The 72,089-nt window shown below is 40.7% G+C and overlaps 1 protein-coding gene, 1 long non-coding RNA gene and 1 other non-coding gene across 3 annotated transcripts in view; all 3 read left to right on the top strand.

Annotated features, from left to right (window-relative positions):
* The first annotated feature begins 42,771 nt into the window (after window positions 1–42,771).
* LOC149493671 (uncharacterized) lies at window positions 42,772–44,534 on the top strand. Its single transcript, XR_016322486.1, has 3 exons — window positions 42,772–42,860; window positions 42,982–43,066; window positions 44,472–44,534. It is a non-coding gene; the product is annotated as an uncharacterized LOC149493671 (long non-coding RNA).
* Window positions 44,535–45,500: 966 nt separating this feature from the next.
* Window positions 45,501–45,607, top strand: LOC119370938 (small nucleolar RNA R71). The gene has a single exon (XR_005178496.2). It is a non-coding gene; the product is annotated as a small nucleolar RNA R71 (small nucleolar RNA).
* A 25,600-nt stretch (window positions 45,608–71,207) lies between these two features.
* LOC149493670 (laccase-15-like) overlaps window positions 71,208–72,089 on the top strand; it is a 4,197-nt gene continuing 3,315 nt past the window's right edge. The window contains exons 1-2 of the mRNA XM_089726144.1: window positions 71,208–71,359; window positions 71,535–71,686. Of these exons, the coding sequence (XP_089582270.1) occupies window positions 71,258–71,359; window positions 71,535–71,686 (254 nt within the window). The 5' untranslated portion in view covers window positions 71,208–71,257. The remainder of the gene's footprint in view (window positions 71,360–71,534; window positions 71,687–72,089) is intronic.

Genomic DNA, 72,089 nt, shown 5'->3' with positions numbered 1-72,089 from the left:
CTCTGGGCGGATGTAAGGAAAATACTCAAAAGCCCAAGTCTGCAAAACGAGATCAGTGAAAAAAAAAAAGAAAAAAAAGAAAAAAGAAAAAAGGAATAGACAACACAGAAAGGGAATATGTTCTTTACATTACCTCCCAGAAATAGTAGGTCCCGCTGAGCTTGCAATGGCCTCGACTCAGATCGCACATGTCATCATACATGCGGCTCAGAATAGCGCCGGCCCAGTCGTACTCAGTGAGGTGGGTCAAGTCCTCCAAACTCTTCAGAATAGAAGGATTGAATTTCTCCTTCCTATTAGACCAGAAGGTCGAGGCAAAAAGCAGCAACAAAGTGAACCTGGCTGCCTGAGTGGCCATTAACTCTCCCTGCCTATATCTGGCATAGATGCCGGGGGCCTGAAGGGATAGCCAGTGTCTCGAAATACTCAGAACAGGGGCAGAAGAGCTAGGATTGATAATTCGGGGCAGGTCAATTCCTATCAGCTCCATCATCCGATCGGGGGTGACCTCAGTCCTCCAATCGTCATACAACTCGATCGGCCGAGTGCCAAAAGGAATCCCAGAAATCACCGAAAAGTCGGTCGGGGTCATCGTCATCTCACCCCAGGAGAAATGGAAAGTGTTGGTGGTGTCCCACCATCTCTCGGCCATTGCACCCAGTAGGCTTTTATAATTCTGTCTACTCAGCTCAAGGTGTCTTAAAAGGTCCAGATGAGAGGGACCGATGATGGCTCCGACCGGGTTGTTATGGTCGAGAATGTCAGTCGGGATCTCGGCCATAGAAGACTCGCCTACATCCAGCCTAATGTTTGGATCCTAAAAGGTAAAATGGTTCAACATTATTCTTTAGTTCTTTACTAAGGATAATGTCTCCTTTCTCTCCTAGCATGCATACTAATAAGACGGTAAGTGCAGGAAAATAAAATTTATTTATTTTCTTCTTCACAGTTCGGCCACAGAGGCCCAAGAAATCACGATTTGACCTAAGGCCTGAAAAATGCACAATCAGGCCACGGAGGCCCAAAATTTTCACCCTTTGGCCTAAGGCCCAAATAATAAATAAATGAGAGTGACATGGGAACTAACCTGGGCATAGACACCGGTGACGGAGGCATGAGTGTCGACATCTGCTGTCACACGGATTTCGTCAAGAGAAATCCCCAGGGACTCTAGAAAGTCCTCATCGCTACTATAGCCCGAAGAAGTCATTGGTGAAAGAAAGATGAGAGAATTTGAGAGAGGTCTTTAGAATGAAGAAGTAGAAATGAATGAAAAATGAAATGTTGAGCTATTTATAAAGAGGAAAAGGGCCAAAAGGCGGTCTTCTGGACGCGTCTGTTTTTTCGCCTCCAAAATTTGTGTTTCAGATAACCACCAACTCCCATAAATTATCTTTATGGTCGCCGGTGGGGGGCAACTGTGAATACTCAAATTTTGAGACTCAAAAAGCCTGTTTTCCGGAACCGCAAACAGCCCGGCCGTACCGAAGGCTATTTTGAAAGTTCACCGGAAGTATACCAATATGGTACTCGGAACGTCCAAAAAATTACGGGGATCACGGAACTGGTCCCGGAATATTTTTTGGAGGTCTAGAACTCTCGAAAAAGCCTTTAGAGTGGAAAAAATATAGAAAGAAAGTGAGCACGGGCCCGCCCGCCTAGATCAGGCGGGCACACCCGCCTCGCCCAGGCGGGCACACCCGCCTGGATCCGGCGGGCACGCCCGCCCAGTAGGGCGGGCTTGCCCGCCCGGATCAGGCGGGCACGCCCGCCCGGCCCAGGCGAGCACGCCCGCCTGACCCTGTAGGGCACGCCCGCCCTTCAGGGACGGCACGCCCGCCCTCGGGTCTCCTTTTTTCCTATAAAAGCAGCCCCGGTGCTCCGTTTTTAGACACTCAGTCTGTGTTGACGGACGCTCTTTCTCCCCTACGCTCTTTGCGATTCTTTACTGCTTTCTTGCATTTTAATTTAGTTTTATCACTTTCTTACTTTGTTAAGTGGTCACTAAAATTAAATTAATTAAAATTCCCTTAACGAGGAGCTTAACCTGGAGTTAAGAACGGTCGACGATTAAATCAGGTACGTAACTCTGCCTATTTAATTTTAGCACTTCATGCATGCTTCTTTTCTACTCATAATAATTCTACAATTGCATAAAAGCAATCACGTCAATCATTAGGCAAATAAACTGCCTCAAATAAATAAAGTTTAGGCTAAACGCCCGGTTAGTCAATAATCGTGGTGTTAAGTTTAAATCCGACAACATTGGCTAAAAAGCCTAGTTAACCAATAACTATGGTGAAATTGCCTTTATTTCGAGCAAATTCGGCTTAAGTCCAATTAATCAACAATTGTGGCCAAATAGCCTTCATTACACACATTTTTTCTTGGCAATCAATTGCCTACGTTACAATTCAGTTAATCAATTTTTGGCAAACCAATTGCCAATAAATTAGATTAACCACTTTTTAGTGACAAATCGCCTAAATCAAAAGCTTTGGCAAAATGCATTTAAAATTAATCAATCTTTTGGCTAAAAGCCTTAAAATCAATCATTTTGGCGACAATCGCCTAAAATCAACCATTTTGGCAATCAAATTGCCTAAATCACTCTTTTTTTGGCTAAAAGCCTTAAAATCAACCTTTTTTTGGCAACAATTGCCTAAATCAAACTTTTTGGCTACAAGCCATTAAAATCAACATTTTTGGCATCAAATGCCTAAAACAATCAATTTTCAAGCAAAATGCCTAAACAAAATGCACAAAGCATACACACACTCATGCATTAAGCATACCCATTCAAAGCCCTTCAAAGAAGGCCTATCGAACTACGTTGACTTTGATCTTCCATTCAAACGGAAGTACGTAGGCACGTTTGGGATTTAACCCCGAGCGGCAAGTCGAAATCACATAAACTTTTTTTTTTATTTGGTCCAATTATTTCATTTTACCCTGTAAAGCATTCATTTTTGGTTAGTTCATTCAGCATGACATAGTCTCGGGATCCACCTCGGGTTCGAAGATTATGCTTTAATCATTGGGTTAATTAATCTAGCATTTAGGTTAATTAAAATTGGAGTCACTTAGGGTTTTTCCTGGTTTACCCTAAAACAATTAAACAAGGTGGCGACTCATACATTCACGTGCATTTCTTCCTTAGTCACATGCATTCACATGCTTCGATATTTTGGGGAGGGGTTCACACCAACAATTCCAGCTTCTCTCTCATTTTCTGAGCTTCCAGCTCAGAAGCAGTTCTGGAGGGCATGTCATCCAGGTTAAGGGCAGGGTTTGTCGGTTCAGCAGCAGGACCCTGATTAGAGGTAGTAGGTCCACTTCCCCCGGCCGAAGCCCCATTTCCATTACCATTACCTAGTTCAGCTATCAGGGCAGTCCTTTGGGCAACCAATGCCTCATTCATTCTGGCCTCCATCCTGGCCTCCAGTTGTTCAATGAGATTTTGGATGTCAGTGAGTGATGCCATTGGTGCAGGTAGGGTTGTAGGAGTTGTAGGTAAAACTGGTGTAGCTGGTGAAGCTGGTGAAGCTGGTGAGGTCGGTGATAGTACTCTAGGCGTGACTGGTACTTGAACGGGGGTTACCTGTGAAAGGACATAGTCAAAACGATTAGACTAATCCTATATAAGGTGTTTTCATAGGGTATGTGAGATAGTGTGAGGTGGGGTAATGTATGGGTAAGGTATTTGGACTTGACCCTTATGATGTGGGGTGGTATGACCAAACAATGTTGGGTGGTGTTGATATAGGGAAGAATGACTTGACCCTGTGAGATGGGACGGTCTGACCCTATGTGGTAGGGTAATGTTGGTATGCTAGGACACCTCGACTTTTCGAATGGCCCTAAGTTCTCAAAGAAAATTTTTTCTTGGGCCTTAGGGGCCAAAATGTGAACTTTTAGGCCTTTGTGGCCAAATTGGGCATTTTTGGGCCTTTGGGGCCAAATTGAAAATTTTTGGGCCTTAGGGGCCAAATTGTGAATTTTTGGGCCTCTATGGCCAAATTGGGAACTTTTGGGCCTCTATGGCCAAATTGAGAATTTTTGGGCCTTAGGGGCCAAATTGAGAATTTTTGGGCCTCTGTGGCCAAATTGGGAACTTTTGGGCCTCAGGGGCCAAATTGAGAATTTTTGGGCCTGAGGGGCCAAATTGTGAATTTTTGGGCCTCAAGGGCCAAATTGAGAATTTTTGGGCCTTAGGGGCCAAATTGAGAATTTTTGGGCCTCTGCGGCCAAATTGGGAATTTTTGGGCCTCAGGGGCCAAATTGAGAATTTTTGGGCCTTCGGGGCTCAATTGAGAATTTTTTGGGCCTTAGGGGCCAAATTGTGAATTTTTGGGCCTGTGTGGCCAAATTGGGAATTTTTGGGCCTCAGGGGCCAAATTGAGAATTTTTTGGGCCTTAGGGGCCAAATTGGAAATTTTTGGGCCTTAAGGGCTAAATTGAGAATTTTTGGGCCTCTGTGGCCAAATTGGGAATTTTTGGGCCTCAGGGGCCAAATTGAGAATTTTTGGGCCTTCGGGGCCCAATTGGGAATTTTTGGGCCTCAGCGGCCAAATTGAGAATTTTTGGGCCTTCGGGGCCCAATTGAGAATTTTTTGGACCTTCGGGGCCAAATTGGGAATTTTTTGGGCCTTAGGGGCCAAATTGAGAATTTTTGGGCCTTAGGGGCCAAAATGTAATTTTTCAGGTCTCAGGGACCAAAAATGTGATTTTCCAGCTTTTGAAATGGAATGTTCTTTTTAATGAGATGATATGTCATGAATGCGCACAACATCACGTCATACTTCGTTTAATGATATGATTCGTATCATTGGGTGCATACAGTCCTAAAGGATAAGTTCTATAGGCTATGACGCAAATAGAGAATTGGCTTATTAAGGGACCCTTGAACCTTGAGCATGGATATACCTAACCACATGTGAAACAAAGAGTTTCGCGTGGGTCCAACGGTACGCATACTCATGGGCCACCCCCAAAAGGATTAGGGATGGTTTGCGATAACAGGGAGGACGCTTTGGCTGTCCGTCGATATAATCAAAGAGACCTGCCGATCAGCGCTACTTGCTATCCAGACTCAGAAGTTTGGACAGAGAGAGAAGAAATTCATTTGAAATTCGTTTTTTTATGCAATGGAGAAAAAGATTCTCAATTCGTGCAAATAAGTAAACAAATTTAAATGATTAAAAGTAAAATTCAATTAGGTCCAAATTTTCCTTATTAAGCATTCTTAAAGAAAGAATACTTTTTTTTTTTTTGTTGGTGTACCCTGCAAAACAAAGCATAGTAAAATAATACCCTAAAGAAGGGCAGGTTAGTTTACACAGCAATTGTAGTCCACTTTATGCAAAATGATTGCACTCTCCCCAGCAGAGTCACCAAACTGTGAACCCCTCCCCCAAAAACATATTGCGTGTGATGCATATGATGAATGAGAAGAAATGCACGTGAATATATGAGTCGCCACCTTGTTTAATTATTTTAGGGTAAACTAGGAAAAAACCCTAAGTGACTCCGATTTTAATTAACCTAATTACTAGATTAATTATCCCGATGTTAAAAGCATGGTCTGCGAACCCGAGGTGGATCCCGAGACTATGTCATGTTGATGAACTAACCTAATGAATGAATGTTTTGCAAGGAAGATGATGTAACTGGACCAATGAAAGTGTTTATGTGATTTTGATGTTGACTTGCCGCTCGGGGTTAAATCCCAAACGTGCCTACGTACTTCCGTTTGAATGGAAGATCAAAGTCCACGTAGTTCGATAGGCCTTCTTTGAAGGGCTTTGAATGGGTATGCTTAATGCATGAGTGTGTGTATACTTTGTGCATTTTGTTTAGGCATTTTGCCAAAGGATTGATTGATTTTTTTAGGCATTTGATGCCAAAAATGTTGATTTTAATGGCTTTTAGCCAAAAAGATTGATTCAGACAATTGTTGCCAAAAATGTTGTGATTTAGGCAATTTATTGCCAAAAATTGGTTAGGCGATTTGTCGCCAAAGTGATTAAGGCATTTGTGCCAAAAGTTGGTATTGGAAGGCGTTTAGCCAAAAGATTTAGGCAATTTGTTTGCCAAAAGTGATTATTCGGGCGTTTGTCGCCAAAATGACTGATTTAAGGCTTTTAGCCAAAATGAATTGATTTAGGCAATTTTTGCCAAAAGTTGATGTGATTTAGGCGATTGTCGCCAAAATGATTGTTTGAAGGCTTTTAGCCAAAAGATTGATTAATTCTAAGGCATTTTGCCAAAGCTTCTGATTTAAGCGATTTGTCGCTAAAAAGTGGTTAATCTAATTTATAGGCAATTTGTTTGCCAAAAATTGATTGAACCGTGGGCAATTTGTTGCCAAAATGTGGTTGATTAAGGCTTTTTAGCCACAATTATTGATTAATTGGACTTAAGCCGGACTGTTCGAAATAAAGGCAATTAAACCGTAGTTATTAATTAACTAGGCTTCTTTAGCCAATATTGTCGGATTTAAGCTTAACACCACGATTATTGATTAACCGGGCGTTTAGCCTAAATTTATTTAATTGAGGCAGTTTATTTGCCTAATGATTGACGTGAATGCATTTATGCAGTTGTAGAATTATTAGGAGTAGAAGAGAAGCATGCATGAAGTGCTAAAATTAAATAGGCAGAGTTTAGTTCATGTACCTGATTTAATCGTCGACCGTTTCTTAGCTTCAGCTTGAAAAAAAAAAACTCCGGATTAAGCTCCTCGTTTGGGGAATATTAATTTAGAATTAATTTAATTTAAGTGGCCAAATATTAAAGCAAGAAAGCAATAAAAGCTAAATTAAAAATGCAGAAAAGCAGTAAAAGAAAACACAAGGAGCGTAGGGGAGAAGGAGCGTCCGTTAACACAGACTGAGTGAGTAAAAACGGAGGCCCCGGGGCCAATTTTATAGGAGAAAGAAGCCCCGAGGGCGGTCTTGCCCGCCCTGGAAGGCGGGCATGCCCGCCTCAGGGAGGCGGGCGCGCCTACCCCTTGAGGGCGGGTGCGCCCACCCTCCAGGGCGGGCGTGCCCGCCCTCCAGGGCAGTCGTGCCCGCCCCCTTGAGGGCGGGTTGGACCACTCTTGAGGGTGGGCGTGCCCGCCCCTGAGGGCGGGCACATCGACCCGTGCTCTTTTTTCTCGTTCCGGAGGCTTTTTCGGGAGTTCCGGACCTCCAAAAAATATTCCGGGACCAGTTCCGCGATCCTCATAATTTTCCGGACATTTCAAGTGCCATATTGGCATAGTTCTGGTGAACTTCCCGAATGGCTTTCGGTCCGGCTGGACTGCTTGCAGTCCGGGAAAACTGGCTCTTTGAGCCTCAAAAAATTAGGTATTCATAGGCGACTGCAGCCGCTGTCGCCGGTGATAGCGGTTGCCGCCGCCTTTAAGGGCGACCACCACTGCCGCGGCCGGGAAAACTGGCCCCCTTTTTTTTTTAGCCTCAAAATTTGAGTATTCACAGACGCCTACTGGGGCAACCCCATATTCCCTAGTGTATGGTATGGAAGCAGTGTTGCCTATCGAGTTAGAGGTTCAGTCAGCAAGAAGCATCCGAGAAAGCCAGATCAGCGAAGCAGATTGGGCTGAGAATTATCATTTGCAACTCTTGGGAATGGATGAGAAGCGATTGCGAGCAATCCACCAAACTCAAGTTTACCAGAGAAGGATGGCACGGCACTTTAATAAGAAGGTCAAAGACAGAAAACTAGAAGAAGGTTGTTTGGTTTTGAAAGAGATTAGACAACCAGTCACAGACCCACGTGGGAAGTTCCGTCCTCATTGGGCTGGACCCTATGTGTTGAAGAAGATACTGTCCGGCAGAGCCGTCATTTTGGCTGATTTAGATGGTTTGGAGTTCACGAATCCCTGTAATTTAGATCAGTTGAAAAGATATTTTGTATGTGTAGCATTGCATAATGTAAAAAGAGCTACATTAGACCTGATTCTCCTCGGAAAAAAGAAATTGTATATCGGAGATATGTAGGCAGCCCTCATTGGGCGCGGTCTAAACATTAATAAAAAAATCATTTCATAATTCATTTCTTCTTTGCCAAATAGAAAAAAAGAGAGGAAAGAAAAGAAAAAAAAAGTGAAAAAAAAAGAAGAAAAACCCGCTAAGTCGAAAACCCGAAAGGGCGGCTTAGGCAAAAGTCGGGGCCCGCTAAGTTGAAAACCAAAAAAGGGCAGCTTAGGCAAAAATGGGTAGCTCGCTAAGTTGAAAACCCGAAAGGGCAGCTTAGGCAAAAATTAGAGCTTGAAATAAATAAAGTTGGAAAATGTTTGGAAAGCTAAATGATATTCTCAATTTAAGCTAAAAAGTCAAATCTCATTCTAATAGCAGCCCAAAGTCAGGCAGAAAGCAATAAATCCTAACAAAATAAACAAATGATGAAATCTAAGTCCAAGTCCAAAGAAAAGAAAAAAAAACATACATCCAAAGTCCAAGTTCCAAATAAAAAAAAAAAACAAAAGCCTATAGAAGTCTAGGTATCCCGTCGCCTCCATGGGGCAACGTCTTCCGAGTCATCCCTAGTTGGTAAACTCTGCCCAACCTCGTTTGTCCGAGGAGCCAGCACAATCTCCTCACTAGTCCCAACCTCATCATCTGCGTCAGTCTGAACCCAACCTTCGAGTGCACTCAGCAGTGCGGTCCTCCTTGGTCTCTCAACCGGCCTGACAGTGGCAATGAACCAGGCTCGATACTCAGGAGAAGTCTGAACACTGGCAGGATTAGGTAAAGGCCTAACCATATGATGATCTCTAACCCAATCCCTTAGGACGGCTCGGGTAACACCCAGGGTAATGGCTGAATCAGCCGAAATGTCATCCAGAACCGGAACAGTCTGATCTATCCCCATCTGCCTCAAAACGCGCGAAGCGTAGTACCAAGTACAGTGTGTAAGGCCTAGAAGGTAAACCCGAGTATGGCGGAAGCTAACCTGGATAAAGTGGGTGATATTGTACCAGGAGATGAACCACAGTATCTCATTTGGACCCAACTCAATCAGCCATGAAGTCCATCCATCAGTAGATGGGTGCGTGATCAAGATCCTCCGCATACGATACTGAGTAGGGCTATAGGGCAGGAGAGTAGGGGCAGCAACTACTTGGAGGTGGTCTTTCAACCAAACCTGAGTAATGGATCCTTTCTATTACAAGGGAATGAATTAAAAGAAGAAAAGATAAGAAAAAAGGATAAGGAGAAATACCTGGAGAATAATGGGAGAGACTGTCCAGTCATCGAACCCTAAAGCAGCCCTGTCAAGGCTCCTAATAGTCTCGGCCAGTACAATGCCACTAATGCAGCCCATATCCTCCATTTGCCGAACCATGGGGCAAAGGCGCAAATCCCCAAAGCCTGGGTCCTGGTTAAACAAGAAGCCAGCCAATAAACAAAAAACCAGGGCCCGCATTCTCAGCCTCATCCGGTCTGGGTCATCTGAGCGAGCCTCTGAAAATTCATCAAACAGGGGCAGCAGAATCGCTCTCTGGTCATCAACAATCATAGCCCTAGCTTGTGGTCGACTGAACTGAAACAGGTTTTCAAACGACCTAACATACCCAATTTTTACCTCATGCTTGACTAAAGGGCCATTGGGGTCGCACCCTATAAAGGCACAAAACTCCTCAAAGAGAGGACACATCTCCTCCATCATGGCCCCAAACCGGAAAACGTGGGCTTCAGGGTCCCAAAGTCTAATACAGGCCCGTAAAAAATCCCAATCAATTCCTACACCCCTAAGAGTAATGACAGGAGAAAGATCGTACCTCCCCAAATTGATCTTTTCAACTTTGGAGAGACTCCTAGTCCAGCTGTGCATGCTATGGTTGTAGAAGGGATTCATGTTTTTTATTTATTTATTTTTGTTTATTTAAAAAGAAAAGAAAGAAGAAAAAGAGAGAAGAGAGAGGAAACTGACCAGAAATTACTTTTGGGCTCGAATTCCGAAGGTGAATGTGAAAAAAAAAAGAGCCAAAAAGGACAGCTTTTATAGGCAAAAACGCGCCTGAAGGCAGCCCAGGCCGCCGGACCCGGACCTGGCCGCCGCAAAAAAAAAAAAAAAAAAAGGAGAATTTTTCAGTACCGTAAACAAAAAAAAACAGGAGTTCTTTTATTTCCAGTACTAAAAAAAAAAGAGAAAAAATATATATTCCATAAAATGGGCTGAAAGGAAATCCTATTTTCTTTCAAATTGGATAATCATGCATACATATAAAATTTTCAGTACTAACCAAGTGCAGGTACAAGCAAAGTTCAGTATAGAAATGAAAATAAGAAAAAAAGCAGGAAAATCCAGTAACTATCAACGGCGGGGCCTCCTTGTCCTCTGATCATCAAAAGCTAACTGAGTCCAGGCTGCAGTTAGTTCTTGCTGCATCCCGAGAACCAGCTCTATCATCTGATTTACCAACCCGACAGGAACCTGGGAATCACACGAAGGGAAATACAAGTCAATACCAAATCTCTTATGAATCCTTTTTGTGAGAGATTTTTCAGTCTTTACCTCAGTAATGTCCTCGGAAGGAAGAGCCGGGCGGTCCACATTCTCCAGGGAGACCTCTCGAAAAACTGGAGGGCTATTGGGAATATAGTAGGGAATGCTGTATGGAAGGTGTAAATTGGCCAGGTCTGGATGAAGCATCCCGGTAGCCTCCGAAATAGCCCGGGGAGCCCTAGAAGGACCAGCCGAGCGGCTAGGCCCGGCCCGAGACGGACCCTCAACCGGAGTGGAAGAAGTGGGGTCAGTCATAGGCCTCCTCCTTGGAGTCCTAGTCGAGGGGCCTGAAGCCCGAGAAGAACGGGTGCCAAGCGGCTGGGAAGGAGCCGGTCCCTGAAAATCATCTAGCCGAGATCCAATGGGCTGCATCAAAGAGATCCTGCAGAACCCATCATAATCCCCTCCCATGATGAACTCCACATGTGGAATACCCTCAGTATGAGCAGCGATGAGTGTCATCTGCTTACCCACTCGCATATCCTCGGGAGGGGAATAAGGGACAGAGTGGCAACCTCTTATCTGAATGTCCACTCTCTCGCCCAAATAATATTGTCGCAGGACGGGGTGTGACAGGACCACCCTCCGCCGAGACAAGGCATCTAATCGCTGGAAATCGGGATCAGCCTGAATCCAGCTCTGTAGACGGGCAGTCAACGGCCCTATTTCGGCCTATAAAAGATGCAAATATGTTAGTAAATCCTTTTTATTTAACATATCTAAGAATCACTAAGCACATACCTGCTCCAGAGTGCAAGTGTCAAAAAAGGCTCTCAGCTCCTTCAGCGATTTCTTGCACCGAACAGTATGAAGGTTTGTTCGGTACCATCTCCAAGCCGTAGGTGCCAGCCCTAATCCGAGATCGGTATGAAGTAGCTCTGGGCGAGTGTAAGGAAAGTATTCAAATGCCCAAGTCTGCGAAACAGAGAAAGAATCAGTGAAAAGGAAAAATCAAGACAAACAGGAAAACACGGAAAGGAAGAATGTTCTTTACATTACCTCCCATAAGTAGTAGGTCCCGCTGAGTTTGCAGTGGCCTCGACTCAGATCACACATGTCGTCATACATGCGGCTCAGAATAGCACCTGCCCAGTCATACTCCTCCAAATGGGCCAGATTTTCCAAACTCCTCAAGATAGACGGATTAAACTTCTCTTTCCTGTTGGACTAGAAGGTCGAAGCAAACAACAGCAACAAAGTGAATCTGGCCACCTGAGTAGCCGTCAGCTCTCCCCGCTTGTATCTAGCATAGATGCCAGGGGCCTGAAGGGATAACCAGCGTCTGGAAACACTCAAAGCGGGAGTAGCAGAGCCTGGCTCGACAATCCGAGGGAGGTCTATCCCGATCAGCTCCACCATCCGGTCAGGGGAAATCTCTGTCCTCCAGTCATCATATAGTTCGATCGGTCGAATGCCAAAAGGGATCCCGAAGATCACAGAAAAGTCCGCAGGGGTCATTGTCAACTCGCCCCAAGAGAAGTGGAAAGTATTGGTGGTGTCCCACCACCTCTCGGCCAATGCGCACAATAACTCCTTATGGCTGCTCCGACCCATGTCAAGATGCCTAAGATAGCCCAGATAAGACGGACTGATAATCGCTCCAACTGGGTTATGTTGATCGAATATCTCGATCGGAATCTCGGCCACAGAACTCTCGCCCACATCCAATTTAATACGGGAGTCCTAAAAGGTAAAGCAATCTAAGAGTTATTCCTCGGCTCCTTACTAAGGATAATATCTTAGTTCTACTCTAGCATGCATACTAATAAAGCAGTAAGCACAGAAAAAATTCACAATTCGGCCTAAGGCCCAAAAATTCACAGATTGGCCTAAGGCCCAAAAATTCCACAATTTGGCCTAAGGCCCAAAAGATAAATAAACATGTAAAAAAAGGTGAAAGGGAGCTTACCCGGGCATAGATGCCCGTTACGGAGGCGTGAGTGTCAGCGTCCGCCGTAACATTGGCATCCTCGAGGGAAACCCCCAGAGATGCCAGAAAATCCTCGTTGCTACTGTGGCTCAGAGAAGTCATGGAGAAAGTTGAGAGGATTTGAGAGAAATCTTTGAGTTTGAAAGTTAAGAATGAATGAAAAGTGAGGCTCAAAGAGCCAGTTTTCCCGGACTGCAAACAGTCCGGCCGAGCCGGAGGCCATTCGGAAAGTTCACCGGAAGTATGCCAATATGGTACCTGAAACGTCCGGAAAATTACGAGGATCGCGAAACTAGTCCCGGAATATTTTTTGGAGGTCCGAAACTCCCGAAAAAACCTCCGAAATGAAAAAATAGCAGAACCACCGGCCTCGGTGGCTCGGGCCACCAGGACCGCCGAGCTCCGGCGGCCCCAGGCCGCCGAAACAGTCTGATTTCACCTATAAATATGGCCCCGGTGTGACCTTTCAACTCACTCAGTCTGTGTTGGCGGACGCTCCTTCTCCCCTACGCTCCTTGCGATTCTTTACTGCTTTTCTGCATTTTAGTTTAGCTTTAATTGCTTTCTTGCTTTGTTAAGTGGTCACTAAGTTTGAATTAATTAATATTCCCTTAACGAGGAGCTTAACCTGGAGTTAAGAAGTGGCCGTCGATTAAATCAGGTACATGAACTAAACTCTGCCTATTTAATTTTAGCACTTCATGCATGTTTCTCTTCTACTCCTCCTAATTCTACAACTGCATAAATGCATTCATGTCATCATTAGGCAAATAAACTGCCTCAATTAAAAGATTTTAGGCTAAAAATGCCCGGTTAATTAATAATCATGGTATTAAAGCCTAAATTCGACAATATTGGCTTGAAGTATCTAGTTAATTAATAGCTATGGTATAATCGCCTTTATTTCGAACAGTCCAGCTTAAGTCCAATTAATCAATAATTGTGGCTAAAAAGCTTTAATTAAACACGTTTTCTTGGCAATAAATTGCCTACATTGCAAATCGATTTATCACTTTTGGCAAACAGATTGCCTACAAGTAGATTAATCCTTTTTAGCGACAAATCGCTTAAATCGAATTTTGGCTAGAAAGCCTTCAAATAATTACTTTTGGCAAATAAATTGCCTTAAATCAATCAATTTTGGCGACAATCGCTCAATCATCAATTTTTGGCAATAAATTGCCTAAATCAATGTTTTGGCTTTAAAGCCTTCAAATAACCAATTTTGGCGACAATCGCCTAAATCACATCAATTTTTGGCAACAATTGCCTAAATCAAACTTTTTGGCTAAAAGCCTTAAATCAACAATTTAGGCACCAAATGCCGAATCAAATCAATCAACTCTTTGGCAAAATGCCTAAACAAAAATGCACAAAGCATACACACACTCATGCATAAAGCATACCCATTCAAAGCCCTTTTAAAAAGGCCTATCGAACTACGTTGACTTTGATCTTCCATTCAAACGGAAGTACGTAGGCACGTTCGAGATTTAACCCCGGGCGGTAAATTGAAATCACTTAAACTTTTTATTGGTCCAATTGCATCATTTACCCTACAAAGCATTCATTGTTTAGGCTAGTTCATCAGCATGCATAGTCTCGGGATCCACCTCGGGTTTGTAGATCATGCCTTAAACATTGGGATAATTAATCTAGTAATTAGGTTAATTAAAATTGGAGTCACTTAGGGTTTTTCTTAGTTTACCCTAAAATAATTAAATAAGGTGGTGACTCATACATTCACGTGCATTTCTGCCCTTAGTCACATGCATTCATATGCCTATGATATTTGGGGTAGGGGTTCACAGAGATAAAAGTCCTTAGGGTTTTCGGAGATTCCAATCTGATAGTCTCTCAAGCTCTAAGGAAATGGAAAATTAAGGAAGAGCGTTTGGTTCCTTACCTACAACGTTTGGATGAATTGGCTCAGCAATTTGAGGATTTATCCTTCCACTACTTGCCGCGATCCAAAAATCAGTTTGCTGATGCTCTAGCTACTTTGGCCTCCATGGTTAATGTAGGGGAGGCCAAGTGATTCGACCTCTGACAGTGCGGCTACAGAAACAGCCAGCACATGTCATGAATTTGGTGGATGACAAGCCTTGGTATTGGGTATATAGAACTATCTTCAAAATGAAGCCTACCCGGAGGGATCCACCAAGACTGATCAACGGACATTGAGACAGTTAGCATCCGGATATTTCCTTACCGGGGGAGTTCTGTATAAAAGGAGTTGGAATGGCCTACACCTAAGGTGCGTAGACGAAGGGGAAGCTCAAACCATCATGGATTCCTTACACAATGGGGAGTCCAGCCCGCACATGCACGGGATATCTCTAGCTCGAAAAATTATGAACCTGGGTTATTACTGGTCAACTATGAATGCAGATTGCGTGATGCACACGCAGAAGTGCCACGAATGTCAAATTTTTGCTAAGCTGCAAAAACGGCCTCCGGTCAACTTGAATCCCATTACTTCGCCCTGGCCTTTCGCAACTTGGGGCATGGACGTAATCAGAAAGATCCACCCGAAGGCTTCCAATGGCCATCAATTCATCTTGGTTGCTGTTGATTATTTCACTAAGTGGATTGAGGCAGTCTCCTATTCAGTCTTGAATGCCAAGAAGGCAGCACAGTTCGTTCGTACTAACATCCTTTGTCGGTACGGAACGCCATTTGAGATCATAACTGATAATGGGTCTCATTTTCAGAGTCCATTCTCTGATTTGTTGAAAGAGAAAAAGATTCAACATCATAAGTCCTCACCCTATCGTCCACAAACAAACTTGGCTATAGAGGCTGCAAACAAGGCTATAAAAGTCATTTTGCAGAAGACAGGTAGAAAGCATAAAGCTTGGCATGAATAGTTACCGAATGCCCTATGGGGATATAGGACTTCCATCAGAACGCCTACTGGGGCAACCCCATATTCCTTAGTGTATGGTATGGAAGCAGTGTTGCCTATTGAGCTGGAAGTTCAGTCGGCGAGGATTATCCGGGAAGGCCAGATCAGCGAAGCAGATTGGGTTAAGGATTATCATGTGCAACTCTTGGGTATGGATGAAAAGCGGTTGCGAGCAATCCACCAAACTCAAGTTTACCAAAGAAGAATGGCAAGGCATTTTAATAAGAAGGTCAAAGACCGAGAACTGGAAGAGGGTTGTTTGGTTTTGAAAGAGATTAGACAACCAGTCATAGACCCACGTGGGAAGTTTCGTCCTCATTGGGCTGGACCCTATGTGTTGAAGAAGATATTGTCAGGCGGAGCCGTCATTTTGACTGATTTGGATGGTTTGGAATTCACTAACCCATGTAATTTAGATCAGTTAAAAAGATATTTTGTATAATAAGCATTGCATAATGTAAAAAGAGCTACATTAGACCTGATTCTCCTCAAAAAAAAAAAAAAAAGAAATTATATATCGGAGATATGTAGGCAGCCTTCATTGGGCGCGGTCTAAACATTAATGAGAAAATCATTTCATAATTCATTCTTCTTTGCCAAAAAAAGTGAAAAAATAGAGAAAAACCCGCTAAGTCGAAAACCCGAAAGGGCGGCTTAGGTAAAAGTCAGGGTCTGCTAAGTCGAAAACCCAAAAGGGCGGCTTAGGCAAAAATGGGTAGCTCGCTAAGTTGAAAACTCGAAAGGGCAGCTTAGGCAAAAATTAGAGCTTAAATGAATAAAGTTGGAAAATGCTTGGAAAGCTTAAAAGCCAAATGACATTCTCAATTTAAGCAGTAAAGTCAAACAATCTGGAGTCAAGCAAAAAGCAAAAGAGTCCAAGCGAAATAAACAAAGTCTAAGTCCAAGTCCAAAGCAAAAAAAAACATACTTCCCAAAAATTCAAAGTCCAAGTCCCAAATAAAAAATAAGGGAAAAACAATAAAAGTCCAAAAAGCCTATAAGAGTCTAGGTGTCCCGTCGCCTCCGTGGGGCAACATCCTCCCAGTCATCCCTAGCTGTCAAACTCTATCCAACCTCGCCTGTCCGAGGAGCCAACACAATCTCCTCACCAGTCCCAACCTCATCATCAGCGTCAGTCTGAACCCAACCTTCGAGTGCACTCAGCAGTGCGGTCCTCCTTGGTCTCTCAATCGGCCAGACAGTGGCAATGAACCAGGCTCGATACTCAGGAGAAGTCTGAACACTGGCAGGATTAGGTAAAGGCCTAACCATATGATGATCTCTAACCCAAGCCCTAGGGACGGCTCGGGTAACACCCGGGGTAATGGCTGAATCAGCTGAAATGTCATCCATAATCGGAATAGTCTGATCTATCCCCATCTGCCTCAAAGCGCGCGAAGCGCAGTACCAAGTACAGTGTGTAAGGCCTAGAAGGTAAACCCGAGTATGGCGGAAGCTAACCTGGATAAAGCATGTGATGTCATACCAAGCAATGAACCACAGTACCTCATTGGGACCCAACTCAATCAACCAGGAAGTCCATGCATCAGTAGACGGATGGGTGATCAGGATTCTCCGCATACGATACTGAGTGGGATTGTAGGGCAAGAAAGTAGGGGCAGCAACCACTTGGAGGTGGTCCTTCAACCAAACCTGAGTAATGGATCCTTTCTATTACAAAGGAATGAACTAAAAGAAGAAAAGAATAAGGAAAAGGAAAGGGGAAATACCTGGAGAATAATTGGAGAGACTGTCCAGTCATCGAAGCCTAAAGCAGCTCTGTCAAGGCTCCTGATGGTCTCTGCCAGCACAATGCCGCCAATGCAACCCATATCCTCCATTTGCCGGACCATGGGGCAAAGGCGCAAATCCCCAAAGCCTGGGTCCTGGTTGAATAAGAAACCAGCCAATAAGCAGAAAACCAAGGCCCGCATTCTCAGCCTCATCCGGTCTGGGTTGTCTGAGCGAGCCTCTGAAAATTCGTCAATCAGGGGCAGCAGAATTGCTTTCTGGTCATCAACAATCATAGCCATAGCTTGTGGTTGACTGAACTGAAACAGATTTTCAAACGACCGAACATACCCAATTTTTACCTCATGCTTGACTAAAGGGGCATTGGGGTCGCACCCTATAAAAGCACAAAACTCCTCAAAAAGAGGGCACATCTCTTCCATCATGGCCCCAAACCGGAAAATGTGGGCCTCCGTGTCCCAAAGTTTAAGACAGGCTCGTAAAAAATCCCAGTCAACTACTACCCCCCTAAGAGTTATAATAGGAGAAAGACCGTACCTCCCCAAGTTGATCTTTTTGACTTTGGAGAGACTCCTAGTCCAACTGTGCATGCTGTGGTTAAAAAAGGGATTCATGTTTTTTTTTCTCTGAGAAGAAAAGAAGGAAGGAAAAGAGAAAAGAGAAAAAATTGCTTTTTTGGCACAAATTTTGAGAAGGAATGAGTGAATTCTGAAAAAAGACAGAAAAAAAACAGTTTTTATAGAAAAAAATGCGCCCGGAGGCGGCTGCGGCCGCCGGACCCGGCGGCCCAGTCCGCCGCGCCCGGCGGCCACCGCAAAAAAAAAAAAAAAAAATTTCCAAGTACCATAAAAAAAAGAGAGAGAGGAGTTTTTTTTTTATTTTCAGTACAAAAAAGAAAAAGAAAAAATATATATTTTTTCCATAAAATGGGCTGAAAGGAAATCCTATTTTATTTCAAATTTGATAATCATGCATACATGTGAAATTTCCAGTACTAACCAAGTGCATGTACAGGCAAAGTTCAGTACAGAAATACAAAAAAGGAAAACAGGAAAAATCTAGCAACTATCAGCGATGGGGCCTCCTCCTCCTCTGATCATCAAAAGCAATCTGAGTTCAGGCCGCAGTTAGTTCTTGCTGCATCCCGAGAAGCAGCTCCATAATCTGATTGACCAACCCGACAGGAACCTGAAAATCATACAAAGAAAAATACAAGTCAATACCAAATCTCTTATGAATCTTTTTTGTGAGAGATTTTTTTTTTAGTCTTTACCTCAGTAATGTCCTCGGAAGGAAGAGACAGGCGATCCACACTCTCCATGGAGACCTTGTGAATACTCAAATTTTGAGGCTCAAAAAGCCTGTTGGTTGACTTTGCTACAGTAAATTTGACTGTGCTACAATGAATTTGCTACAGCAAATTTAATTGTGCTACATTTACTTTTCTACAGTAACTTTGACTCACAAGGCTCAAAGAGCCAATTTTCCCGGACTGCAAACAGTCCGGCCGGACCGGAGGCCATTTCGGAAGTTCACCGGAAATATGTCAATATGGTACTTGAAACGTCCGGAATTTTACGAGGATCGCGGAACAGGTCCCGGAATATTTTTCGGAGGTCCGAAACTCCCAAAACAGCTCCCGAAGCGACACACGGTGGCCGCACCAGCCACGGCGGCGCCAGCCCCCACCAAGCGCGGGCGACAGCCCTCGCCCAGCGCGGGCGGGGCCTGGCGCCCAGCGCGGGCGAGAACCCTTGCCCAGCGTGGGCGGGGACCCTCGCCCAGCGCGGGCGAGGCCCCTCGCACCGCGCGCGGGCGAGGCCCCTCGCACCGCGCGCGGGCGAGGCCCCTCGCGCCGCGCGCGAGCGAGACCCCTCGCCCCGCGCGGGCGAAACCTCTCGCCTCGCGCGGGCGAGGCCTCCCGCGCCGCGCGCGGGCGAGGACTCTCGCCCCGCGCGGGCGAGACCTCCCGCACCGCGCGAGGGCGAGGCCTCTCGCCCCGCGCGGGCGAGGCCTCCCGCGCCGCGCGAGGGCGAGGCCTCTCGCCCCGCGTGGGCGAGGCCTCTCGCCCCGCGCGAGCGAGGCCTGTCGCCCCGCGCGCAGGGCCTGGCCCCCCCCTCGCGCCCTGGGCGAGGCCTGCCGCCAGCACACGCGGGGCCTCTCGCCCTGCGCGGGCGGGGCCTGTCGCCCCACCGACAGGGCGGTAGCTACCGCCGAGCCTGGGCGGCAGCTACCGCCCAGATTTTCTGGCGGTGGCTACCGCCATGCACGGCGGCAGCCACCGCCCGGGACCCGAAAATGGCCTATAAATAGGCCATTTTCAGGCTGTTTTTGACACCTCTTGTCTGTATTGACGGACGAAACCTTCTCCCTCTCACGCTCCTTGCGTCTTCTTTACCGCTTTTTGCATTTAATTTAATTTTATTGCATTTATGTTGTGTTATTTGACCACTAAAATAAAATAAAATTAAAAATTAATTAATATACCTAAACGAGGAGCTAAATCTGGAGTTAAGAAGTGGCCGACGATTAAATCAGGTACGTAATTAAAATTCTGCCTATTTAATTTTAGCACTTCATGCATGCTTCTTTTCTACTCTTAATCATTCTATAACTGCATAAAAATGCATACACGTCAACTAAAGTCTTGCTTAATCAAAAATCAAACCTTTTACGGCCAAAAGTCGTAAAATCGAACCATTTTGGCGAAACGCCTTAAAATCAACACTTTCGACTAAAAGTCATAAAATCAAACCATTTTGGCGAAAAGCCTTAAGACCAACACATTTCGGCCGAAGGCCTCAAAATCAACCATTTTGGCGACAATCGCCTAAATTACACATTTTAGCAAATGAATTGCCTTAAAATCAACAATTTTGGCTTAAAGTCTTAAAATCGACATTTTTGGCAAAATGCCTCAAAATCAATCATTTTCGGTTTAAAACCGTAAAATCAACCATTTTAGCGACAAATCGCTTAAAATCGACATTTTTGGCAAAATGCCTCAAAATCAATCATTTTCGGTTTAAAACCGTAAAATCAACCATTTTAGCGACAAATCGCTTAAAATCGACATTTTTGGCAAAATGCCTCAAAATCAATCATTTTCGGTTTAAAACCGTAAAATCAACCATTTTAGCGACAAATCGCTTAAAATCAACATTTTTGGCAAAATGCCTTAAAATCAATCTTTTAAGCGACAAATCGTTTAAATGAACCATTTTGGCACAAATGCCTAAATCAATCAATTTTTGGTAAAATGCCTAAACAAAATGCACAAAGCATACACACACTCATGCACAAAGCATACACACTCATGCACAAAGCATACACACTCATGCACAAAGCATACACACTCATGCACAAAGCATACACACTCATGCATTAAGCATACCCATTCAAAGCCCTTCAAAGAAGGCCTATCGAACTACGTTGACTTTGATCTTCCATTCAAACGGAAGTACGTAGGCACGTTCGGGATTTCACCCCGGGCGGCAAGTCAAAATCACACAAACATTTCATTAATCCATCATTCACCTTGCAAAGCATTCATCCATCGGTTAGTTCATCAGCATGACATAGTCTCGGGATCCACCTCGGGTTCGCAGACTGTGCCTTAAACATTGGGATAATTAATCTAGTAACTAGGTTAATTAAAAATGGAGTCACTTAGGGTTTTTTCCTAGTTTACCCTAAAATAATTAAACAAGGTGGCGACTCACACACTCACGTGCATTTCTTCCTTTAGTCACATGCATTCATATGCCGGTGATATTTTGGGGAGGGGTACACAGACCTCTCGAAGAGCGGGAGGGTCATCGGGAAGATAGTAGGGAATGCTGTACGGAAGGAGTAGATTGGCCAGGTCTGGGTGAAGCGTCCCAATAGCCTCCGAAATAGCCCGGGGAGCCCTGGAAGGACCAGCCGAGCGGCTAGGCCCGGCCCGAGATAGACCCTCAACCGGAGTGGAAGAAGTGGGATCAGTCATAGGCCTCCTCCTTGGAGTCCTAGTCGAGGGGCCCGAAGCCCGAGAAGAACGGGTGCCAAGTGGCTGGGAAGGAGCCGACCTCTGAAAATCATCTAACCGAGATCCAATGGGCTGCATCAAAAAGATTCTGCAGAACTCATCATAGTCTCCTCCCATGATGAGCTCCACATGTGGAATACCCTCAGTATGAGCAGCAGTGAGCATCATCTGCTTGCCTACTCGCATGTCCTTGGGAAGGGAATAAGGGACAGAACGGCAGCCTCTTATCTGAATGTCTACTCTCTCGCCTAAATAATATCGCTGCAGGACAGGGTGTGACAGGACCACCCTCCGCCGGGACAAGGCATCTGACCGCTGGAAATCGGGGTCAGCCTGAATCCAGCTCTGCAGACGGGCAATCATCGGCCCCACTTCGACCTATAAAAGATGCAAATATATTGATAAATCCTTTTTATTTAACATATCTAAGAATCACTAAGCACATACCTGCTCCAGAGTGCAAGTATCAAAAAAGGCTCTCAGCTCCTTCAGTGATTTCTTGCGCCGAACGGTATGAAGGTTTGTTCGGTACCATCTCCAAGCCGAAGGCACCAGCCCTAATCCAAGATCAGTATGAAGTAGCTCTGGGCGAGTGTAAGGAAAGTACTCAAATGCCCAAGTCTGCGAAACAGAAAAAGAATCAGTGGAAAAGAAAAATCAAAACAGAAAAACACGGAAAGGAAGAATGTTCTTTACATTACCTCCTAGAAGTAGTAGGTCCCGCTGAGTTTGCAGTGGCCTCCACTCAGATCACAAATGTCGTCGTACATGGGGCTCAGAATAGCACCGGCCTAGTCGTACTCCTCCAAATGGGACAGATTTTCCAAACTCTTTAAAATAGAAGGATTAAACTTCTCTTTCCTGTTGGACCAGAAGGTCGAAGCAAACAACAGCAACAAAGTGAATCTGGCCACCTGAGTAGCCGTCAATTCTCCTCGCTTGTATCTAGCATAGATGTCAGGGGCCTGGAGGGATAACCAGCGTCTAGAAATGCTCAAAGCAGGAGTAACGGAGCCTGGCTCGACAACCTGAGGCAGGTCTATCCCGATTAGCTCCACTATCCGGTCAGAGGAGATCTCTGTCCTCCAGTCATCATATAGCTCGATCGGCCGAATGCCGAAAGGGATCCCATAGGTCACAGAAAAGTCCGCAGGGGTCACTGTCAACTCGCCCCAAGAAAAGTGGAAAGTATTGGTGGTGTCCCACCATCTCTCGGCCAAAGCGCCCAGTAACTCCCAGTGGCTACTCCGACCCATGTCAAGATGCCTCAGGTAGCCCAGATAAGACGGACCGATAATCGCTCCAACTGGGTTATGGTGGTCGAATATCTCGATCGGAATTTCAGCCACAGAACTCTCACCCACATCCAATTTAATACGGGAGTCCTAAAAGATAAAGCAATCTAAGAGTTACTCCTCGATTCCTTACTACGGGTAATATCTTAGTTCTACCCTAGCATGCATACTAACAAAACAGTAAGCACAGAAAAAACTTCACATTTTGGCCACAGAGGCCCAAAAATTCACAGTTGGCCACAGAGGCCCGAAAATTCACATTTTGGCCCCTAAAGCCCAAAAATACACAGTTTGGCCACAGAGGCCCAAAGATCTACAATTTGGCCTCTAAGGCCCAAGAAATAATTAAAACAAGCAAAGGTGAAAGGGAGCTTACCCAGGCATAGACGCCAGTTACGGAGGCGTGAGTGTCAGCGTCCGCCGTAACATTAGCCTCCTCGAGGGAAATCCCTAGAGACTCCAGAAAATCCTCGTCGCTGCTGTGGCTCGGAGAAGTCATGATGAGGAAGTTGAGAGAATTTGAGTGAACTCTTTGAGTTTGAAAGTTAAGAATGAATGAAAAGTTAGAATTTCAAGCTATTTATAAGCAAATAGCCAAAACGCGGGTCTTCTAGACGCGTCCGATTTTCGCCTTCAAAATTTGTGTTTCAGACAACCACCGGCTCCCATAAATCTTTTTTATGGTTGCCGGTGGGGGGCAACTGTGAATACCCAAATTTTGAGGCTCAAAGGGCCAGTTTTCCCGGACTGCAAATAGTCCGGCCGGGCCGGAGGCCATTCGGAAAGTTCACCGAAAGTATGCCAATATGGTACTTGAAACGTCTGAAAAATTACGAGGATCACGGAACTGGTCCCGGAATATTTTTTGGAGGTCTGGAACTCCCGGAAAAGCCTCTGGAACGAGAAAGTAGCAAACCCGCCGGCCCCGGTGGCTCGGGTCGCCGGACCCGGCGGCTCAGGACGCCGGCCACGGCGGTCCAAGCCGCTTGCCCACGGCGGCTCAGGCCGTCGGACCCGGCGAACCAGGCCGCCGGACCCAGCGGCCTTGGCCGCCGGACACGGCGGACCAGGCCGCCGAAACAGTCCGATTTTGCCTATAAATATCGTCCCCGGCACTCAGTTTGAGGCACTCAGTCTGTGTTGACGGACGCTCCTTCTCCCTTATGCTCCTTGCGATTCTTTACTGCTTTTCTGCATTTTTAGTTAGCTTTATTGCTTTCTTGCTTTGTTATTTGGTCACTAAAATTGAATTAATTAATATTCCCCTAACGAGGAGCTTAATCTGGAGCTAAGAAGTGGCCGATGACTGACTCAGGTAATAACGAAACCCTGTCTATTTAATTTTAGCACTTCATGCATACTTCTCTTCTACTCCTAAACTCTACAACTGCATAAATGCATTCACGTCATCAATTTGGCAAATAAATTGCCTCAATTAATTAAGTTCAGGCTAAGATGCCCGATTAATCAATAATCGTGGTATTAAAGCCTAAAATCCGACAATATTGGCCAAAAAAGCCTAGTTAATCAATAACTATGGTGAAATTGCCTTTATTTTGAACAAATCCGGCTTAGGTCCAATTAATCAATAATTGTGGCGAAATAGTCTTCATTAAACACGTTTTCCTTGGCAATCAATTGCCTACATTGAAATTCAGTTGATCACTTTTGGCAAATAAATTGCCTATAAGTAAGATTAACTACTTTCGGCGACAAATCGCTTAAATCAATTCTTTGGCAAAATGTCTTAAATTAATCAACCTTTTGGTTAAGAGCCTTCGAATAATCAATTTTGGCGACAATTGCCTAAATAATTATCTTTTGGCAAGCAAATTGCCTAAATCAATCTTTTAGGCTAAAGGCCTTCAAATTAATCAATCTTTTGGCTAAAAGCCTTAAAATCAAGCATTTTGGCGACAAACGCCCAATCAATCAATTTTCGGCAACAAATTGCCGAAATCAATCTTTTGGCTAAGAGCCTTAAATCAACATTTTTGGCAACGAATGCCTAATCGAATCAAACAACTCTTTGGCAAAATGCCTAAAACAAAATGCACAAAGCATATACACACTCATGCATTAAGCATACCCATTCAAAGCCCTTTTAAAAAAAGGCCTATCGAACTACGTTGACTTTGATCTTCCATTCAAACGGAAGTACGTAGGCACGTTAGGGATTTAACCCCGAGCGGCAAGTCGAAATCACATAAACATTTTATTTGGTCCAATTATTTCATTTTACCCTGCAAAGCATTCATCCATAGGTTAGTTCATCAGCATGACATAGTCTCGGGATCCACCTCGGGTTCGTAGACCATGCCTTAAACATTGGGTTAATTAATCTAGTAATTAGGTTAATTAAAATTGGAGTCACTTAGGGTTTTTTCCTAGTTTACCCTAAAATAATTAAACAAGGTGGCGACTCATACATTCACGTGCATTTCTGTCCTTTATCATATGCATCATATGCCTATGTTTTCGGGGGAGGGGTTCACAAGCACCGCCTGTGAATACCCAAATTTTGAGGCTCAAAGAGCCAGTTTTCCCAGACTGCAAACAGTCCGGCCGGACCGGAGGCCATTCAGAAAGTTCACTGAAAGTATGCCAATATGGTACTTGAAACGTCCGGAACATTACGAGGATCGCAGAATTGGTCCTGGAATATTTTTTGGAGGTCCGGAACTCCCGAAAAAGCCTCCGGAACGAAAAAAACTAGCGCACCTGCCGCCGGACACGGTGGCAGCGGCCGCCCTCCAACCCGATTTTTGCCTATAAATGCAGCCCCGGCACTCCGTTTTTACTCACTCAGTCTGTGTTGACGGACGCTCCTTCTCCCTTACGCTCCTTGCAATTTTTTTTACTGCTTTTCTGTATTTTAGTATAGGCTTTTTATTACTCTACTGTTGTGATATTTGGCCACTTAAATTAAATTAAATTAATTAATATTCCTCAAACGAGGAGCTTAATCCGGAGTTTTTTAAGCTGAAGCTAAGAAGCGGCCGTCGATTAACTCAGGTAAATAAACGAAACTCTGCCTATTTAATTTTAGCACTTCATGCATATTCTTCTTCTACTCCAATTCTAATTTAAACTGCTGCATCAATGCATTCACGTCGATTAACGGGGAGCTTAACCTGGAGTTAAGAAGTGGCCGTCGATTAAATCAGGTACATAAACTAAACTCTGCCTATTTAATTTTAGCACTTCATGCATGCTTCTCTTCTACTCCTAATAATTCTACAACTGCATAAATGCATTCACGTCATTATTAGGCGAATAAACTCCCTCAATTAAATAAATTTAGGCTAAATGCCCGGTTAATCAATAATCATGGTGTTAAGCTTAAATCCGACAATATTGGCTAAAAAACCTAGTTAATCAATAACTACGGTTTAATCGCTTTTATTTCGAACAATCCGGCTTAAGTCCAATTAATCAATAATTGTGGCTAAATAGCCTTAATTAATCACGTTCTTTTGGCAATAAAATTGCTTACATTGCAGTTCAATTAATTACTTTTGGCAAACAAATTGCCTATAAGTAAGATTAATTATTCTTTTAGCGACATAAGTTCTCCCCAGCTGGAAACCACTAAACAAAAGAACTTATGTAAAACAGAAGCTAAGAAGGCTGAAAATAGAATGGTCCTTGAAAATCAAGGAGGAAGTAGCCAAGCAATTGGAAAATAAGTTTATAGAACCCATTGCCTACCCGACGTGGTTAGCAAACATAGTGCCGGTTCCTAAGAAGGATGGAAAGGTGCGAATGTGTGTGGATTACCGGGATTTGAATAAAGCATGTCCGAAGGATGACTTCCCCCTGCCATATATTGACTTGTTGGTGGACCGAATGGCTGGACACGAGATGGTCTCCTTGACCGATCTTGCTGTCAGGAACAATCAAATAATGATGCATTTGCCAGACAAAGAGAAAACGGCATTCATCACGGAGTGGGGAACCTACTGCTACAGGGTTATGCCTTTTGGACTAAAAAATGTCGGAGCAACCTATCAAAGAATGGCAACGACCATCTTCCATGACATGATTCACAAAGAAGTAGAAGTGTACGTGGACGATATGGTTGTTAAATCAAGAACAGCTAAAGAACATACAACAACACTTGAGAAGTTCTTCCTTAGACTTCGAAAGTACAATTTAAAGCTCAACCCGGCGAAGTGTCTGTTTGGAGCTACATCCGGAGTATTTCTGGGGCATATGGTCAGTCGGAAGGGCATAGAGATTGACCCTTCAAAAGCCAAAGCCATTTTGGAAATGCCGGCACCGAAGATGGAAAAGGAAGTTCGGGGTTTCCTGGGAAGGCTACAGTACATCAGCCGGTTCACTAATCAATTGGCCGATACTTATGGTCCGATTTTCAAATTACTCAGGAAAGGAGTAGCCATCAAATGGAATGAGGATTGTCAGAAAGCTTTCGACCAAGTCAAGCAATATCTGTTATCCCCGCCAGTTCTACAGCCACCAAGGCTAGGAAAGCCTTTGCTATTGTACCTATCAGTGACAGAAGAAGCGATGGGTGCAATGGTAGCTCAACAAGCAGAAGATACAAGGGTAGAAAATGCCGTGTATTACCTCAGCAAAAGAATGCTAGACTACGAGCTAAAATACAACAAGATAGAGAAGTTGTGTCTGGCTCTAGTTTGGGCTTGTACAAAGCTGCAGCACTACCTCTCGTCCTACACCACATACGTTATTTCTGAATCGAACCCCTTGAAATTCCTTATGGAGAGGCCGGTTCTTGACAGTAAGATGGCTAAGTGGGTGTCGGTGCTCGCAGCCTATGATTTAAAATTTGTACAACGGAAGGCAGTGAAAGGCGGAGCCTTGGCTGATCAATTAGCAGAATTACCGGTCGAAGACCAAATGTCGGAGGTAGAATTTCTTGATGAAGACTTGTTGAGCTTGGAAAGGGAAGTCTGGGAAATGTACTTCGATGAAGCTTCAAACTACCATGGAAATGGGGTTGGAGTCATATTCAAAACTCCTTGTGGAGAATACGTCCCAATAACAGTCAAATTAGATTTCAACTGCACCAACAATGAAGCCGAGTATGAAGCTTGCATAAAGGGGTTAGAAGCAGCCCTGGAAAAGGAAATAAAGGTCCTCAAGGTTTTCGGGGATTCCAATTTGATAGTCTCCCAAGCTTTGAAGAAATGGAAAATTAAGGAAGAGCATTTGGTTCCTTACCTACAACGCTTGGACGAGTTGGCTCAGCAATTTGAGGATTTATCCTTCCACTACTTGTTGCGAGCCAAAAATCAGTTTGCTGATGCTCTGGCTACTTTGGCCTCCATGGTTAATGTAGGGGGAGACCAAGTCATTCGACCTCTGACAGTTCGGCTACAAAAACAGCCAGCACATATCATGAATTTGGGGGATGACAAGCCCTGGTTTTGGGACATACAGAACTATCTTCAGAATGATGCCTACCCGGAGGGATCCACCAAGACTGATCAACGGACATTGAGACAGTTAGCATCCGGATATTTCCTTACTGGGGGAGTTCTGTATAAAAGAAGCTGGAATGGCCTGCACCTAAGGTGCGTTGATGAGGGAGAAGCTCAAACCATCATAGATTCCTTACATAATGGGGAGTCTGGTCCACACATGCACGGGATGGCCTTGGCTCGAAAAATTGTGAACCTGGGTTATTACTGGTCGACCATGAATTCAGATTGCGTAAGGCACACGCAGAAGTGCCATGAGTGTCAAATTTTTGCTAAACTACAAAGACAGCCTCCGGTCAATTTGAATCCTATTGCTTCACCCTGGCCCTTCGCAACTTGGGGCATAGATGTGATCGGAAAGATCCACCCGAAGGCTTCCAATGGTCACCAATTCATCCTGGTTGCTTTGGATTATTTCACTAAGTGGATTGAGGCAGCCTCCTATTCGGTCTTGAATGCCAAGAAGGCAGCACAGTTCGTTTGTACTAACATCGTTTGTCGGTACGGAATGCCATTCGAGATCATTACTGATAACGGGTCCCATTTTCAAAGTGAATTTTCTGACCTGCTGAAGCAAAAGAAGATTCAACATCATAAGTCCTCACCTTATCGTCCACAAACAAATGGGGCTGTAGAGGCTGCAAACAAGGCTATAAAAGTCATTTTGTAGAACACAGTTAGAAAGCACAAAGCTTGGCATGAACAGTTGCCAAATGCCCTATGGGGATATAGGACTTCAATCAGAACGCCTACTGGGGCAACCCCGTATTCTTTAGTGTATGGTATGGAAGCAGTGTTGCCTATTGAGCTGGAAGTTCAGTCGGCGAGGATTATCCGGGAAAGCCAGATCAGCAAAGCAGATTGGGCTAAGAATTATCATTTGTAACTCTTGGGTATGGACGAAAAACGATTGCAAGCGATCCACCAAACTCAAGTTTACCAGAGAAGAATGGCACGACATTTTAATAAGAAGGTCAAAGACCGAAAACTAGAAGAAGGTTGTTTGGTCCTGAAGGAAATTAGACAGCCAATCATAGACCCACGTGGGAAGTTTCGTCCTCATTGGGCTGGACCCTATGTGTTAAAGAGGATACTGTCCGGCGGAGCCGTCATTTTGACTGATTTGGATGGTTTGGAATTCACGAATCCATGTAATTTAGATCAGTTAAAAAGATATTTTGTATAATAAGCATTGCATAATGTAAAAAGAGCTACATTAGACCTGATTCTCCTCGGAAAAAAGAAATTATGTATCGGAGATATGTAGGCAGCCCTCTTTGGGCACGGTCTAAACATTAATAAAAAAAAAAAATCATTCCATAATTCTTTCTTCTTTGCCAACAATAATAAAAAAAAAGAGAAAAAAAAACCCGCTAAGTCGAAAACCCGAAAGGGCGGCTTAGGCAAAAATCGGGGCCCGCTAAGCTGAAAACCCGAAAAGGGCGGCTTAGGCAAAAATGGGTAGCTCACTAAGTTGAAAATCCGAAAGGGCGGCTTAGGCAAAAATTAGAGCCTGAATAAATAAAGTTGGAAAATGCTTGGAAAGCTTAAAAGACAAATCACATTCTCAATTAAAGCAATAAAGTCAAGCAGAAAGCCAAAGAGTCCAAAAAAAAACATACATCTAAAATCCAAAGTCCAAGTCCCAGATAAAAAGTCAAAATAAGGAAAAGAAAACAACAAAAGTCCAAAAAGCCTATAGGAGTCTAGGTGTCCCGTCGCCTCCGTGGGGCAACATCCTCCGAGTCATCCCTAGCTGCTAAACTCTCTCCCACCTCGCCTGTCCGAGGAGCCAACACAATCTCCTCATCAGTCCCAACCTCATCATCAGCGTCAGCCTGAACCCAACCTTCGAGTGCACTCAGCAGTGCGGTCCTCCTTGACCTCTCAATTGGCCAGACAACGGCAATGAACCAGGTCCGATACTCAGGAGAAGTCTGAACACTGGCAGGATTAGGTAAAGGCCTAACCATGTGATGATCTCTAACCCAAGCCCTAAGGACGGCTCGGGTAACACCCGGAGTAATGGCTGAATCAGTTGAAATGTCATCCATAATCGAAACAGTCTGATCTATCCCCATCTGCCTCAAAACGCGCGAAGCGCAGTACCAAGTACAGTGTGTAAGGCCTAAAAGGTAAACCTGAGTATGGCGGAAGCTAACCTGGATAAAGCGGGTGATGTCGTACCAGGAAATGTACCACAGTACCTCATTTGGACCCAACTCAATCAGCCATGAGGTCCATGCATCAGTAGATGGATGAGTGATCAGGATCCTCCGCATACGATACTGAGAGGGGCTATAGGGCAAGAGAGTAGGAGCAGCAACCACTTGGAGGTGGTCCTTTAACCAAACCTGAGTAATGGATCCTTTCTATTACAAAGGAATGAACTAAAAGAAAGAAGAAAAAAAATAAGGAAGAGGAAAAAGAGAAATACCTGGAGAATAATCGGAGAGACCGTCCAGTCACCGAAGCCTAAAGCAACTCTGTCAAGGCTCCTGATAGTCTCTGCCAGCACAATGCCGCCAATGCAACCCATATCCTCCATTTGCCGAACCATGGAGCAGAGGCGCAAATCCCCAAAGCCTGGGTCCTGGTTGAACAAGAAACCAGCCAATAAGCAGAAAACCAAGGCCCGCATTCTCAGCCTCATCCGGTCTGGATCGTCTGAGCGAACCTCTGAAAATTCGTCAATCAGGGGCAGTAGAATTACTTTCTGGTCATCAATAATCATAGCCCTAGCTTGTGGTCGATTGAACTGAAACAGGTTTTCAAACGACCGAACATACCCAATTTTTACCTCATGCTTGACTAAAGGGGCATTGGGGTCGCACCCTATAATAGCACAGAATTCCTCAAAAAGAGGGCACATCTCCTCCATCATGGCCCCGAACCGAAAAACGTGGGCCTCCGGGTCCCAAAGTCTAATGCAGGCCCGTAAAAAATCCCAGTCAACTACTACCCCCCTAAGAGTAATGATAGGAGAAAGACAGTACCTCCCCAAGTTGATCTTTTCGACTTTGGAGAGACTCCTAGTCCAACTGTGCATGCTATGGTTGTAAAAAGGATTCATGTTTTTTAAAAAGAAAAGAAGGAAGAAAAGAGAGAAAAGAGAAGAAACTGGCTGAAAACTGCTTCTTTGGCTCGAATTTCGAGAGAGAACGAAGAGTATAGAAAAAGAAGACAAAAAACAGTTTTATAGAAAAAAACGCGCCCAGAGGCAGCTGCCCTCGCCGGAGCTGGCGGCGACCGCCGGAGCTGGCGGCCACCGTAAATAAAAAAAATAATAAATAAATAAATTTTATTTCCAGCACCATAAATAAAAAATATATATATATTTTTCCAGTACTATAAAATTTTATGTCATGGGCCGAAATGAAGTCTCATTTTATTTCAAATTTGATAATCATGCATACATATAAGATTTTCAGTACTAACCAAGTGCAGGTACAGTCAAAGTTTAGTACAGAAATACAGTAAAGAAAGAAAAACAGGAAAAATCTAGCAACTATCAGCGACGGGACCTCCTCCTCCTCTGATCATCAAAGGACCTCAGAGTCCAGGACAAAGTTAGTTCCTGCTGCATCCCGACAATCAGCTCCGTCATTTGATTGACCAATCCGATAGGAACCTGGAAATCATACAGAGAAAAACATAAGTCAATATCAAATCTCTTATGAATCCTTTTTGTGAGAGATTTGTCAGTCTTTACCTCAGTAATGTCCTCGGGAGGAAGAGCCAGGCGATCTACACTCTCCAGGGAGACCTCCCGAAAAGCTAGAGTGCCGTCAGGAGGATAGTAGGGAATGCTGTATGGAAGACGTAGATTGGCCAGGCCTGGGTGAAGCGGCCCGATAGCCTCCGAAATAGCCCGGGGAGCCCTGGAAGGACCTGCCGAGCGACTAGGCCCGGCCCGAGACGGACCCTCAACCGGAGTGAAAGAAGTGGGATCGGTCATAGGCCTCCTCCTTAGAGTCCTAGTCGAGGGGCCCGAAGCCCGAGAAGAATGGGTGCCAAGCGGCTAGGAAGGAGCCGATCTCTGAAAATTATCAAGCCGAGATCCAATGGGCTACATCAAAGCGATTCTGCAGAACTCATCATAATCTCCCTCCAGGATGAACTCCACATGTGGAATACCCTCAGTATGAACAGCGGTGAGCGTCATCTGCTTGCCCGCTCGCATGTCCTCGGGAGGGGAATAAGGGACAGAACGGCAGCCTCTTATCTGAAGGTCTACTCTCTCGCTCAAATAATATCGCCGCAGGACGGGGTGTGAGAGGACCACCCTCCGCCGAGACAAGGCATTTGACCGCTGGAAATTAGGATTGACCTGAATCCAGCTTTGTAGACGGGCATTCATCGCCCCCACTTCGACCTATGAAAGATGCAAATATGTTAATAAATCCTTTTTATTTAACATATTCAAGAATCACTAAGCACATACCTGCTCCAGAGTGCAAGTATCAAAAAAGGCTCTCAGATCCCTCAGCTATTTCTTGCGCTGAACGGTATGAAGGTTTGATCGGTACCATCTCCAAGCCGAAGGCACCAGCCCTAATCCAAGATCAGTATGAATCAGCTCTGGGCGAGTGTAAGGAAATTACTCAAACGCCCAAGTCTGCAAAACAGAAACAAGAATCAGTGAGAAAGAAAAATCAAGATAAACAGAAAAACACGGAAAGGAAGAATGTTCTTTACATTACCTCCCAGAAGTAGTAGGTCCCGCTGAGTTTACAGTGGCCCCGAATCAGATCACACATGTCATCATAAATGCGACTCAGAATAGCACCGGCCCAGTCGTACTCCTCCAAATGGGCCAAATTTTCCAAACTCTTCAAGATAGAAGGATTAAACTTCTCTTTCCTGTTGGACCAGAAGGTCGAAGCAAACAGCAGCAACAAAGTGAATCTGGCCACCTGAGTAGCCGTCAGCTCTCCCCGCCTGTATCTAGCATAAATGTCGGGGGCCTAGAGGGATAACCAGCGTCTGGAAATGCTCAAAGCTGGAGTAGCAGAGCCTGGCCCGACAATCCGAGGCAGGTCTATCCCGATTAGCTCCACCATCCGGTCAGGGGAGATCTCTGTCCTCCAGTCATCATATAACTCGATCGGCCGAATGCCAAAAGGGATCTCGGAGATCACAAAAAAGTCCGCAGGGGTCATTGTCAACTCGCCCCAAGAAAAGTGGAAAGTATTGGTGGTGTCCCACCATCTCTCGGCCAAGGCACCCAGTAACTACTTGTGGCTGCTCCGACCCACGTCAAAATGCCTCAGGTAGCCCAGATAAGACGGACTGATAATCGCTCCAACTGGGTTGTGGTGATCGAATATCTCGATCGGAATTTCAGCCACAGAACTCTCACCCACATCCAATTTAATATGGGGGTCCTAAAAGGTAAAGCAATCTAAGAGTTATTTCTCGGTTCCTTACTAAGGATAATATCTTAGTTCTACACTAGCATGCATACCAATAAAACAATAAGTGCAGAAAAATAAAAAAAAAAATTCACATTTTGGCCCCTAAGGCCCAAAAATTCACAGTTTGGCCACAGAGGCCCAAAAATTCACATTTTGGCCACAGCGGCCCAAAAATTCACAATTTGGCCACATAGGCCCAAAAATCCACATTTTGGCCTCTAAGGCCCAAGAAATAATTAAAACAAATAAAAGTGAAAGGGAGCTTACCTGGGCGTAGATGCCAGTTGCGGAGGCGAGGGTGTCAGCGTCCACCGTAACATTGACCTCCTCGAGGGAAATTCCCAAAGACTCCAGAAAATCCTCGTCGCTGCTGTGGCTCGGAGAGGTCATGATGAGGAAATTGAGAGAATTTGAGAGAACTCCTTGGTTTGGAGAGTTTAGAATGAATGAAAAGTGAGAATTTCAAGCTATTTATAAGCAAATAGCCAAAAGGCGGGTCTTCTGGACGCGTCCGATTTTCACCTTCAAAATTTGTGTTTTAGACAACCATCGACTCCCATAAATCATTTTTATGGTTGCTTGTGGGGGGCAACTGTGAATACCCAAATTTTGAGGCTCAAAGAGCCAGTTTTCCCGAATTGCAAACAATCCGGCCGGACCGGAGGCCATTCGGAAAGTTCACCGAAAGTATGCCAATATGGTACTTGAAACGTCCGAAAAATTACGAGGATCGCAGAACTGGTCCCGGAATATTTTTTGGAGGTCCGGAACTCCCGAAAAAGCCTCCGGAATGAAAAAACTAGCGCACTGCCACGGCGGCGGCGTCCGTCGGACATAGCGGCTCTGGCCGCCGGTCAAGGCGGCAGCGGCCGCCCTCCAACCCGATTTTTGCCTATAAATGCAGCCCCGACACTCCATTTTTACTCGCTCAGTCTGTATTGACGGATGCTCCTTCTCCCTTACGCTCCTTGCGATTTTTTTACTGCTTTTCTGCATTTTAGTATAGGCTTTTTATTACTCTGCTGTTGTGATATTTGGCCACTTAAATTAAATTAAATTAATTAATATTCCCCAAACGAGGAGCTTAATTCGGAGTTTTTCAAGCTGAAGCTAAGAAGCGGCCGTCGATTAACTCAGGTAAATAAACGAAACTCTGCCTATTTAATTTTAGCACTTCATGCATATTCTTCTTCTACTCCAATTCTGATTTAAACTGTTGCATCAATGCATTCAAGTCATCAGTTAGGCAAATAAACTGCCTTAATTAAATATGATTAAGCTTAAATGCCTGGTTAATTAATAATCGTGGTATTAAAGCCTAAATCCGACAATATTGGCTAAAGTATCTAGTCTATCAATGACTATGGTACAATCGCCTTTATTTCGAACAATTCGGCTTAAGTCCAATTAATCAATAATTGTGGCTAAATAGCCTTAATTAAACACGTTTTGGCAATAAATTGCCTACATTGCAATTCAATTGATCTCTTTTGGCAAACAAATTGCCTATAAGTAGATTAATCTTTTTTTTTTTTTAGCGACAAATCGCTTAAATCAAAGTCTTTGGCAAAAATGCCTTGAATTAATCAATCTTTTGGCTAAAAGCCTTAAAATCAATCAATTTTGGCGACAATCACCCAATCAAACACTTTTTGGCAAACAAGTTGCCTAAATCAACTCATTTTGGCTAAAAGCCTTCAAATAATCAATTTTGGCGACAAGCGCCTAAATCACATCAATTTTTTGGCAACAAATTGCCTAAATCAATTTTTTTGGCTAAAAGCCTTAAATCAACACTTTTGGCAACAAATGCCTAATCAAATTAATCAATTCTTTGGCAAAATGCCTAAACAAAATGCACGAAGCATACACACACTCATGCATTAAGCATACCCATTCAAAGCCCTTTAAAAAAGGCCTATCGAACTACGTTGACTTTGATCTTCCATTCAAATGGAAGTACGTAGGCACGTTTGGGATTTACCCCGAGCGGCAAGTTGAAACCACATAAACATTTCAATTGGTCCAATTACTTCATTTACCCTGCAAAGCATTCATTCATCTGTTAGTTTATCAACATGACATGGTCTCGGGATCCACCTCGGGTTCAAAGATTGTGCCTTAAACATTGGGGTAATTAATCTAGTAATTAGGTTAATTAAAATTGGAGTCAACTTAGGGATTTTTCCTAGTTTACCCTAAAATAATTAAACAAGGTGGCGACTCACACATTCACGTGCATTTCTGCCCTTAGTCATATGCATTTATATGCCTGGCGTTTGGGGTAGGGGTTCACACCGCCATATCTCCCTTATTCTGGGAGGTGCATAGCAGCTGGGAGGATATAATGTAGAAGAGGAAGGACCGAGCAGCCTGGTCCCTCTCCTCCCGAGTGTATGCAGGAGCAGCAGGTCGGGCTTCCACCGGCAACTCCCTCCAAGCAGCCAATGTGGTCCTGATCCTCTCGGCCCATAACTGGAAGACCATCTCATAAGACACGCATCCCTACACGGTGTACCGGGTCTGTGTGGTGACACCAAGCAGAGAGCGGACTAGCTGAGCTCCGAGAGTAGCGGTCTGGTACCGAGCATCCAGTGGGGGAGCCGGACCAGTGAAGCGAAGGTCGGTGATGGCAGCATAGTCTACAGGCGTGAGGGTCATCTCGCCGAACCCTAAGACGAAGGTGTGCGTGCAATCGTTCCACCGCGCCATCAATGCATATCGCATAGCGGGCGGAAAACGGGGCTGTGTGCGACGTAATCCTGCAACGTAATCCCCGAAGCTGGCAGTGACGACCCGAGCTCGCATAGGCGGGTCCAGCAAGTCCCAGAAGGCGGAGGCATCAGTGGCTGATCCACCCGAGCGGGCCTTGCCCAGATTAACCTGTAAGAAAAATTTCCAATTTCAATAAATATAGCACTAACAATTACTCATTTTTCTTATATGGCAGGAAAAATAAAAATCTAAATCTCGGTTCGAACCGTAGCTGCGTCACGCAACTACACAGCCGCGTCACGCGTCTACACGGTTGCGTCATGCAACTTTGCCCAAGTTGCGCACATTGAAACACAGCTGCGTCGCGCACCTCAGCACCTGCGCTATGCCACTCTACAGCTGTGTCACGCGATTGTTTGAAGTTTATTGCCCTAAGAACAGATGTGCCACGCAACTACACAGCTGCGCCACGCATCTCGACAGTTGCGTCACGCAACTGCTCAAGGCTCTGTCTCGTTGACGAACAGTTGCGTCACGCTACTGTTCTTCCAAAGAACAGCTGCGTGACGCAACTGTCGAAGGTACGCAGTACTTTGATTTAAGCCTAATTTCACTATATTTGTGTTATTCTCATGCAATTCTCAGGGTAAAATCAAGTCGCCTAGATGTACCAACAAGCAAGCATCAATAAATCAAGTTCTAACACAATGAAAAGGGGGTCAATTCTAAAGTTCAAGGCAAGCTAGAGTTTTCTGGCGCCTCGAACAGTTGCGTTATGCAACTGTTCACACAAGAACAGCTGCGTCACGCAACTGTTTACACAGGAACAGCCGCGCCACGCAACTCCTACCTGCGTGACGCGACTGTTGACGCACGCACAGACTACAAAATTCAACCATATGCTATAGTTATGGATCAAAAGTGGTAAAAAATGAAAAATTTTTACTTACCTCAGACTGAAAGCCGCGCATCCGACTCGTCTCATATCTGACCGGGAACTCGGTACCCGGCGACAGAGGGAGCTGCAACGGTCGCGTCCCTGGAGTCAGTGGGTTCCGGCTTACCGGCACTGGCTCGCCGTCGAAGGTAGGAATATCCGGTAGTGCCCCGAGGGTCTCCATCTCCGGAGTGTAAGCGGAAGCGGGGATTTCTGAAATATGAGACATCGTTTTCAGTTGAAAAGTTCAGAGAGTTTCCAATTGCTTAGGGTTTGTGAATAAGTGAAAATGAATCGATTAAGAAAGCAGTTACTTATAGTAAGCGGCTGGACCCAAGCCCACTTCTCCAAGCCCAAAAAGCAACGAGCCCATTATCTTCTTTCAAGCCCAATAGGCCCGTATGGCCCGTTTAAAAGCCCACGACGGTCCACTTCAGCAATTTGACGTCGATGTGCGGTTCGTACACTTGAGCAATTTTTTTTTTTTTTTGTGTCTACTCACCTCACAGGGGGCAGGAACATCAAAATTGCCCAAATTACCCTCAGGTAAGTTTTCTTGCAACCACTATAACATTAAGGGTATACTTGAAAATGCAGATAACAAATTTTTGTTAAATCTTTTATGCCGAAATTTTTGCTAAAATTTTTGCAAAATGATTAAAATATGCCTAAAAAAAATGGATATTTTTGGTCCTAGGCCGGAATTCCGGACTGGGGGCAAAAGTATAACCTTTTGCCTTAATGTGAATCTGTTTTCATAATTAATGCATGGGAACATGTGATGTTCCAATATTTTTCTAACAGAAGGCAAGATCTGTTTGTACACGGATATTGCTCTTTTTCTTGTGAACAATTTTTCAGGCCAACCAGTAATGGTGCGTTGCGAAGCCGATTGAGTCAATCCTTCTACCGAACAATGATGATGTATTGCGAAACTGTTTGAAATCTCTCCCCCAGTCAATGATGATGAATTGCGAAGTTGACCAGGGTAAACCCGACATCTTTCGGGCCGATCAAACCGAGCCTCGAGGATGCCTTTTCTAAACCGACTGGAGCCGATCAAACCGAGCTGAGTAGGTGGCCAGATCAAAGCCCTTCAAGCCGATCAAACCGAGCTTTGAAGACTTTTTCATCAAATCAACGTCTTTCGGACCGATCAAACCGAGCCTTGAGGATGTCTCTTCAGATTCAACGGGAGCCGACAAAGCCGATCAAACCGAGCTGAGGAGGTGACCAGATATTCAAATCCTTCAGGCCGATCGAATTGAGCCTCAGAGGTGTTTTCAAAGCCAATCAAAACGAACTTTAAATTCATTCACATATTTGATGGAAGCCGACAAAGCCAATCAAACCGAGCTGAGAAGGTGTCCAGATGATTAATTCAGCATCTTTCCAAGCCGATCAAACCGAGCTTCGGGAGTGATTGCCAGATAGAAGGCGCGTCAATGGACCACTTTAACATTAATCGTTTATACAATTAATGATAAAGTGGGGGGGCAAACTGTTGACGCATAATTTTATGCCTCCACCTAACCCAACGATGATATGAGGATAAGAGATAAGGCATCACGATCAACCAGAAGTGTTTAAACCAAAAAATTGAATCAAATCGGCCCAAAGGAGTTTGACCCATGTTAGGGTTGCGTCAGCAGCTATTACCTGCGTGACGGCACTCTTAGTCACGTCACGCAGCTCTAACGGGGCTGACACCTCTGCGCGCGCCCGTGCAACGGCCTGCACTGTTTGTATGGATATGCGGCAACTGTACGAAAAGTAAGCTGCGTCACGCAGCTTACGGTCGCGTCACGCATCTGCTACCTGCGTGACGCAACTACGTTCTGTTGCCCTAGCCATATAAATACAACATTTTACACTAAAAACGAGACTTTTGACACTTTTCTCTCATTTTCTCTAAGAAATATAACGTTCTGAGTTTAAGTTTTTCGATTAACGGCTAGAATTCTTCCTCAAGAACTCAAGTGAGTAAACTTGAGGAAGATCAAGTCATAGATATTTTAGATTTAAAATCAAAAAATACAAAAAGATAAGAAGAGGAAAAGAGAGGAAAGAAAGAAAAAAGAAAACGATTTATTTTGTGAAAGAACTTAGTGACCACACTTCTGGGGTCGTGAAGCATTGTCTCTAAGCCAATCCAAGTGCATGCAATCCTCAAATCTGAGGACTAGGTAACCATTTCAACTTTTTTTCTTTCATTTCTAGTCTTTTATTTCTTAAAAATCTTATTTTCATAGTATTTAGTTGGTCTGTTATTGATTAGACGTGATTTTGCCCATTGTTGGACCATTCTGAGTTAAGTTTAACTATTTTTGACCAAAAGAACACGTAAAAAGAGTAGTTTGAAAGGTAGTTGCGGACCAGAGCAGCCGCGTCACGCAGCTATTACCTGCATGACGCGACTGTTCATGTCCAAAAGCCCTTGATCTGGACTGGAGCACCTGCGTGACGCAGCTGTTTGTGTACTCAGCTTCTATTTTGTCTTCATATTTGTATTTAATGTTTTGCTTTGAATGAATAACCAATATGCCTGAGGATTTCAAATAAGTCATGAAAAGTTCCGTCACGTAGCTAGGAGTTCCGTCACGCGACTGTTCTTCATAGAACAGCTGCGCGACGCAACTATTCCAATTTCCAGGACAATAACTAGAGTTCCGTCACACAACTATTCTTCATAGAACACCCGCGTGACGCGACTGTTCTAAGTTCCAGAATAAATGATAAGAGTTCCGTCACGCAACTGTTCTTCATAGAACAGATGCGTGACGCGACTGCCTTTAAATTTCAAAATATTTTGTTTATCTCATTTTAATTTTATGTCATTAAGTAGATTTTTAATCTTAATCCGGAAAATGATCAATAATGGGCAAATTAAGTCTTAATCAAACCAAATCAATTAATTATTGGTGATTATGGGATTTTAGGATTTATTACTTATTGTTTATTATTGAATATATTATTAAATTCGGTTTGTGGCTCGCCTTTAACCATAAGGCAAGAGCGGGTCTTTTAATTTTATTTGATATGTATTATGGATGAATGGTGGATATGATGATTAATTTATGATGAATGCAATGAATGAATCTAGTTGGAACGATTAATTAATTTTCCACATAGGAACTCGGTTCGGTTTATTCGGGTTGGGTTTAGTTATATAATTGGCTTTTTCTAAAATAAAATCAATTAGAAATCGTAGGTTAAAAAGAGGCTGGTTTTTCTGGGCGTCGGTTTCCAACGGACCGATGTACCCAATTCCCTTACCTAGAACCTCATTGGTTCGCTTAACCAGTTTTTCTAAATAATTTGGCCTTGAATAAAAATGGGATAATTGGAGTCATTTAATAAAATAAAAAATCGAAAACGGTCCCATTGCCGAAATAATGGGTGGCGACTCAAAATAATTTATAAGACCGATTTATCGGCATCTTACATCCAAAAAGATTTTTATCACCTTTTTTCCAAATAAATAATAAAAGAAAAAGAGATGTTTTCCGAGGTCCTTTCGGGGTTTTTAAGGGATCTCAAACTGGGGCGAAAACATATTCCTGCATCTAACAACTTGATAATTTCTTTTTTCACTACTTCTTTCATATTAGGATTAAGTCATCTTTGTCTTTCTGCCTTAGGTATATGTCCATCTTCAAGATTGATGTAATGCATGACTTGATTTGGACTTATCCCTTTAAGGTCAGAAATTTGCCATCCTATACTCTTAATCCTCTTTCTAACAATTTTAACAAATCATTTTCTTGATCTACAGTTAATTTGTTAGAAATAATTATAGGAAGTGTGTGATCTTTACCTAAGAAAGCATACCGTAAATGACTTGGTAACTCTTTAAGATCTACTATTGGTGGACTTTCAATTGATGGTGGCAAAGGTTCATGCTCCCTAAGTAACATTTCAGGTCTTAAATTTATAAACTCCTCTTCTTCAATATTGACATTTTCTTCCTCAAATTTTTCATTATCTTCCAAGGCAAACATTTCTTGTATGCATGCATCAACTATGTCAATTCTCATGCAATTTCCTTCATCCATAGGATATTTCATAGCTTTGTCTATATGGAATTCAATAACATCATCACCTATCCTAAGGACTAATTTTCCTTCTGAAACATCAATTAATGCCCTCCCTGTGTTCATAAATGGTCTTCCTAAAATAAGAGGACAATTTTTATCATAAACAAAATCAAGTATGACAAAATCAGTTGGAAAAATAAATTTGTCAACCTTAACAAGTACATCCTCAATGATACCATAGGGTCTTTTAATAGTTTGGTTAGCAAGTTGTAAAACCATATTAGTTCTTTTAACTTCATCTTCTAATCCCAATTTCTTAAAGAGAGATAATGGCATCAAATTAATACTTGCTCCTAAGTCACAAAGGCGTCTAGGAAAATCTACTTTACTTAATTTGCATGGTATAGTGAAACTCCCTGCATCTTTGAGTTTAGTAGGTAACTTACTTGAGATTATGGAACTACAATCCTCAGCTAGAGTGACTGTTGACACATCTTCCCAACTACGTTTCTTCGAGATCAATTCTTTAAGGAACTTACCATAGTTTGGAATTTGTGTGATAGCTTCCATGAGTGACATGTTGATATGCAAATTTTTTAGTTTATCAATAAAATTTAAGAACTGCTTATCTTGCTCCTGCTTCTTGAGCCTTTGCGAAAAAGGTGGCCTAGATTGATAACCTTTAACATTGTCCTCCTCCTTGTCCTTTCCTTTTTCTTGTTCTCTTGATCCTGCACTATTTACTTCAATGCTCGGTTCACAAACCAGCTCCACAGTTGCATTATTCAAAACATTAGCATCAATACCCGAAGGAACTATTTTATCTACTATTTTTCCACTTCGTAAGGCAATGGCACTCACATTCTCCCTAGGATTCTTTTCTGTGTTACTAGGAAGATTTCCCACTTCACGTGAGGAAATAGCATTTGCAAGCTGCCCTACTTGTACCTCCAAATTATGTATGGATGATGAATGATTTTTGAATAACTTGTCAAACTTTGATTCTAACCATTTAAAATTATCATCTTGACTACTCATCTTTTGGTTAATTCCTTCCAGAAATTTATTAGTTAATTGTCCTAGTCTATCTTGAGATTGACTACCCTGATTTCCCCTAACTTGATTATCATGGTTTCTCCAAAAAGAATTATGATAATTACGATTTTCAGCATTATAAGTATTTGAATATGGACCGCGAACTTGTCTGTAACGCCCCATTTTTTTTCCTGTGTTTTAATAGTAGTTTACCGGTCTGTGAATAGTACCACTGGTCCGGAAGTTGGTATTATTTTTGGTCCGGAAAAATTACTATTTATGTTTTATATTTTATTTAACATTTTTGGAGCATGTATGCATAGTTTTTATGGGTAGAAAGTAAGTAAGGAATATTTTTGGAGAATTTAGATACTTAGTGAATAGTGAATTATGGTGTTATATTAAGTAAGGAAATTTGAGCAATTATTTTTTTTTATGGAGGAAAATTGAGGAATTATTTTTATGGAATAAATTAGAGACTTTTGTGGAGATAAATAATATTTTGAAGGAATTTAATTGGAGAATATTTGGAGAGAAGACCAAAATACCCTCCAATTTGGAGAAAAGACCAAAATACCCCCTTAGTTGCTTTAATAAAGCAACTATCAATTATTGAGCACCAACTTTTGCCTTCTTCTTCTCCATACACGTTTCCTTCTTCTTCTTCTTCTTCTTCTTCTTCTTCTTCTTCATTTTCTTCAATTCCTACTTAGTAAACACCCATCCAACTTGATTTTAAGGCATAAATCTTAGAGAGTGAAGCTAGAGAAGTAATCTTTGGTGACTAATTTCAAGGAATTTGGTGATTTTCCTACTTGAGTCAAGTAAGTGATTTTATGATAAGTGAATTATTTTTGGATTTAGAGTTGTCTTTTAGCATATACATGCTTAATCATGCTCCAATTACTTCTTTTCTTTGTTTGATTTTGAGTTTCTTCCATGTAGAGGGTGGAGAGCCTTCTAATAAGGATAAAGGCAAGACCAAAGCTTGAGAAGCTTTGATTAAAGCTTGTTAAAGCTTGTTTTGAAGGTTAGTGTTCATAAACACACTTACCTTACTCAAATTTTGATTTTGTGCCTTTATGCTATTATGTGTATATTTTGAGATTTTGTATGAAATGATTGGTTTGTTGAATTTTGGTTGCCATTACATGCTCTTGGATGATGTTTGATGAGTATTTATGTTGTGGTAGACATTTCTACCTTGTATCTTTGTGGTTCATGTTCCTTTCATGGCTCAAGTAAACTGAATTTGGGAAAAACGAGATTTTGAGTGAGATTTAGGACCATTTTTCGGTCCTTTCTAGTTTCTATTTGTGTCTGAGTCCTTCATAAAAGTTGTAGGTCTATCTCTTAGCTTTCCAACCCATCCTCTTGTGTCCAATTTGGAGATATATAACTCAACTTATGGCTGAAACACCCAAACTGACTCTGTTTGTGTCGGGCCACATGCATCACTGACTTTAGTGCCCATTTTGACCACTATAATGACAAGATTAGGTTCTGAGTTCTTCATAAAAGTTGTTTCCCTGTGTCTTGAGAATTCTCTAGTTCTGGATTGGTTTAATTTGAGTGTGGGGTTTAGTAGGAATTCAATAAACAATGGACTTGGTTCTACTGAATCAGGTCTGGTCTGTTAGTTTGTGTTCCTAGCTTTGTTTTGTTATCTTCCATATTGATCTGGGCTGTGATCCCTTCATAACATTTGTATAATTTTGTCTTAGCTTTCTACTGACTCTGATTTGATTTAATTTGGAGACCCATAACTCAAGTTATGTTTTAAAAACACAGCAAAGGTCCATGTTATTTTTATGCTGGAAATTTTCTATGTTAAGTCATTTTGTTTAAGTATGAGAATTTTTATGAATTACTTAAGTTTAAATTAAGTTTTTATTATGAGAAGACTAAAGAAAATGAATTTTATGAGAAATGTTTTTGGGCTCTAATATACTTGGTGTGAATTTGATGCATGATTTGATTTTATTATGTATGATGAGCATGCTCGGCATTTGATGCCATTATGATAAGAAGCTATGATCATATGCTAGGCACGTGGGTGTCTTATGTTAGGGCGGACGCGCTCTATATGTTATGAAAAGGTTGGCGACCTAAGGCCATTATGAATAAGCTATGAAAACTTATCTGCTTCTTTTTCTCCTAAGTGTATGTGAGCCCTTATACAATATTTTTAAGGAAGTGAAATAAATGAGATCACATTATGTTAATAACTCTTAATTTACCACAACTTATTTATGATATCAAATGAATTTCTAAAGCATGATGTGTTGGTGTGCATATGTACTGCATGTTCAAATTTAATCATTTATGTATATAAATGATTGTTTTTAAGTATGTTGTCATCACAACATTGGTTTGTTGTGTTTTATGAGCATCACTGAGTTTTATACTCAGCGCGTTGATTTTATCACGCGCAGGTTGGAGATTGTGCTTGCTGCTTAAAGACCTGAAGAGTAGCATCAGAGTTGAAGAGATCTTTTGGTAGTTGATTCGTATTTTATGTAACTAAAAATTATGGCATGTATAAGTATTACATTTTTGGAGACTGTATTATTTCATTTATAACTTAAGCATGTTATTGTAAATTATTTTGGTGTATATATATTGGGAGATAAACTTGGACTTATTTAATGGTTGAACATTAGAAGTTGATATATTTAAATGAATGTATTGAAGTGATGAATATTATAATGTTATTGAGGAACTATGGAGTTATGAAATTATAGAAGTGCTATTGTGTTGTTATTGGAGTTTGATGGGGTTTGGAGTTTGAATTTGGGAGTGCTTTGTATTCATATGTTTGGCAACTTCTATTTTTAGGGGAAACTCTTGCAGTTTTTCTGTAGGATTCTCCCAAATCATTTTCAAAACAGAATACTATTACTTGCTAAACTTGTGAATACTAAGTCACTTCTAATTCATAATATGATTGTTTGATTTATATGTAGGTTAGGACGATGCCTCCAGCACCGAATGTGGCATCCATCGTCGGGTCTTTCGGGATCGGGCGGCGGGTGTTACATTGTCCTTGGACATAATTCACTTGTTCCTCCATAATCGGATGCTTATAATTACATTCATTTGACACATGCCCATTTTGACCGCAATTGTCACAAATAAGAGATGTTGTTTTACTTATGTTTAAGTTATCAATTTTATAAGACAAAGCAGAAATCTGTGCTTGCATCATAGTTAAAGGATCTAATTCATGCACTTTCTTTACCGAATTCTTTGAAGAAGATGAAGACTCATTATTAGTAGTAGAATGATTTACCTGAGCCCTTTCGGTTGGCCATATGCTATTATTGTTGGCCATCTCTTCTAGTAACTCAATTGCATCATTGGTAGTCTTCTTCATTAATGATCCCCCTGCCATAGCATCTATAGTTCCTCTTGTAGAAGGTGTTACCCCATTGTAGAAAGTTTGAATCAATATATTTTGGGGAAGGCCATGGTGTGGGCAAACTCGTTGGAGCTCTTTATAGCGATCCCATGCCTCATATAGGGATTCATTTTCATGTTGGGTAAACAAGGTTATTTCTTTGATAAGCCTAGCGGTTTTTGCTAGTGGGAAGTATTTAGACAGGAAGGCTTGGGCTAGTTGTTCCCAGGTAGTGATAGAATTTGGTGGTAATGAATTCAACCAAGCTTTTGCCTTATCTTTCAATGTGAAAGGAAATAAACGTAACTTAATAGCATTTGCTGGTACTGAATTCATTTTAAATGTATCACAGATCTCAAGGAAACTGGCTATATGCGAGTTAGGATCTTCATTCGGTAATCCATAAAATTGAACACTATTTTGGATCATCTGCAATAGAGCAGGTTTAATCTCAAACTGTTTAGCATTTACCGGTGGACGTACTACTCCTTTTTGTGAACCGTTTAAACTTGAAGTGACATAGTCCATCAACCTCTGTGGTGGATTTCCATCACCCATGATTCTTGAATTTCTTCTTTTCTTCTTCTTCTTTTGTTGTGAAAGGAACTGTTCAATCTTAGGCTGATAATCCTCTAGTTCACTGCTTGAAGATCTGGTACTTGGCATATGAGGTACCTAATTTATGTAGTCCTGCAAAATTTGAATCAAAACAAGTAAGTATCTTAATTAAAATAAACTGCAAATCACATATAAGAATATTTCGTTAAATGACAGAACACCGATCCCCGGCAACGGCGCCAAAAACTTGTTGCATCTCTTTTAAGTTCCCGCAAGTATACGGATCGCAATGTAGTAATAAAAGATCGATCCCACAAGGAACGGGTTGAGTTCACTTGCTACTTTACTCTTAATAATGTGTTTACAGAAATATGAATACAGAAGTGATTAATTTCTATTTATGCTAGGTCTAATGTTTAATTAACTCTAGAGATAAGTGTGTAGTAAGATACATAGAATAATTAATCATACACAGGATTTTCCCTTTCTATGCAAAAGCTTGAAACATACAATAAAGAATTCTTTAATTACATATGGTAGGGTATAATTCAACCTCTCAGTATAGAATTATACTATCTATTATATGTATTTCTACTTATAATAAAAACCTTACCTTGTTAAATATTAAACCTAATTCTTATTCTTTGATTATTTCAATAAGACAGATTTAATTTCAACAGAAATAAGTGAAATATGCATATGTAAATTCAACTCAATGAATTAAATCTCTTTGATCTTTACTAAACTATTTCCTTCTGAGAATATAATCTAGTAACTTTGATTAAACAAAGATCAAAAGATAACTTAAGGAATTTTTATTGAATACTAACAATTAAAATTGTTGCTTTGCATAGAAGAGTTATGAAGAACAACATACAACAAGTCTATAAAACAAGAGAAAGAAGTAATCTAACTCAAGCCTCCGGAGGGCGCACACCTCGAGGAACTTCTTGATGTTCTTGGCACAATCAATAACAAGTGACTCTCGTCAACTTGCTCTAAGTACTACTAACACACTTCTCCTAATACAATCTAAGTGTTTATGTTTCTGAATCTAACTTTCACTATGAATCTCTATATCTGTCTCTTTGCTTCACTTTGATTGCTATTTATAGAGGTGGAGAGTGATGGTGGTTTTGGTGATGATTGGTTGACCAAAAGGTGCTTGAGGTGACTTCTCTTGGGAAGAGTCCCGACCCTTGCATGGAAAGATATGATTTTCTGATGAAAAGGCAGCAATTACGTCTCCTGGAAATCTCGACTCACGCTCGCTCTTGTAAAGGTCGCACTCGCGACTTCTGCTCCAAATGCTTCTGCCTCTCAAAAGTTCTTTTCGCACTCGCGCAGATGGAAGTCGCGCTCGCGAATTTCGCTGGCAAACCTTCTGCCTCTCAAAAGTGCTTTCTCGTGCCGGCGCACATAGAAGGCGCGCTCGCGACTTTTGCTTGCAAACCTTCTGACTCTTAGTCCTGCTTTTCACGCCCGCGGTTGTGAATGTCGCGCTCGCGACTTGCCTTTTCTGGGTGTAGGTTGCGCGCGCGACCTTCGGTAGCGCTCGTGACTTGGGCATTTTCTTTGTTGCGACTTGCTTCGCGGCGCGAGGGCTGGATCAAGGATTTCTTCCATTTTTTTCAACTTGTTTTGGCCCTATTTTTGTATGGAACAAATCTTTGCTCCAACTGTGTTCCTGAAAATTACTTTGAAACAAAACAACACGAACAAACGTAAGATATACAAAAACAATCATGCATTCATGCTTTATATCAAAATAACATAACAAGATTTGCCCGCTTTGCGAGGCTATTTCCCAACTTGCAAACCAAATTGTGAAACTATTTACTATTAAGCCTTTCAGTAAGAACATCTGCAATCCAATTCTCTAAAGTCACATGAGTAAGCTTCAACACACCTTGGATGATTTTTTCTTTTATAAAATGTCTATCAATCTCTATGTGCTTTCTCTGATCATGCTAAACTGGATTTTGGGCAATACTAATGGCGACCTTGTTATCACAAAACAAAGTCAAATCTTCTCCTTTCGACATTCGCAATTCTTCCATTATATTCTTTACTTATAACAGTTCATAGACCCCTTGAGCCATAGCTCTATATTCTGCTTCTACACTCGAACGAGCCACTACAGTCTGCTTTTTACTTCTCCAAATAACTATGTTTCCTCCAACAAAGGTACAATAACCAGGGTTGACCTCCTATCATCAGGAGATCTAGCCCAATCAGCATCAGAAAAATGCTTCAATTTTTAGGTGACCTTGCTTAGAGAAAAGTAGAATTTTCACAGGTGCAGACTTGAGATATCTTAAAATGGGAAAGACAGCTTCAAGATGAGAACTACGTGTATCATGCATCTATTGATTAACTAGACTTACATCATATGCTATATCAGGCCTAGTATGTGAGAGATAAATCAATCTGCCTACCAATCTCTGATATTGACCCAAGTCAATCGGTTCTACCATTCCTGCTTGCAATTTGTGATTAACTTCAATGGGAGAATCAACTGGTTTACAACCCAACATCCCAGTTTCTTTTAAGAGATCCAAGATATATTTCCTTTGAGAGAGAAAGATCCCTTTATTCGATCTACCAACTGCTATACCCAGAAAGTATCTTAGACTCCCTAAGACCTTAATCTCAAACTCCTGAGCCAACAACTTCTTTAAGCGAGCAATCTCTTCTTCATCATCTCCATTAACAACCATATCATCAACATAGACAATTAGTAAAGTGATCTTACCATTTACAGTGTCTGATAAACAAGGTATGATCAGCATTACTTTGAGAATAACCAAAGGAAATCACCGTCTTACTGAATCTATCGAACCATGCTTTAGTTGATTGTTTCAGCCCATACAATGCTTTCTTCAATCTACCTTTGGTTTTCTCATTATCAAAGCCTGGAGGAATATCAGTGTATACTTCTTCTTCTAGATCACCATGCAAAAAGGCATTTTTTTACATCAAATTGATGTAGGCCCTAATCCAGGTTGGTTGCACAAGACAACAGAACTCTAATGGTGTTCATCTTTGTAACTGGAGTAAAAGTCTCCTGATAGTCCACTCCATAGGTCTGAGTAAATCCCTTTGCCACTAATTTGGCTTTGTATCTTTAACTGTGCCATCTGTCCTGTGTTTACTGTGAATACCCATTTTCATCCTACTGGTTTCTTCCCTAATGAAGGGGTAACAAGTTCCCAAGTTCCATTCTTTGCCAAAGCTTTCATCTCCTCCACCATTGCTACTTTCCATTTTGGATCTTGATATGCTTTCTGCCAATTCTGTGGAATAAAAACACAAGAAACAGACAACACAAAGGCTCTATAGAAAGATGATAAATAGTCATAAGAAACAAATTGGGATATAGGATATTTGGTACAAGTTCTAACCCCTTTTCTGAGAGCAATGGGAAGATCAACATCATCAACAATAGGGTCAGAGTAAAAAATATTAATAGAAGGAATTGCATCAAAATTAGAACTTGGAGTTATAGAGGACTCACCACGTGGATTTTTAGGAGCTGATTCTAGAGATAGCGATTGATCAGGTGTATCATGCGTGATGGCATTAATCTTCTTTCTTTGATTGTATCTCTTTAAATTTGGCCTATCAAGTCTACCGTTTTTAGGTTCTCACTCATCACTAGTGCTTATATTCACAAATTGTTCAGGAATAGATACTAATATAGGAGCTAAAGGGGACTCCTCTTCTAACCTAATCTCCCCTTGAAGAGGAGCTAAGGAGAAGTAAGGCTCAAACTCTCAAAAGGTCACTTCCATACTCACAAAGTATTTGCAGGAAGGAGGATGATAACACTTATACCCCTTTTGAGTAATAGAATACCAACAAACACACATTTCAGAGCTCCAGGTTCCAACTTGCCTCCATGTAGGCTTGGCCACGGTTCCGGAACCGAACCGAAAAGGTCAGGTTCCGATTTGGAACCGTCCGGTTCCAGTTCCGGTTTCGATCCGGTTACAAAACCGACGGTTCTGATCGGTTTTCCGGCGAATCGCATAATTTTAAATTTTAAATTTTGAAGACCAGTTTAAAAAAAAATTATTTGAACATAAAAAATTAAAAAATACAACTAAAAAATTTTAAATTTTGAATACCGGTTTAAAAGAAAAATTATTTGAACATAAAAAATTAAAAAATACACCTAAAAAATTAAAAAAATACTTCAATTAAATATATTTTTTTAAAGACTTGAACTGTTGAACATAATTATTTTTTAAAAAAAAATTTCAACTAAATTTTTTTTTTTTAAGTTTGAACATAATTTAAAAAAAAAAAGGGCTTGAACTTAATTTTTTTTTTTTTGTTTTAAAAACAAATTAAGTTGCCTACGTATCTTCTTGGGGTTTAGAGGAATCAAAACCCACGTAGTTCTTACTTACCTTATACCAATTTCACCCCTTTTACCTTAATCGCTATTTGCACCACCGGTTGATGTTTCCGTTGAGGACCCATTGTATAAATCATATAAATCTTCATTTTCTTTTCGATTTTCTTGGGCTCTTAGTTCGGCCTTGGTCCAATCATCCACGCATGCTTGTGCTTCTAATGAATCGGGTGTCATACGAGATCGTATTTCATCAAGTATGTTTCCTCCTTGACTAAAAGCTTGTTCAACCGCAACAGTGGAGACCGGAGCTGCTAAAATTTGTTTTGCAAGTAAAGAAAGAATTGGAAAAGTATTTGCGTGACGACTCCACCAATCTAAAATTGGAAAATCAGTATCTGCATAATCATCACCAAACTCAAAAGAAGTTGTTAGATAATTATCAAATTCAGAAATAGAACTGGATTCCCTTTTTCTTTTTTGTCTTTGTAGTAAAACTTGTTGAGCAACACCAACACCACTTACCCTTTGTGTTGGAAATTGTTGAATATTAGATTGAGAAGAAGTAGAAGTAGAAGTAGATGAACTAGAAACTTGAACAAATTCATTATATAATTGCATAATATTTTGTTTAACTTCATGCATTACTACATTTATATTAACATTATCTTCTACATCAAGATTTAATACATCATAATAAATAGTCAAATAATCACATAAAACATCCATTCTACATCTAGGATCAAATACAATAGCAACAAGATAAAGAGGTGGTATATTTTTAAAATAAGATAACCATTTTTTTATTGAAAAAATACAATCTTTTAATAAATCATCATTTTGAAATTCTTGGAGTGCAGCAACAATATTAATACACATAGGTAAAAATAAATGAGATGTGGGATAATAAACCCCACTAAATTTATAGGTAGCATCATTAAAAATTTTTAAAATATCTAAAATTTTTGCACAAATCTCCCAATTTTGTGGATATAAATTAATATCCTCAATATTATTAGTAACAAAAAAGCATAATAATTCTTTATAAGAAATAGACACGTTTAGTAATTCATATGTTGAATTCCAACGAGTTGGGACATCCCTTGGAAAACATTTTGGTCTTTTATTATTTTCTTTACAAAATTTAGCCCAACTTTTCATCACTTGGGGATGTGTCCATAAATATGAAATAGCTTTTTTAATTGGAGAAATAAAACATTCAAGAATTTTTAAATCATCTTGTACACATAAATTTAAAACATGGCATGCACATCTTATATGAAAAAATTTTCCACCAATATTTGGTTCACAAATTTTTTTAAGTTCAATAATTGATCTAGTATTTGCAGAAGCATTATCAAATGAAATTGAAAAAAATTTTTTTGTCAACTTATATTCATCTAAAATTGAAACAATTACTCTATAAATATTATTTGCAGTATGTTTACCATCAAAAACACAAAAACCAATAATTCTTTTTTGAATTTTCCAATCATCATCAATCCAATGACATGTAATACCCATATAAGAATGCATTTGCCAATAATCACTCCAAACATCACAACAAATTGAAACACGAATTTTCATTTGAGAAAATAAAAGCTCTAACTCTTTTTTTCCTTTATTATATAAAGAAATAATAGTTCTTTTTACAGTATTTCTTGGTACTCTTTTAGCAGAAGGATTTAAAGCTTTTTGACAATAATTATTAAAACCTACTTTTTCACCAAAACTAAAAGATAAATGTTCCATAGAAATCATTTTTGCTAATTCTTCTTTTTGTATTTTTTCAGAATATTTAAATAAAGAAAGGTTAGAAGCGTACCCGGAAATTTGTGTTTGAGACCGATCAACTCCTATTTTTATTGGATGTTTTGTCTCCAAATGCTTCCAAAATGATCCATAGCCGCCCGCTTGTTTAAATTTATAAGATTTTCCACAATAATTGCAAATTACATCGTACATTTTCTCACCTTTGAATTTTTTTATGAAATGAATGGAGAATATGTCGAAACTTTGTCTTGCTCTTGTAACAATTTGTGCTCGTTGCTCTTGCTCTTGCTCTTGCTCTTCATCTTCTTGTAATTGCTCATTAAATTCGGATTCTTGAGTTGGAATATCCAAATTTTCATTTCGATAACCCTCAAAATTAAATTGGTCGGGAATCATATCATAGATGTCGTTTGTAAGGATAGATGATTCTCCAATCTTTCCCTTGCCCTTACCCGAATTTGAGTTTCCTCCACTTGCCATTATATGATAATAAGATATAATTTGGAAAATTGAATAAAAAAAAATAGAGACAATAATAACTTAATAAGAGAGATTGCAGAGTAGAGAAGAATAAATGAATAATATAGAGTAGAGTGTAGTACATTGTAGAGAGAGTAAGTAGAGAGTGTAGTATATTGTAGAGAGAGTAAGTAGAGAGAGTTGAGATTTTTTTGTAATGAATTTGTAAATAAATGAGGTATTTATAATAAATCCAAAAATTCATTTTTCCAAAAATACCTTTGAAACTAGCCGTTATGTAGCCATTTATGGCTATTGGGAGGGGTAGTTAAGAGATTTCACAACAAAATTAAAAAAAAAAAAACCAGGTCTGACAGTTACAACGGCTAGAACCGCCGGTTCGAGCCGGCGGTTCTAACCAGCCTAAGAACCGGCGGTTCCAGTCCGGTTCCGACTGGTTCTCTAGAACGTCCGGTTCTGGTTCCTAATTTTCTAGAACCGGAACCGAACCAGAATTTTTCGATTCCAGTTCCGGTTCGTCCCGGTTCCGGTTCTCACCGGTTCCGGTTACGGTTTCGGGCTGGTTCGAACCGATGGTTCCGGTTCCCAGAACCGTAATTTGGCCATGCTTACCTCCATGCCTGTGATGAATAAAACAAACACAACCAATGTCACACCCGTCGCCCAATCTCGAAAGACCCGACGGTGGATATCACATTCGGTGCCGGAGGCACCGTCCTAACCTACTTATAAATCATACAATCATATTATGAATTAGAAGTGACTTAATATTCATAAGTTTAGCAAGTAATAATATTTTGTTTTGAAAATGATTTAGGAGAGTCCTACAGAAAAATTGCAAGAGTTTCCCCTAAAAATAGAAGTTGCCAAAAACCGATGGTACTATTCACAGACCGGTGGTACTATTCACAGACCGGTTCAGAAAAATCAGGGTGTTACAACCAAATACTTTTGGAGGAACAATATATGAGGTACTACCTTGTAAAGCAGCTACAGGAATTTTGAAATTGAGTGTTCTAAGAGGCATCCTATGAAAAAGATAAAGCTGTAGAGAGCATTGCATCTCCCCACAAGTCTTGAGAACATTCATGGTGAATAAAAAGGATCTAGCTACCTCAATTAGATGCCTATTTTTCCTTTCAGATACCCATTTTGAGCATTAGTATTCACATAACTAGTTTGATGTATGATTCCATGAGAGTTTAAGTAAGCTTGAAACATGCTATTTATATACTTAGTTCCATTATCAGTTCTCAAAATTTTAACCTTTACATCAAATTGTGTACTAATCATGTTATGAAAAGATTTAAAGCAAGAAAACACTTCATCATTTGCCTTTAGTAAGTAAACCCAAGTTAATCTAGTACAACAATCAATAAAGGTAACAAACCATTTATAACCAGATAATGAAACAGTAGAAGTAGGACCCCATACATCAGAATGAATAGTCATGAAAGGAACTGAACTTTATTATTATGGGAAATATAAGAACTTCTTGTATGTTTAGCAAGTTCACAAGCATCACAAACTAAAGATCCAAATTGACAATTCTAAAAAAGACTAGGATATTGTGAACCCCTCCCCCGAAAACAGGCATATAAATGCATGTGACTAAGGGCAGAAATGCACGTGAATGTGTGAGTCGCCACCTTGTTTAATTATTTTAGGGTAAACTAGGAAAAAACCCTAAGTTGACTCCAATTTTAATTAACCTAATTACTAGATTAATTATCCCAATGTCTAAGGCACAATCTTCGAACCCGAGGTGGATCCCGAGACTATGTCATGCTGATGAACTAACCAAAAAAAATGAATGCTTTGCAAGGTAATTGGACCAATGGAATGTTTAAGTGATTTCGACTTGTCGCTCGGGGTTAAATCCCAAACGTGCCTACGTACTTCCGTTTGAATGGATGATCAAAGTCAACGTAGTTCGATAGGCCTTTTTAAAAGGGCTTTGAATGGGTATGCTTAATGTATGAGTGTGTGTATGCTTTGTGCATTTTGTTTAGGCATTTTGCCAAAGAATTGATTGATTTGAAAGGCGTTTATTGCCAAGGTGTTGATTTAAGGCTTTCAGCCAAAAAGATTGATTTAGGCAAATGGTGCCAAAAGTTGATTGGGCGATTGTCGCCAAAATTGATTATTTGAAGGCTTTTAGCCAAAATGAATTGATTTAGGCAATTTGCTTGCCAAAAGTGTTGAATGGGCGATTGTCGCTAAAATTGATTGATTTAAGGCAATTTATTTGCCAAAAGTGATTATTTGAAGGCTTTTAGCCAAAATTTTGATTTACGCGATTTGTCGCTAAAATGGCTAATCTTACTTATAGGCAATTTGTTTGCCAAAAGTGATTGATTAAACCATAGGCAATTTGCTGCCAACAATGTGATTGATTAAACTGTAGGCAATTTGTTGCAAAAAAAAAACGTGATTTATTAAGGCTTTGCCACAATTATTGATTAATTGGACTTTTAGCCGAACTATTCGAAATAGGCAAATACACCGTAGTTATTAATTAACTAGGCATTTTAGCTAATATGTTCGGATTTAGGCTTTAATCCCACGATTATGAATTAACCGGGCATTTAAGCTTAATCATATTTAATTGAGGCAGTTTATTTGCCAAAGTTGATGTCATGAATGCAGTTGTAGAATTAGGAGTAGAAGAGAAATATGCATGAAATGCTGAAATTAAATAGACAGGGTTTAGTTATGTACCTGATTTATTCGACGGCCGCTTCTTAGCTTCAGCTTGAAAACTCCAAATTAAGCTCCTCATTTGGGGAATATTGATTAATTTAATTTAATTTAGGTGGCCAAGTATCACAACAATAAAATAATAAAAGCCTATGCTAAATGCAAAAAAGCAGTAAAGAATCGCAAGGAGCGTAGGGGAGAATGAGCGTCCGTCAACACAGACTGAGTGAGTAAAAACGGAGTGCCGGGGCTGTATTTATAGGAAAAAACAGGCCGGAGGGCGGCCGCTGCTGCCGCGTAGGGCGGCCGGCGCCGGCGCCGCCGTGTCCAGCGGCCTCGGCTGCCCTGGCCGGCGGCCGCCACCACCGTGACTTGTCCACTTTCTAGTTTTTCGTTCCGAAGGCTTTTTCGGGAGTTCCGCACCTCCAAAAAATATTTCGGGACCAGTTTTGCGATCCTCGTAATTTTTCGGACGTTTCAAGTACCATATTGGCATACTTTCGGTGAACTTTTCCGAATGGCGTCCGGTCCGGCCGGACTATTTATAGTCCGGGAAAACAGGCTTTTTGAGCCTCAAAATTTGAGCATTCACAGTTGTCTCCCACCGGCAACCATAAAAATGATTTATGGGAATCGGTGGTTGTCTGAAAAATAAATTTTGAAGGCGAAAAACAGACGCGTCTAGAAGACCCGCCTTTTGGCTATTTTGGCCAAATTGGGCATTTTGGGCCTTTGGGGCCAAATTGAGAATTTTTGGGCCTTAGGAGCCAAAATGTGAACTTTTGGACCTCTGTGGCCAAATTGGGCATTTTTGGGCCCTTGGAGCCAAATTGAGAATTTTTGGGCCTTAGGGGCCAAAATGAGAATTTTTGGGCCTTTGTGGCCAAAATGAGAATTTTTGGGCCTTTATGGCCAAATTGGGTATTTTTGGGCCTTTGGGGCCAAATTGAGAATTTTTTGGGCCTTTGTGGCCAAATTGGGCATTTTTGGGCCTTTGTGGCCAAATTGGGTATTTTTGGGCCTTTGGGGCCAAATTGAGAATTTTTTGGGCCTTTGTGGCCAAAATGAGAATTTTTGGGCCTTTGTGGCCAAATTGGGTATTTTTGGGCCTTTGGGGCCAAATTGAGAATTTTTTGGGCCTTTGTGGCCAAATTGGGCATTTTTGGGCCTTTGGGGCCAAATTGGGAAATTTTCGGGCCTTTGGGGCCAAGATGTGAACTTTTGGGTCTTTGTGGCCAAATTGAGAATTTTTGGGCTTTTGGAGCCAAATTGGGAATTTTTGGGCCTTAGGGGCCAAGATGTGAACTTTTGGGCCTTTGTGGCCAAATTGGGAATTTTTTGGCCTTAGGGGCCAAAATGAGAATTTTTGGGCCTTTGGCGATCAAAGGAGGAGGAGGCCCCGTCGCTGATGATGCCATGGTTGCTAGGCTTTTCTGTTGTTGTTTGTACTTTTCTTTGCCTGTATTTTCTGTACTGTACTTTATTGGTACCTGCATTTGGTTAGTACTAAAAATTTTATATGTATGAATGATTATCCACTTTGACTTGTAAAAAACGGGATTTTCTTTCAATTTTTGATTTTCAATTTTTTTTTCAAAAATGAATCCCTTTTATAACCACAGCATGCACAATTAGACTAAGAGTTTCTTTAAGGTAGAAAAAATCAATTTGGGGAGGTACGGTCTATTTCCTGGTATGACATCACCTGCTTTATCCAGGTTAGCTTCCGCCATACCCGAGTTTACCTTTTAGGCCTTACACACTGTACTTGGTACTGCGCTTCGCATATTTTGAGGTAGATGGGGATAGACCAGACTGTCCCAATTGTAGATGGCACTTTAGCTAATTCAGCCATCACTCCGGGTGTTACCCGAGCCGTCCTTAGGGCTTGGGTTAGAGACCATCACATGGTTAGGCCTTTACCTAATCCTGCCGGTGTTCGGACTTCTCCTGAGTATCGGACCTGGTTCATTGCCGTTGTCTGGCCGGTTGAAAGGCCAAGGAGGAACGCACTGCTGAGTGCACTTGAAGGTTGGGCTCAGACTGACGCTGATAATGAGATTGGGACTGATGAGGAGATTGTGTTGGCTCCTCGGACAGGCGAGGTTGGAGAGGGTTTAGCAGCTAGGGATGACTCGGAGGATGTTGCCCCACGGAGGCGACGGGACACCTAGACTCTTATAGGCTTTTGGACTTTTGTTGTTTTTCCCTTATTTTGACTTTTTTGACTTTTTATTTGAGACTTTGACTTTGGATTTTGGATTTTGTTCTTTGGCTTTGGACTTGGACTTAGACTTCATTATTTATTTATTTTTCTTGGACTCTTTTGCTTTCTGCTTGACTTCGGACTGTTTGACTTTATTGCTTTAATTGGAATTGTCATTTGACTTTTAAGCTTTCCAAGCATTTTCCAATTTTATTTATTCAAGCTCTAATTTTTGCCTAAGCTGCCCTTTCGGGTTTTCAACTTAGCGAGCTACCCATTTTTGCCTAGCCGCCCTTTTCGGGTTTTCAACTTAGCGGGCCCCGACTTTTGCCTAAGCCGCCCTTTCGGGTTTTCAACTTAGCGGGTTTTTCTCTTTTTTTTTCACTTCTTTTTCACTTTTTTTCTTTCCTCTTTTCCTTTTTTTTTTTTTTTTGGCAAAGAAGAATGAACTATGAAATGATTTTTTTTATTAATGTTTAGACCGCGCCCAAAGAGGGCTGCCTACATATCTCCGATATATAATTTCTCTTTTCCGAGGAGAATCAGGTCTAATGTAGCTCTTTTTACATTATGCAATGCTTATTATACAAAATATCTTTTAACTGATCTAAATTACATGGATTCGTGAATTCCAAACCATCCAAATCAGTCAAAATGAAGGCTCCACCAGACAATATTTTCTTCAACACATAGGGTCCAGCCCAATGAGGACGAAACTTCCCACTGTGAACCCCTACCCCGAACATCATAGCATATGAATGCATGTGACTAAGGCAGAAATGCACGTGAATGTATGAGTCGCCACCTTGTTTAATTATTTTAGGGAAAACTAGGGAAAACCCTAAGTGACTCCAATTTTAATTAACCTAATTGCTAGATTAATTAACCCAATGTTTAAGGCCTGGTGTGCAAACCCGAGATGGATCCCGAGACTATGTCATGCTGACAAAACTAACCATGAATGAATGCTTTGCAAACTGATTAATGTAATTTGAACCAATTTTAAGTGATTGCGACTTGCCGCTCGGGGTTAAATCCCAAACGTGCCTACGTACTTCCGTTTGAATGGAAGATCAAAGTCAACGTAGTTCGATAGGCCTTCTTTGAAGGGCTTTGAATGGGTATGCTTAATGCATGAGTGTGTGTATGCTTCGTGCATTTTGTTTAGGCATTTTGCCAAAGAATTGATTGATTTGATTTGGCGTTTGTTGCCAAAATGTTGATTGGGCAATTTTATTGCCAAAAATTGACTGATTTAAGGCTTCTAGCCAAAAATATTGATTTAGGCAATTTGATTGCCAAAATGATTGATTTTAGGCGATTGTCGCCAAAATGATTGATTTTAAGGCTTTTAGCCAAAAGTTTGATTAATTTAAAGGCTTTTAGCCAAAAAGAGTGATTTAGGCAATTTGATTGCCAAAAAATGTTGATTGGGCGATTGTCACCAAAATGGATTGATTTAGGCAATTGTTGCCAAAAATTGATGTGATTTAGGCGATTGTCGCCAAAATTGATTATTTTAAGGCTTTTAGCCAAAAAAAGTTGATTTAGGCAATCTGTGTGCCAAAAGTTGATGATTGGGCGATTGTCGCCAAAAATTGATTGATTTTAAGGCTTTTAGCCAAAAAGAGTGATTTAAGCGATTTGTCGCTAAAAAATGGTTAATCTTACTTATAGGCAATTTGTTTGCCAAAAGCGATTGATTAAACCATAGGCAATTTGTTGCCAACAATGTGATTGATTAAACTGTAGGCAATTTGTTGCCAAAAAAAACGTGATTTATTAAGGTCTTTAGCCACAATTATTGATTAATTGGACTTTTAACCGAACTGTTCGAAATAGGCAAATACACCGTAGTTATTAATTAACTAGGTATTTTAAGCCAATATTGTCGGATTTAGGCTTTAATACCACGATTATTAATTAATCGGGCATTTAGCCTAAATTTATTTAATTGAGGCAATTTGTTTGCCTAATGATGACATGGATGCATTTATGCAGTTGTAGAATTATTAGGAGTAGAAAAGAAGCATGCATGAAGTGCTAAAATTAAATAGGCAGAGTTTAGTTCATGTACCTGATTTAATCGTCGACCGCTTCTTAACTCCAGGTTAAGCTCCTCGTTAAGGGAATTAATTTTAATTTAATTTTAAGTGACCAAGTATCACAACAATAAAATAAAACTAAAATTAAAAAATGCAAGAAAGCATTAAAGAATCGCAAAGAGCGTAGGGAGAAGGAGCGTCCGTCAACACAGACTGAGTGTCCCAAAACGGAGCCCCAGAGCCGTTTTTTATAGGAAAAAACGAGACCCCGGGCGCCCCTGCCCGCCTTCGAGGGCGGGCATGCCCGCCCAGGAGGGCGGGCGTGCCCGCCTGGCCTGGGCGGGCATGCCCACCCCCGCGGGCGGGCATGTGTGCCTTTTCCCCTTCCCCTCTCTTTTTTTTCTTTTTTCATTCCGGAGGCTTTTCCGGGAGTTCCGGACCTCCAAAAAATATTCTGGGACCAGTTCTGCGATCCTCGCAATTTTTCGGACGTTTCAAGTACCATATTGGCATAGTTCTGGTAAATTTCCAAAATGGCCTTCGGTCCGGCCGGACTGTTTGGAGTCCGGGAAAACTGGCTCTTTGAGCCTCAAAAAAATGGGTATTCACAGGCGACTGCAACCGCTGTCGCCGCCGGCGATAGCGGCTACCGCCGCCTTTAAGGGCAGCCGCCACCGCCGCGGCCGGGAAAACTGGCTTTTTAGTAAAGTCAAATTAATTGGCACGGCACTGTAGCAGGCGTGCTTTCCTCCATTTAAAGAGTTTCACATGCCACCAACAACATTAGAAGCCTCAAAATTTGAGTATTCACAGTTGCCCCCCACTGGCTATCCTAAAAATGATTTATGAGAGCCAGTGGCTGTCTGAAGGAGCAAATTTTGAGGATGGGCAGAGGAGGAAACCCCGCCGTCGATTTTTTTCTTTGCAATGAAATGATCAAATGCATGGATTTATGTTTGCAACTTAAAGATGTTTTTGCCTCTTTGAGGACTTAAAAAGAAATTTTGCCTCTTAGAGGACTTGAAAAAGAGGTTTTCCCCTTAATGAGGGCTTGAAGAGAGATTTTGCCTCTTAGAGGACTTGGAAAGATGTTTTGCCTCTTAGTGAGGGCTTGAAAAGATGTTTTGCCTCTTAGAGGGCTTGAAAAGAGATTTTGCCTCTTAATGAGGGCTTGAAAAGAGATTTTGCCTCTTAATGAGGACTTAGAAAGATGTTTTGCCTCTTAATGAGGGCTTGAAAAGAAATTTTGCCTCTTAGAGGACTTGAAAAGATGTTTTGCCTCTTAACGAGGGCTGGAAAAGTGATTTTGCCTCTTAGAGGACTTTAAAAGATGTTTTGCCTCTTAATGAGGGCTCGAAAAGAGATTTTGCCTCTTAGAGGACTTGAAAAGATATTTTGCCTCTTAATGAGGGCTCGAAAAGAGATTTTGCCTCTTAGAGGACTTGAAAAGATGTTTTGCCTTTTAATGAGGGCTTGAAAAGAGACTTGTTTTATTTTTTTTTCTTTGAGAACCAAGGGTTCACCTAAAGTCGAAATGATCAAAAGGTTTTGGACGAAAAATGGTTGGTTATTGGCTAGGGTTTCACCCTAGGTTTTATGTAAAACAAAAGGTTAACCATTAACCGGGTTCTACCCTGGGTTTGTGTAAAAGAGATTGACGATGGTTGGGTTCCACCCTAGGTTGTGTATGTTTTTTTTTTTAAACACTTGCCTCTGAATCCGACTTGGAGGATTTTGCCCCCGGGTTGAGAGAATTGATGCCCTTATTAGCTGAAATAGAATTTCTTCTTAATGAAACACTAAAAATTCCGTGATTACTTCTGTGATGGGAGAATGGTGAAGGTTCTTATCACTTCTTGCCCCCAGAATGGTGCTGACCATGGAATACTTCAAAACATTGGTGTTGTACTTGTCCAATCGATTGAGGAATCAAAGAGAACAAAGCCACTTATATGACTCGAGGAAACGGACAATGTTGATGACATCGCTCGTCTGAAAGGATCGAAGAAACGATGGTCCGAGTGGAGACGAGGTATTAAAGAATTACCTCTAATTGATTATGTTTGACATTTTTTAGGGTTGTTTTGGAAACCCCGGGGATTGAATTGATATTTTCCCCTCTCTCGCTTTTTTTTTTTTTTTTTCGAGGAATGACTCAAAGAGTGACGCTTTCAAAACGAACTTTTGAGAATGACTCGATTTTTGTGACTCGTTGTGGAATGACCACTGGTGATGGAGCCTTGATTTTAGAGACCCATTGGAGACTCGATTTAGAGACTCAAATTTTTCTCGTGGTGAATTTTGACTCGAAGGAACTCAGTGATTCCTGGAAAAAAATGATTTATATACTCCCAAGGAGACCTTTGAAAGCACCTTTTTTTTTTTTTTTTTTTTTTTTGCCAAGTAGCCGCCCTTTCGGGTTTTCGACTCTAGCAGGCTCTTTGCCCTAACTTTTGCCTAGACCGCCCTTTCGGGTTTTCAGCCTAGCGGGCTCAATTCTTGCCTGAAGCCGCCCTTTCGGGTTTTCAACTCCAGCTTTTATTTTTCTTTTCTTCTCTTTTTTTTATTATTTTTATTATTATTTTTTTATATTGGCAAAGAGAAAATGCTTTTTATGATGCAGACTTATGTTTGTGACCGCGCCTTTGTGGCTGCCTACGTATCTCCAAGAACTCTTCGGGGGATGGGGAGAATCAGGTCTTTCGTAGTTCCTTCCGGGATGCGAACTTCGTGCTCCGCTGGTACGGAATCCATCTCCTTCTTGATGTTAGTGTGGAATTCCTTTCCGTCTTGGTGCGGAATTCATTTCCGACTTGCTGCTGGGGCAAAATTCAATTCCGCCTTAATGCTGATTGTGGAATTCATTTCCGATTTGATTTCTTCGGGATTCCTTCCCGACTTGATATTAATACAGAATTTATTTCTGATTTGATTTTTTTTGCAGGATTTCTTCCCGGCTTGATGTCTTTGCGGGATTCCTTCCCGACTGGATGTCTTTACGGGATTCTTTCCCGACTTGATGTTGATGCAGAATTCATTTCTGACTTGATTTCTTCGCGGGATTCCTTCCCGACTTTGATGATGTTGAATCAACTTATTGACTTTGTTGTTGTAGTGGTTTTACCACTGGTTGACTGAAATATGACTTGTATTCATCACAAAAAGTTTTGAATACCCACATTGTGGTGGTAACTTGAGTGGCTTGAGTGTTGAAGAAGCTTTTATGCTTTGAGTTTGTGGCTTCGCCATGTTTGAATTCTTGAGGTTAATTTGATTCCTTTTCTTGAACTTTATCTTCCTCTGAACTTGAAACTTATTTCCTCAATGGTTCTCCTCTCCATAAGGAATTTTGAGGAGACTCTTCCTTTTCCTTGTTTTGAGGAATGATCCTTGTTTATAAGGACACTTGTACTTGTGCCATGCTTGGCGCTTGATTTTCAAGGTGTTTGTTGTCATCCAATTTGTGGAAATGACTGCTTCTTTTACCTTGCTTTTTCAAAATGTGAGCAGCCGCTTGGTCTTTGTCCTTATGGCTGAAATGATTTGTCATCTACCCTTGATGGGCTTGAATTTAACGGAGAGCTTACAGTTGACCCGTTTTTGACAACTTGATTTCCTGTAGCTTTGTCCTTGATTTCTTTCTTTTGTGCAGAGGTTCCTTTTGACCCGTTTTTTTTTCTTTTGCTTGCTTAGAAGCAGCCTCTCCATAAAGAATTTCGAGGCAACTTGATCCTGAGATGACCTGAGTAGTGTATGGATAGCATTGCGACTTCGTGCAGACCTAACCCAATTCCAAACATAACTTCTTTATTCTGTCGCTTTCAAGCTCAAAATTCAGACACCTTTCTGTCGGAGCGTCTTCCATTCCTGGGTTTTCGGAGAAACCATTCTGGCCCTAACCCCTTCAATCGGCTTTGCCTCGGTACTATTTGAAGTCTTGCGTGCCCTTTGCTGGATCCTTTCCATGATTACCCTTCAAAACTTCCCCTTTGATGGTGCTTCTTAGGATGCCCCCAGCTTTGATTGATGCAGAGCAAATGAAAGGATGAATGCATTTTTCTTTGCCAATTTTTATTATCTTTTTTTTTATCATCATTTTTTTTAAATTTTTTTATTATTTTTTTTTCGATTTTTTTTTTTTTTTGCTTTCACAGGAAAGGATAAGGAAAGAGTATAAACATGATTGGAAATTGATCCCTTTTTATTGATAAGACAAAATTTGTGTACAAAAGACACTTAGATTTACAAATTTGAATTGAATGAAAACTTGAATGGGAATGAAAATGAAAGGAACAAAACTAGACCTTAAAAGATAGACTCTAGGTGGACTGTGATGGACTAGGATTGGATTGACTGTAGTGACTTTGTTCTTCTCGATGCTTAAATCGATCGGACAGGTTATTGTTGGTCTTGAACAATTCCTTTGTTCTTTTGGAGGTTTGATCTCAACCTTCTCAGACACAAACTTCATTCATTTCTAAAAAAAGTTCAAAAGGATCGAACGATTCTTGTTCAGCAATTTTGCATTAATCCCATGGTTAGGCAAGGGATTAGTTGATGTTCAGCTTGCTCTTGGAGATGATGGACCCATTGTCAACCAGGTCTTGTAGACGGTTTTTCAAAGTCCAACATGATTCTGCCTCTTGTATGAGTCTTCTTTGAGTTGACCCAACTGGATTAAGTCTTCCACCTTAGTTGCAGTCGCAATGAGCGATTGGAACGTAGGCAAGTACTGTGTTTGAAGCTGTGACTGGTAGACAGGCAGTAAATTCTTGATTATTATGTCAAATTGTTCCTGTTCAGAGGGTCGGTTGATCATTTGAGCAGCTTTGGCTCTCCACCTTGAAAGGAACGAGGAAAAGGGCTCATTGTTCTTTTATTTAGTGGTTTCCAGCTCCCTCCGGGTAACATCCACTTCGGTATTATAATGGTACTGCGTGTTGAAAGCATTACAGATGTCTTCCCAGGTCTTCATTTTAGATCGATCTAGGCTGACAAACCACCTCAAAGCAACACCAGTAAGTGATTGTTGAAACAACTGAGCAAGGAGCTCGCTGTTCAGTCCGAACGGGTTTAGGGCACCCATATACATTTTTAGGTGCGTTTTGGGATAAGTGGTTCCGTCAAACTTGTCCATGTTGGGCATTTTGAACTTAGTCGGCAGTCTGGCTTCAGGGAATAAGGACAAGGAGTCCATGTCTACTACTTCCTTGTGTGTCTTGAGGGCAGTAATAGACTTTTCCAACAATTCCAGCTTCTCTCTCATTTTCTGAGCTTCCAGCTCAGAAGCAGTTCTGGAGGGCATGTCATCCAAGTTAAGGGCAGGGTTTGAGGATGTTGGTCCAGCACCAGGTCCCTGATTGGAGGCAGCAGGATTACTCCCCCCAGCGGAAGCCCCATTTCCATTACCAATACCTAGCTCAACTATTAGGGCAGTTCTCTAGGCAGCTAATGCCTCATTCATCCTAGCCTCCATTCTGGCTTCCAATTGTTCTATGAGATTTTGGATGTCAGCAAGTGATGTCATTTGGATTGCAGGTGAAGTTGGTGAAGCTGGTGAGGTTGGTGATAGCACTGTAGGTGTGACTGGAACTTGGATAGGCACTCGAACAGTGGGTACCTGTAAGTACAAGGGTAATTGGATTAGGCTATAGTGGTTCGTGTATCAGGGTAGCTGATGTGAGGTAGATCGACTCTTTGTCCAACTATGCATGACTGAAAACAAAAGAATGTTTTATGTTCTTTTTGTGTTTATCCAATGTTTATGATATGTCGTGAATGCGCACAACAACATGTCATAATCTGTTTTAATGAGATGATTCACATCATTGGGTGCATACAACCCTAAAGGATAGGTTCTATAGGCTATGACACAAATAGAGAATTGGCTTATTAAGCGACCCTTGAACCTTGAGCATGGATATACCTAACCACATGTGAAACAAAGAGTTTCGCGTGGGTCCAACAGTACGCATACTCATGGGCCAGCCCCAAAAGGATTATGGATGGTTTGCGGTAAAAGGGAGGACGCTTTGGCTGTCCGTCGACATAATCAAGGAGACCTACCGATCAGCGCTACTTGCTATCCAGACTCAGAAGTTTGAACAGAAAGAGAAGAAATTCATTTGAAATTCGTTTTTTATGCAATGGAGAAAAAGATTCTCAATCGTGCAAATAAATTAACAAATTTAAATGTTTTCATTAAACTTTACCATTAAGTCCAAATTTCCTTATCAAGTATTCTTAAAGAAAGAACACTTGATTCGTGTTAGGGTACCCTACAAAACAAAGCACAACAAAATAATACCCTAAAGAAGGGCAGGTTAGTTTACACAACAATCGTAGTCCACTTTATGCAAAATGATTACATAAGTCCCCAGCAGAGTCGCCAAACTGTGAACCCCTCCCCCGAAAACAGGCATATAAATGCATGTGACTAAGGGCAGAAATGCATGTGAATGTGTGAGTCGCCACCTTGTTTAATTATTTTAGGGTAAACTAGGAAAAACCCTAAGTTGACTCCAATTTTAATTAACCTAATTACTAGATTAATTATCCCAATATCTAAGGCACAATCTTCGAACCCGAGGTGGATCCCGAGACTATGTCATGCTGATGAACTAACCAAAAAAAATGAATGCTTTGCAAGGTAATTGGATCAATGGAATGTTTAAGTGATTTCGACTTGCCGCTCGGGGTTAAATCCCAAACGTGCCTACGTACTTCCGTTTGAATGGAAGATCAAGTCAACGTAGTTCGATAGGCCTTTTTAAAAGGGCTTTGAATGTGTATGCTTAATGCATGAGTGTGTGTATGCTTTGTGCATTTTGTTTAGGCATTTTGCCAAAGAATTGATTGATTTGAAAAGCGTTTATTGCCAAGGTGTTGATTTAAGGCTTTCAGCCAAAAAGATTGATTTAGGCAAATGGTGCCAAAAGTTGATTGGGTGATTGTCGCCAAAATTGATTATTTGAAGGCTTTTAGCCAAAATGAATTGATTTAGGCAATTTGCTTGCCAAAAGTGTTGAATGGGCGATTGTCGCCAAAATTGATTGATTTAAGGCAATTTATTTGCCAAAAGTGATTATTTGAAGGCTTTTAGCCAAAATTTTGATTTAAGCGATTTGTCGCTAAAAATAATTAATCTTACTTATAGGCAATTTGTTTGCCAAAAGTGATTGATTAAACCATAGGCAATTTGTTGCCAACAATGTGATTGATTAAACTGTAGGCAATTTGTTGCCAAAAAAAAAAAACGTGATTTATTAAGGCTTTGCCACAATTATTGATTAATTGGACTTTTAGCTGAACTGTTCGAAATAGGCAAATACACCGTAGTTATTAATTAACTAGGCATTTTAGCCAATATGTTTGAATTTAGGCTTTAATCCCACGATTATGAATTAACCGGGCATTTAAGCTTAATCATATTTAATTGAGGCAGTTTATTTGCCAAAGTTGATGTCATGAATGCAGTTGTACAATTAGGAGTAGAAGAGAAATATGCATGAAATGCTGAAATTAAATAGACAGGGTTTAGTTATGTACCTGATTTATTCGACGGCCGCTTCTTAGCTTCAGCTTGAAAACTCCAAATTAAGCTCCTCGTTTGGGGAATATTGATTAATTTAATTCAATTTAAGTGGCCAAGTATCACAACAATAAAATAATAAAAGCCTATGCTAAATGCAGAAAAGCAGTAAAGAATCGCAAGGAGCGTAGGGGAGAAGGAGCGTCCGTCAACACAGACTGAGTGAGTAAAAACGAAGTGCCGGGGTTGTATTTATAGGAAAAAACAGGCCGGAGGGCGGCCGCTGCCGGCGGCGGCGGCCTCGGCTGCCCTGGCCGGCGGCTTGTCCACTTTCTAGTTTTTCATTCCGAAGGCTTTTTCGGGAGTTTCGCACCTCCAAAAAATATTTCGGGACCAGTTCTGTGATCCTCGTAATTTTCCGGACGTTTCAAGTACCATATTGGCATACTTTCGGTGAACTTTTCGAATGGCCTCCGATCCGGCCGGACTGTTTGCAGTCCAAGAAAACAGGCTTTTTGAGCCTCAAAATTTGAGCATTCACAGATATAATCTCCTTAGGACTAGAAAAGAGGGATGCCCTAATCGCCTATGGCACATAATTATTTCTTGACTATGATTATTATGATTTCATAATAGGGCTTGAGTAATATAGGGAGCCAAAGAACTGCAGCTCTTTTCCAGAAGATAGAAGCCATCATGCAATCCACCAAAACCAATCGTTTTTCCTATTCTCAGATCCTACAAAACACAATGAGTAGGAAAAATTCAACATTCCTGTCAATCCATAATAAACCAACTAATGAGCCCACCTGGATTGACCGTCGTTTAGATTTTTCTCATTGCGCTCAGGAGGGGCCTCACAGTAACACAACTGATAGCAACAAAAACAGCTACGAACTACTTGAGCAGCTAATATTGTTTAACAGGTCTTAATCTTTATTTATATTAAACAACAACAACTGACTAAGCTATAATCTTAAACTAGTTGGGATAGACTGTATAAAATTTTTGTTTTTAATATCTACTAAAATCAAATTATATCAATACAAAGTAAAGTACAAGTCAAAACAAATTTTAAAATAATTTTTGTAGAAATAAATTTTGTAGCATAAATAGATAACCAACAACTAATTAGGGTTTGCTGCGTGAATCTTTTCTCCTTTCTATTCTGCTTATAACTATATCCTCACTAATATCTAAAAATAATAGATCTCTCACGGTAACTTCTTTCCAAATAGTTTTGGATCGACTTCTTTTGTATTTAATACCCTCCACTATTAAAGTATCACATTTACGAATCGGGACCTCCTTCTCTCACCTCATTTATATTCCAATAAAAACAATACTTTATACTGACAAATGGTCTCCCCACAAGAAGTTAATCCCAATTCCCAATTTACGATAAGTTGTAAGTCAATTTTCAAGCTTTTCAAAGTTTCTGATATACTTGCACAACTTCTTGTTGGCACATATCACCAATGGCTAAACAACATATGAATTTTTATCTTACAAAAGAAATTAAGTAATATTGCAAAATATTTATTGTTGACTGTCCTGCCGATATAATGAGAATAAACAATTAGGCAAAAGCGCCAAAATATCCCGTCTGTCAATACGGTAGAAATTGAGGAAAAAGTTAATTAACACTTAAACAAACACTTGAGGGGATTTAATGATCATCTACAGAATTAGGCAAAGCCCCAAAATATATATAGTGGTCCAATATAATCCAAAGGACTTTACCTACCGACCTTCTAATATAGCACATAAGTTGCTCTATTATAGAGCAACTAAAAGTATACCATATCTGCAAGATTTTCGCCAATCAGTGACGAAAACGAGCTAAAAAATAATATTCTATCTTAAAAAATCGTGTCCAAATTGAACAAACGGAAGTTTAGTGCGTTGTTGCATCGGTAGATTATGTGCCAAGAGTGGCATATAAATATAACATATTCAATATCTAAGTAGGTAAGGGTGGAGCTCATGTGCGGTATCCCTTCTATCCAATTTATTTATTGGTTTTTGACCTTTCCTCAATTAATTTAGCTTGTGAGTCTAATTAAGTGTGAAAGGTATTAATGCACTAAATAATTCTTTTAGGTTCTACTTAGCAAATTTAGTTGTTGTAGCAGCTATTAGCAGTTTTAACTGCCGTTAGTTGTTTTAGTAGTTGTTAGCTATTAGATATTAGCTGCTAATTATTTAAATAGCGGTTGAAAGCGAAATTATTCGGTAAAGACAATTGTTCGATTGACAATTAAATTTAAAATGACAAAAAAAGATATTGGAATACTTATTTAGAATTTTCACTTATAGCCATAGAATTAAACTCATTATAAAAAAATATGATTTCACTAAACTTCAATTTTCAAAATTTAAGGGGGCAAAAATTGAAAACTTCACTATTTTATAAATAAAATTGAAAATTTTTAATATTTTAGGAATCAATATTTTTGATTTTTAATATTTTCTTGAGTTCAAATACAAATAAATAAATAAACATTAAAAAGAGTAAAAAAGACATAATGTAATAAAGAAAGATCTTAAATTATTAAAAGGATAGGGTTATAAAAAAAAATTGTGTAAAAAGACCTAAAATGCTAAAAGTTAGACGAGAAAATATTATAGAAAACGCTCATTCTTCCTCTAAAAGCTACTTCATATATTAGTTTACTGCAAACAATAATATAGAGAAATAGTTTTTTGACTAATTCAAAATACTAAAAGCTATTATAAATGCTATTACTGAACACAATCTTAGTATTAGGATAGACAAGAGATATTTTCTTTTTTACTAGACACCATCTCATTATGAAGTTATTCCTTATTTTTTTATCAACAAAATAAATTTTTTATTTATTATATAATTCAGAAAAAAAACTTAACATTCAAGGATAGTTACACACAAGCCAACAGGCTAAGGCTAATCCACAGGTACTACAAAACTTTTGTTAAAAAGTGCAAGGATGAATTTTACATATTTCACAGTATAGAGCTAATTAAATCTAGAAAAATGTACGTAATTTTATATTTTTAGGTTTAAATACTATATGTATAATTTATTTAAAATCTTTGTAATCAATTATAAATAATTTTTTCCGGTTGGAATAAAGAATAACTTATAAAATTATACTATTAATCATTTCAACTAAAATAATTTTATTAATCTCTCTAATTTGTAAAATTAAATTGATTAAATACTTGAATAATTATATATTTGAGGACTCTGACGCATGCTTTCGTTGTATTCACATAGCTTCTCTAGCACAGATATTTGAGTTAGTTAAAAACTCAAGTTTAATTTTCTTTTATTGAAGCTCATATATGAACAATTATATAGGTAGATTTTTTTTTTTTTTTTTTTTTTAAGGGAAAAACTAGTAGCTTTCATACATGAATAAAAGCTTTATCAGCAAATACAAAAGACTAAATGGAAGATGGACGCTCTTCCATCCAAATCTTTTCGTGCAACTCTAAAGACGAAACTAATTTAGCCAAGTGATGGCCACCATATACCCTCTGTAAACACACGACAAATTTTAAAAGAAAGAAAAGCATCTGCAAGATGGATTAAGTTCAACCAACGAGTACCAAACTCGATGGCAAGTAGTGTTTAAAACTATGTTCGTACTACCCTTTTAAGTGTTACTGAATTGGATTAATTTCACCTTATTCGTACTACGCTTATACATAGACCAATCGGTACAACTCTATTAATTTCTATTCTCCATATGGGGCTCAGAACACAAAAGTCCAACAACTACTCACTTCTGTTTTTTGAAGAGAAACAATTACTCCCTTTTAAACGCTGAATAAGTATATTAATATTCCAAGAGTTTTTTTACGCCTCGCCCAGCATCCGAAGGGAATCCTACTAATAAAAATATCAAATTTTAATCATTAAGAGTATTCCATTGAGTAGAAACATCCCTTTTCATTGCATACAACTTTATTTGTACAAATAATAATGCAGTTCCTGCATCATTAAAATGTTCGTTAAAAATACCCATAAAGAGTGATTCAAATAGTAAAGCACGCATGAGTTCAAATAGTTTGACAGATAATTTTTTGCTCTTCCTCACCAACTTCTATAAATTGCGCAACAAAGCCTTAGAATCAAATAAGCAAACCTTTAGACAGAGAAAAAGTTCATTTCAACAGAAAAATGTTCTTGCTCGCTAAGAAAGAATTCTTTTTCAAAATTTTATGTGCTCTGCTCTTTCTTACACTCCATTGCTCAGCTTCTTATAGTAATTATTATTTTCAGGTAATTACTAACAGAAATTCTTACTTTACTAACACATTTTTCTATCTTCCATATATAAACTTCATAATTCTACGCATTCTTGATTTCTTGATCTTGCGTGTATATTTATCATTCCAGCATATATGTAAAATCCATTCTGACATATACTAATAGAGTCTAAAAATTATTTTTATAGGTCGGGGAAGCTTCTTATTCAAGATTATGCAGCAGAAAGAAGATCTTGACTGTTAATGGACAATATCCAGGACCAACTTTATACGTTCGCAAGGGAGAAACAATCTTTGTCACAGTCCATAACAAGGGCAGATATAACGTTTCCATACACTGGTATGTATTAGGTTTATTCTTCGAAGAAAATTATTAATTGTGTATAAAATGTTCCGTTCGGTCATGTTCAACTATGGTTCTTTTTTTTCTTTCAACTGCTTTTTCAAGATATGTATTTACCACTCAAAACGACAACATACATATAATACAAAATTAATCCTAGCTGTTTCTGATGAAATAAAAAGCAGGTATAAAATTAATAAGATTTAATAACTTTGTTGGAATTTATACATGTGTTAATTAACTACAAGAAAAGTAAACGATTTATAATAATGAGGAACACCTTTAGTTTTAAGGGTAAGTTCCAATTCCCTCTAAGTCCAATGATCAGATGAACAATATTAATTCTATTTACTAATTGCTTTTAAGGCTCATATTTAACATGGTATGATCTGCATCCTCG

Source organism: Jatropha curcas, chromosome 9, assembly GCF_041381405.1.
Source record: "Jatropha curcas cultivar XTBG-Jc1 chromosome 9, XTBG_Jcur_1.0, whole genome shotgun sequence".
In the NCBI taxonomy this organism is placed as follows: Eukaryota; Viridiplantae; Streptophyta; class Magnoliopsida; order Malpighiales; family Euphorbiaceae; genus Jatropha; species Jatropha curcas.
This window is presented reverse-complemented; position numbering and strand designations above follow the sequence as displayed.